The sequence below is a fragment of the Nyctibius grandis genome, chromosome 1 (assembly GCF_013368605.1).
Source record: "Nyctibius grandis isolate bNycGra1 chromosome 1, bNycGra1.pri, whole genome shotgun sequence".
Classification (NCBI taxonomy): domain Eukaryota; kingdom Metazoa; phylum Chordata; class Aves; order Nyctibiiformes; family Nyctibiidae; genus Nyctibius; species Nyctibius grandis.
In genome coordinates this window covers 91672944-91745032 of record NC_090658.1, presented here as the reverse complement: position 1 = coordinate 91745032, position 72089 = coordinate 91672944, and the positions used below count along the sequence as shown (strand labels likewise).

Below are 72089 nucleotides of genomic sequence, written 5' to 3'. Positions count from 1 at the left end.
AAAAAGTGATGCCTTATAGACATGCCATTAGATGAATTCTGTCAGTCTCTGAGTATGATTTTTCTTTTTCTTGGCCGGTAGCATGAAATGACAATGAAAAGTATTGTGAATTCATGATCTATAGATTTAGTTGATAGACAGGCCTGAGTAATTTTTTCTTACCCTTTCCTAGGTGTCCATTCTCATGGGCATGAGCGTTAAATGTTTCAGATGTTATGAAATTTTACACAGGCTGGTGGTTAATGAGTTCTAGAAGTTGTGAAGCTCAATAGTGTTGTCTTCTTAGGTTATCTTAAAAGCCTCATCTACCTCCTACAGTCAGTGATGTTGTGGCAGGGACTCAAAGGAAAACAATATGGGTTCTGATGTGTGCTACTTAAAAAGAGCGTATCTATACTAGCATATTAACATGCAAATTCTATGTGTGGGCCTGCCAAAAAATATAAGTGTTCCATCCAAAATATATAAATACAGCCTACTTCTCTGAAGAGGCATCATTTTAATCAAATGTACATTTGGAGCACTGCTCACTAAGAATTTATATTCTTCTTCTCAGTGTTTATATTAATATGAAACAGATTGCCAAGTTTTAATAAAAAGGCAGTTATCTTCTTCTGCTAATGGATTAAACACAGGACATTTGAGTTTCAGTGCTGCATCCAAAAGCATAGGTGGCCCAAGTACTTTTGTCCTATTTTGACATCTAGTTATAACATCACATAGACAGAAATGTATGTATGTAAAACAGCTGCTGTTCACAAAGGGGACCAGGAGGACATAAGGAGTTTGTCAACTTCTGTCTGCATTGCAGCACTGCACCTCTTCAGAGTACCTCTAAAGGAGTACATCTGCCTCTCAGACAGGATAGTTCTCCATGACTTCAAGGAGGTTTGAAGGTTTCACAGTAAGGCAAAATGCAACTTGATCATAGAATCACAGAATAATTTAGGTTGGAAAAGACCCTTAAGATCATCAAGTCCAACCATTAACCTAACACTGCCAAGTCCACCACTAAACCATGTCCCTAAGCACCACATCTACACATCTTTTAAATACCTCTGGGGTGGTGACTCAACCACTTCCCTGGGCAGCCTGTTCCAATGTTTGACAACCCTTTCAGTGAAGAATTTTTTCCTAATATCCAATCTAAACCTCCCTCAGTGCAACCTGAGGCCATTTTCTCTTGTCCTCTCACTTGTTACTTCAGAGAAGAGACCAACACCCACCTAGCTACAACCTCCTTTCAGGTAGTTGTAGAGAGTGAGAAAGTCTCCCCTCAGCCTCCTTTTGCTTGTGTCTATCAAATTTGTATTTCAATTCGTACAAAACCAAATAATTTTGCATTTGAATGTCCCTATTTTGCCAACTGTGATTCACAGAGAAGGTGACGTGATTCAACAGTTGTGTGCTTTTAACATCCTAATTTGTCTATGCAGTTTGCTTTGCTGAATAAAGCAACCACATGGCCCTGTGTGATGTGGAAGACTGATGTGCAAAAATCCTGAGATGAATATGGTGAGTGGGACTTACCATTGTCTTAATGTTAGAATTTGTGTAGATTTAAGAGTCTTCACAAAATCTGCTGTAAGAGTTTCAAGAGAGGGCTTCTGTTGCGCCGTCGGTACTTATTCCTTTTTATTTCACTTTGGAAAACTGGTGAAACTTCATTAGATGTAGAAAAGAAAAAAAAAAACTAGGAGTAGCAGTCAGAGAACAACCTGGGCTTCTGGCTGCTCTGTGGACCTGTTAATTGCATGTATTTCCCTGAATCTCTTATCTTGTCTTCTATTGGTGCTTTTTCTGAGTTTAGGTGACTTGCACCTCAGGATCTGCCCAACTAAAGGGCAATAACTGAAGTCTTCCTTCATATGATCCAAGAAGCTTGCTTCCTCCCTCCCAACTTTTCCAAGCCTAGTACAAACCAGTACACACCAGGAAAGATGCATAATCCTCCTTAAAGGTGCTGGGCCTGACAGCTGAGCTGACACAAGTGCATCATCATCCATCACAGAGTGTTGTTGGGGAAGGCTTAGCTCCCTCCTGATGCACAAGAAAGCCCATATTGTTTAATGGTTTAAATAGCTGTTTAATACATTCAGGCTTGGTTTTGCTGTTGTTGTTGGGATTTGTTTGTTCTTTTCAAGAAAGTATAGGGCTAAATTCAGACCTGGTGTAAGCGGATACAGCTTTATTTACTTGTGAAGAGCTGCAATCAAACCCAGCAGGACTGTGTTTGGTCTGTGTTTGGAAGCATGTTCAGGCAGTTTTCCTTGTCTGTGGGACGATGCTGGACTTTGAAAACAATTCTTTGCATGCATATGAAAGCATATTTATGTGTATCAAAGGGTTTTATGACATAGGGCAAAATGAATCACTAGAAATGGGAACCTGATGGCAATTCCTGCCTGTATTTCTTCTTGAAAAGATGAAAAATTGGCAAATGAACTAAAACCACGCTTAGACAGTAATGAGGGAGCTATAGCAAATAACTACAAGTGAAAATGAAGCCCCAGTCATGCAGCGTGTACACACAATGAAAGCTGGGATTTATGTATATACATAGGCATTATATGACAACACTGTAAGTGCTGTGGAATCACAATACTGGTTATTAAATTATTTTAATTTCTGGTAGAAAAAGGCAGAGTAGTGCTACTGTATTGTAAAACATTTTAGGATAAGAGCTCATAACCTAAAGAGGATAAAAACTGAATGGTATACAGGATGAAACATTATATCCGCATAGCTAGCTGTAAATAGTAGATTTTTATGGTCTGACCTTTGAATTCAATTCTTACGAAGTAAGATTGATTCTCAGAATAGATCCTTACCCAGAAGCACTTTTAGCAAATGAGGCCACAAAAAAAAGAGACAAAAATAATTTGGGGCTGTTTTAGTCGTTTCCCTTTGTTCACCAGCAGATGCTCACAAAGGGCTCCCAGCCCTATCCGTCCTCCGATACATGGTGCGCTCAGGCCAGTCTGAGCTGCTTTTCTCTCTCTTCATCAATAGATGTCAATAGCAAGCTTCCTACTCCCAGAGACTTCAGCCATTTCAGGGCTCTCGCCAGAACAGTAAGGAAATAGTGACTCCCTTCCCAGCAAGAGTTCGGCTTGTTGTGTACTTTCAGTTTGTCCTTAGAAGCATGTTCCTAATATGACTAGGCATACTTCTATATTTCATGTTCTGAGACTCTGAAACTGAGCCAACATTTGTGAGTTTCAGTAATCTCATGACACATAGAATCCCAAAATTTGACCCAGATTCAGTGAATTCAACAGCATTTTGCAGATTTTCAGGAACGTGACTCAAAGTCTCCTCTCCATCTTGATGAGTGCTAAAGAAAACACATGCGATGAAGATGGGCAGGCTACATGTTCATATCTTTTTCTGTTTCTCCTGCCTTTCTTTGGTTTTGGTTTTTGATTTCCACACATGAAAAGTTCTGGCCAAGGATGGCAATTACATGCAAAATAACCTTGCTGAAAACGAATTACTACATTCTCCAGTCGTGTACTGAATGTGAATGAAATGTAAACGCACTTTGCTTATACATTAGTGTAACAGCACAGAGAATCAGAACTTAGATCTGTAAAGTCATATATGGTGGTGTTGCTTCTAGTATCCTTTGTCTTTCCTTCATTCCTCCCTTCCTTTCTTACATTGCAAGATAGCAATCCACAGGTGATATTGAGCATGGCAAACTCCAGGAAACAGTCTGGTAGCAAACTATATGTGAATCTGCTGGGTAACTTTCTTTGCCACTTTATTCTCAGTGCCAGCTAAAAATAGATAACTAAGAAGGTGGTGGTGGTATCAGCAGCCAAGAGAGTAGAAATGGCGATACACTGGCTCTCTTATATCAGCCAGGGATTTGGATTGCGCCTGCATTCGCCTGCCATTCACCTGCCCAAAGAGCAGATCACAAATCATGCCAGTTGTTCACAGAGGCATCAGCAAATGTCAGCGTGCTTTAAGCGCAACAGCCAGCAGCCCTGCTGAAGCTAGCACATAGCTGTGATGGTAGGAAGCCTGTGTCATAACCTTCTTCTGAACAGATTTTTTTTTATTATTATTTTTTGGATGGGAAGTGCAAGAGTGAACTCCTCAGAGTTATGGAGGGTTCAACTACAGATAAATGCTGAAGTAAAAAGCATTATGTCTGGGAATCCAAGGATCTCACATCAGAAGAGCTCTGTTGCATCTTCCAGTGCCCTCTTCAGATGAATTTGCTTTAAATGTTTTGTTTCTCAAGCCAAAAATTTTTCAATGTATTCTCAATTTCCACATCCTCAGGACTTCTTTAAAGAGAGGCAAGGGCAATAGATATCTAAAACCAGTTGTGGCAGTTTATTTTAATCAGGTATTCTTCCGGTACAGAACAGACCATACCTCAGTAAATTCACCTTGCACAGATCAACAAACCAAACAGACACAATTTAGGATCATATATAAGTCACCATTGTCCCACATTTGGTCTTGCAATGCAAAATTTGTAATTATTACCATTGCAAACCTATTACATATTATTCCCTGATTTTGCTATGTGGCAAAACAGAGCTCTTCCAGAAGCCAAAGGAGGTTCTTGGAGATAGTAAATTGGCAGGGGGGAGGGGGTGCGGGGGGCAGAAAAACGACGCTGGTATCTGGCCAAATCCATCCTTTCAGACAGGACATTGTCATTTCACTGTTAGGTGAGGAACTGACTAAAAGCATCAATGATTGAGATGTAAGAATGCACTTCAAGGCATGCTATTGGTAGAATAAAGAGAAGTCCTCAAGAAGAACAGACTCAAGCTTGTTACAAATCCCATCTCCTTGATTGTCTTAGGGAGACCCTGTCTTCTACAAAGAGGATCAGAGCTCCAATTTCCTGTGATTTCAGGAAGTTTTTCATTTCAGTTTGATCAAGCTGATGTTTGGGTGTGAACAGAAGGTTGCCCTTGTGGTGTCTGAAAAAGAGGAGATCAGGTATTGCCAGGGTGAGCTGTTCTTGAAACAGAAAAGGATTGGCACCAAGCTGGAGTTCCTTATTGGGAACTAGACCTCTGACCTGATGAGTACTCAAGCCACTACCAAGGGCTTTTGAAAGCGTGGGCTTCAGATTGCTGTTTGCACTGCCTGAGACCCCTGAGCACTGGGTCAAGGTGGCCCCTTCCCAAAATCCCATTTGACAGATGATTCTGCCAGGCTGGGTGCCAATTCTCAGTCACAATTATGACTCACTTTAGGGGTCCTACCTTTCTCTACCTATAAAAGGAACATATTGCTTTTCAGGCCCTCAGTGGTACAGGGCTTTCCTGACTGAATTCTTGCTTAAAGCTGAAGAGCTTGTATTGGATCTAATGTGTGTTTTAGCTAAACACCCAGCCTTGGCTTAAAATTTCCAGGAAGAAAACCTTTATCACATTTGTTATTTCAATGGTCAATTAGTTGTCTGTCTTTCAGATTGTTTTTCTTGAACTTCCAGCCATTGAAGGATGCTGTATATTTGTATCTTTCTCTTACTACAGTTATGTTCCCCACAGATTGTAAATAAGTGACTCTGTAATTTCTTTTTGATAAGATAGAGAGACAGAGATCTAGGGGAATCTCACAGTTAACATATTTTCTAGTTCTTAAATAATTATTGTTAGAACTGAGAAGGAAGTAGTTACTGGTCGTAGAGTCTTTCTTTTCCTTCTCTCTTTCTTTCTTTTATTGAAAGATATTGAGGTCTTCAAATTACTTTCTCATTTTAAGACATAAGGAAAAAGCAAAATATACTATTTTTTTTCCAAGCAACAACTCAAAGAAAATGGTATTGCATTATGTTTAGCTTCAATAAAAAGCATTTGCAGTTGAAAACTTGCAAATGTCTCACATCGATGGCAATGAAATTAGAACCAGTAAAGCAGAGCTTCATAACTCAGGATTTCCTAACAATTTTTGAGTTTTTCTGTGATTGACGGCAGTTAACATAAACACAGAACATGAGAAATGCTGGGAACATTCTGCTGCAGCAGACAACTTGAGCTAGGAAAAGTTCAAGTACAGACTTCACAGTGGCACAAGGCTGAGTTACTTTTTAAAATTTCCATCCCTGATGATGGTTTCTGCCACATGAGTTCTATCTTTCACTCCTGTTTCGCATCACACTATTCCTTTGCGTGCACTTTGGCTAACAGGCATCCCCTGACTTAAAGATGTTCTGCAGGGATGCGTTCTGTCTGCCTGCCAGCTGAGAACTCCTTATCTTCACAGCCTGTCAAAAACCCCCTTGTGTTTAGCAACAGTTGCTCTTGCTGCTCTTCTTTCTGGTTGGTAGTGTTGTTATCTCTTCTGCAAGAACAGTGTTCCTGTCTGTCATTTCAGCGACTGTGAATTTCTTATTTCTGTCAGGATTGATGGCAGTGCTGTTATTCCTGTTTGTTGTACACTCTCAAGGACTGAGTCATTCCTCTGTGCTCTGTGATTGCCAGGTCAAGTTCTTTTCATACAGGGGAGAGGCTTGTAGAAAGATGGGGTAAGGAATATAGCCCAACGAATGCCTTAATGTATCTTTCTGTGATGTTACTAAACCAGTGTGTTTCAAACCAGTTTGACACATAAGATGATTTTATTTTAGTAAAAAACAGCAAAAGGAAAGAAACAAAAGTTTTTACAGTGATCCATGGAAGTATTGCTCTGCCTGCATCCAAGGGCAGGATTAAAAACATGGAGTGATTTGATGCAGAAGAGAAATACGAAGGTGACTTTATTGAGCATGGAGGGAAGGATTCACACTAGTCGTCTTTGTTTGTCCATGTGAAATTCAAATGCTCAAGGAAAAGTTTGTGACCATCAAATTATTTTCTGATTGTAAATCATTACTCAGCTAAACTCGTACAAGAATTATACCAGAAACACTTGTTGGGTTTTTGCTGTTTTCGGGAGGGGGGGAGCATTTTTACCTTTCCTAGTTAAAGGTTCACTTGTGCACTGAGGTTTAACCAAGCTAACATAGATCACGAGTCACGAATACAAGAATACAAGTGTAGTTTGACTGGGCCACACCGGAGGTCTATCTAGCCGAGTGTCCTGTCTCCAAGAGTGTCAGTAGCAGATGTTTCAGAAAGGCAGCAAGAATAGGGCAAGTTTGCAGTAATATTTCCCCAAAATACAACCTCAGTCCCCAGTTATTTGTAGTTTAGGAAGTATTCTAGTCTGGAACTGCTTTTCTTGTGTTTACATACCTTCAGTAGGGTTTTATTTAACTTCTTTTTCCACTAGATTTTTCAATCTAAGTAACTGTTAGCATCCATATTATTCAGTCACAAGGTGTTCCACAGTTTACTGTCGATTTATGGAGGAAATATCTCCTTTGTTTCTTTCACACTTGCCACCCATTAATTTCACATAATGTCTCATTGTTCTGTTTTGACTGTCTTTGTATTAGAAGAGACAGTGGGTGTCTACTTCCTATTTGCCTTCTGTAGGAGAAGCATGATTTTAGAGAGCAGTACCATATCTCATCGCGTGTCTCCTGCTCTCCTCAGTCACAGAAACTGTGCCCTACTTTGACAGCTCTTCTTCACCAGACCTCTTTCCATCTTTGTTACATCCTTGTGGAGGCAGAGAGGCCAGAACTGCATGTGCTGTTCCAGACACCACCATCACAGGCTGTATGATGGTATAATCATACGTACTTTTTGTACTCTGTTTCCTACTAGTGCCTAACATCTGATTTACCTTCTTCACTGCTTCTGCACTTTGAGATGGTGCCTCCACGGAAGTGTGCATTGTAATGCCAAGATCTCAATCATGAAAGACAGTGGCAACAGACCTCGGGGCCCATCACTGAACACGTAAAACTATAATTGTTTTTTGCATAAAAGGTATGCATTTACCTACATCAAATATCTTTCGTTTACTCAGTTATTTAATCTTGTCAGGTCCTTCTTTGACCATGAAGAGGCCCTTGTCCTTACCACCCTAAATAACTTACTATCATCAGTGTACCTTGTCACCTCATTATTCACTCCTTTTTCCATATCACTTATGAACATGTTGAACGGCACAGGCCAGAACACAGATCCTCCAGGATTTCATTCATGACTTCCCTCCACTTTTCGTTCCTAGCCTTTTCATTCCTAGCTTTTAATCAGTTATTTAGTCATGTCAGAATTTTGTTTCTCATCCCACAGCAGCTTAGTTTCTCCAGGAGGCGTTGGTGAGGAAACCTTGCTGAAAGCTTTCTGGATTTTCGAGGACAAAACAGCTGAACCTTCCTGATCTGTGTGCTTCAAAGAACTAATATGAGGACTCATATCTGTAATCACTGAATATATTAAACAAAATACAGAGATATTTTTTAAAAATTGAGATCACTTCACACATAATTCTCCATCCAGCGATCAGCTCTGCCATATCTGCTGTGTCTACTTTGCTGACAGAAGACAATGATACTTATTCAGTCTTGGCAATATCTTTTCTGCTAACCCAAACAGTATCACAGGCTTGACTGTTGTTTTAAACTGTGACTTTTTTTTTCTCCAGAGTTTGATTTTGTATAAGGCAATTTATAGCATGATTGACCCAAGGCCAAGAAGTGTGCGGTTTGGTTGTTTGAATGATACGTCCTGGCAAATAATAATCTTTTCTGCTTGTTATTTTGGCCATAAAACACACCCTGCATAAAAATCCTCACTGAAGTCGGCTTTGAAAATACACATACCACGTTATAAGCATGTACTAGGCTAAAATATTTTTGACATGTCTATCCACTCAGAAAGTTATTAAGAAATATTCAGCTTGATACTATTTGAAATGAGGGAAACACTGAAGTATGAATATCAGGAGTTTTAATCAAAATTCCATTGGGACTTCAGTTTGGGACTGAAGCTATACAAAATATTTGCATCTGAAGCAAAATCCACAAATATTTGGATTTTCATCAGTTCTGCTTGGATGCAAAACTGTCAGACACTGCAGTTTTGGCAGTCAAAAATTGCTTTTCCTAAATGTTAACTGCGTTTCCCACCCATTGGAAAAATTGCAGAAGACCCAGGGGGGCTTCTAACTCGTATAAAGCCAAGTGCCAAAGAAAAGAACTTCTCCAGGGGTTCCTTGTTTCTCCTCAGGGGTAGTCTGTCACCTCCAAACCTATGCTTCATTTTCACAGAGGAATAATTCCTTATGGCACTTCCATGGTTCTGCCTTGGAACAGGGTAATTCCCAGCAGCCGTGGATGCTGCAGTCTTACAACTTTGTTTAAACATCTGCTTAGATTAAGAAAATATTAGCACAATACTGGGCACAACGGTCTTTCCATAAAAGGACCTTAAAATGTCTCTGGTCACAAAGTATTGTTTTCCCCAGCACGCAGGGGAGAGAAGTGATGGCAGGTGTAAAATTTCAATGTCTGTATATATTTTTCCAAAATCCTTACAAGGAAAATGTCACAAACTTGTGCAATAGCTTCAGAGATGCAAGAACCTAATTCCTGATGATGAATGTTTTGAAACCTTATTGCATGACAGAGATACTGACTCATTCTCCCTTCTCAACTTTTCTCACATATAAGATCTATCAGCCAAGTCATCAACTTTTATGTAGTTTTATTAGCTTGAGATATCTTTTTTTTAATAACAATAAATTATTTAGTGAAGTGTTAAGCAATTAACAGAGGAAAACCCACCTGTTTTTCCTCTTTCTGTCTTTTGTCTTTCTAAGACCTACTTTGTTTATACCTACTTTATGTTTCTAGATATCTAGAAAGTACATCCCACTTACAAATAAAGTTTAGAAATTAATTTGTTATTCAGAGTTGATCCCTTCAGCAAACGGTTGTGTAAATGTTGTGAGGTTTGCTCACGTTAACTGTGTGCTGTGACTGCTATTGCAAGGACCTTTTTCTCTTCGTTCACACCTCGGGCTCTGTGGCTGACTAAAATGGGAAGCATTCGTGCCTCCTGCCTGAGATGACTCCTGAAACTGCAGAGTTGTTTCCAAGAAGATTATTCAGGAACTTGGTGCAACTGTGTGTGCATTAACACCCCTTCTTCTCTGAAAATCGTCTCATTGGCATGAACACACTCACATAGGAAAGGAGGGAGGGTGCAGAATCTAACCACGTCAACATCTGTATCTAAATACTCCCGGCTAGTGCATGGATGAGCTATTTCACACCCATCTCCCCCGCTGCAATGTCAGTAGAAGAATAGAGTAGTGACACTGTGCAGTGGAAGAAACAATATGAAGAAGCAAACATACAGACCCACAGCAGATCAAGGCAAATCCAAAGTTGTTGCACTGAATTTAGTAAGGTTACATTCTTGCCAATAAACAGACCTTATTCCTTTTTTTTTGTTTTTGAGGAGCTACTCAGCAATGTGAAGTGTTTGTGTTGAAAATCAAACCTTACTCTCACTTGTATTTTAACTACAAGACCATCCCTCCTGCTAAAAATAAATTGACCCTGGCCTAAGCAAAGTATTGGACTGAGTTTTGTGTTAGTAATGAAATCTTATAGCCAGTAAAGTTTTAAGTTTCATTGTGAACCTTTCACTCTGTTCTAACTTCATAACTCTTTGAAAGCCTAATGCTGAAATATTTTTCCTTATCAGTTTATGTGTTTGTGTATGTACGTGTAAATATGTATATGTACTCATATGAAATAATAACAAGTTATATATGTAAACATAATATATATAATATGAAATAGAAATTACTACATTACTCATGAGTGATAAAACCACGAATGCTTTTCTCAAATGAGTGCAAATACAATGTTTCAGCCAAGCAAAGTTTGTATGAGATTAAGAACATTATAATTAGATATAAAAATGGGAGTTGTAATGGGAAGTTTCACTTCAGTCGTAACTGTAACAGTCACAACTGATGTTATGTGCTTATTTCAGCATAGATAAGTAAATATACAGGCCTGTTTTACTGCTAATGAGTTAAACCAAGCGAAATAACAACTTTCCACTTAATGTTAACCACCATGATATTGATAACAATAAAACTTCGTGTCAGTATGGATGGGGGCATAGCTCAATTTTTTATTAAAAAAAAAAAAACAAACAAGAAAGAGAGGGAGACACTGGCCCACACCTAATTCTTAGTTATACTGAGGCTCTTCGAGGTCTTTGACAAAGGAAAGGAATCGTAACTTTGCTGAAATTATGGACTTCCTCTGCTCTTAGGTCTGTAAAAAGGCACGGAGTACCAGCAAAAGTCAAGGCCTGTTTTAAGAATAGAGACAGCTAAGTTGTGTTGCCAGTACTATTTTACAGTGCCAGAAGAATTAGCCCTCAGCTGATATTCAAAACACTAAGATTTTAGACTTCTGAACAGGCAGTTGTGCACCTTCAAGCACCAAGAGCAAAACGTTCCCAATCACCACTTCAGGAAGAGAAGAAAGGGCTCATGTTCTGTCCAGCCAAGTGTAGAGGGTGTTGCTCCGGGCACAGGTACAAATGTCGCTCTGGCTAATGGACAGCACCTTGCAAAGCGGTGATAGAAAAGCACTTCCTTTTCCAAAGAAACCACAGGGCTGGAAGGACTAAATCTTGGACAAATGACAGGCAGTTGCTGCACACAAGAGCCGCCACGTGTCTGATATGATGGCCGCGCATGTGCAAGGAGATCCAGGAGAAGTCAGAATCATTAGCACAGTGATTTTAGACAAGATTAATCTCACCTGATTACAGACATCTTGCTACCTCTGAGCTGGGCTCCCTTTGTAATTCTGGGAGAGTTAGTGGTGCTTGTAGAAAGTAATTTATCTGACCTGATTTACATGCCTTCTTTGGGGAAAAAGAGGAATGGAAACCTAGAAGTTCCAATTTTCTGCCATGGGCTATAAAGTAGTAACTAGACAACCAGTTCATGCATTGTAGATATCTGAAGAATATACATAAAGCCTGCGCATGTGCACAGACTCCAGTCTTTGACAAATGGTGGCTGCTCAGTTCACGGTTCCCAGGCTGCCTTCTTGGTAGAGCTTCCATCCTACAAAATGACATGACCCAGGCATGGTAGATTTATGCATGCACGATATATTCATATTTCACTCTATTTCTATGTTGTTCGCTCCTCATTCCTGCCTTCTCCCCCACTGAATCCTGCCCCTGGAGGTATCCTAGAAGGTACAGGAAAGATAATGACAGTGGTGCAGCTAAGCCTTAACCTTGGTTGTTCAGAGAATCACTTTTGTGTGTCACTTTGATCTCCAGTTTAGGCATCTTGTTAAATAAAAGGGCAGAAGCAGGAGCAAAGGTGGTTTCTGCTCAAGAATTTTACACAAGAAAAATGTCCCCTTCTGCCTCTAACTACTTTTCCATTCATGCTTGCCTCTTATATTGATTCTTAGTTAAACATGGGATCCTGGATAAATGGTTTTTGAATTTTAAATCTGAACTTTTGCAAGCATCATAATAGACAATCACATCCTTATGAAAAATGCAGCATGGTTCTAATTAACTTTTTCAAACATCAGTATCTCAAGGCTTCAAAATATTTTTCTTTAACAATGTTAACCATCAAAATAAAAAAAAAATCTCTGTGTTCACTGAAGCCTAATTGTTTGCAAAGATTGTAAATCACCACCAGTTAGAAATCTGTCTTTTAGTAGGTTTTTTAAAAAGTCCTTTGTTTCCTTTTTTTTTGCCACTTTTTATTTGTGGGAGAAGGTATATGGAAGTAATGAACAGCATGTTAAAGAAAAAAAAGCAACAAGGCTGACAGTTTTTTGGGCAAGTTTCAGCTCAATGGGATTTCAAGTGGCAAAGATTTAGAAACCCTCCCAAATCATGGCTGACAGGGGAGAGACAAAGCAGTATCTGCTGAAACGTATTCACTTGCCCAAGACCTAGATGCTTCACATTGCAAAAAATTGGAAAGTGCAGTACTATGCAAAAATTTTCCATTTTATCTCGCTAGGATAAGACAGCACTGCTGCCAGCTAATAATGTACCACATCAAATATACTTCTTTAATATGAAACCCCTTTAACATAACTTGGTCTTAACACCTGGTGCATCGAAACAGCAAACCCAAGAACAACAAGATCTTAAGAACATGTGGACAAAATCTGCTCATGTGCTGGCATTTTAATTATGTTTGCCCTGACCCTTTTCCCATGTTCTATAAAACAGACCAACAGTATAGAGGGGGGGGGACCCCACCTCAGTAGCACCACCTCAGCCAAGCCAGATGAGTGCCGTGCTCAGGATATTATTACCAAATGAAAACAAAACAAAACAAAAATATACTGGAAATGAATAAGGAAGCTGAAGCTGATACTTAAAATAATAGTGTAAAGATCTGTCACATAGTTCCTCTTAATAGCTTCAAGGACACCTTCCTCTGGCTTTTAAGCAGGGTCACAGGCAGTGTTACGTGCTTTTATGGAGTCAGACCGTTTCTCTTCCCATCCTCCATGCAAAAGGCAAGCGAGGTGAAATGGATTACAGGGATTACAGATGCTTGTGATCGAACACACCACTGAATTGGGGGAAACAGCCTCCGAGGTGATGAATTCCAGCCCCCAAATTCAAACCTGAAAACAACCCAGGTGGAATTATTCTACGTGGAGCCTGAATGAAAGTGCCAACGTTTGGAGTAGCCAGGGCCCTGCAGACAGCCAGGGCACGTCCCCAAGCATGAGCACTATGCGAGGAACCCTGCTAGTAACACGCCAAGGAGGGGCTGGCATCATTTTTTTAATGGGGAAATTGTACTGCATGCAAAATGATATCACACTTGCAAATTCTCCGGGGAGCCAGCTGAAGTTGCGAAAGTGAAGGTGCTTTTTCTTAGTGTTTGAGTACTTTAATAGTCAAAGCTAAAACTTATCACTGATAGCACTGCTTTCTTCTGTTGGCAATATTTATTTTCAAACACTAATTAAAACAAGCTGGCAGCAAGTCCACCTGGGACACGCTTTTCTCTCTGAGTCCTACCATTTAACAGCAGAACGATTGCATCTAGGAATACAAAAATCAATAACCAAAGAAACAGCCCAGGGAAGGCTGATTTTCTCTGATGGCTACACTCGAACTAGTCACGATGAGGGGCTGAGCAGAGCACAGATTCACTGCTCTGAACCTCCAAACAGCAAGAAAAGGAGAAGGTTAGCTGCACCCCAGTGACCCAAGACACAACTGTCCATAAAACCTTGTTCAGAGCAGTAGAGAGTGTAAATGCTTGAGCAGTGCTGGGAGGTGTTTTGGGGTACCTGTAGGCTCCTCAGTGATGATCTGAGCCTCTTCCACAAGGACAGGCTATTGCAGACCATTGCAATGACAACTTGCTCCCAGATGGATATTACCACAATATCCATGCTCTCTCTGCTCCCTACCCCATGCCAGCAGGAGCAAGGCAGCAGCCTGTGCTCTGATCCTCAGAGAAAGAGGTTACCTGCCCTTACCACTCTGCTGCACCTCGCTCAGAGCGTGAATCCACAGCTGCCCCAGTATTAACATAAAACACATAAGCCTGGACAGAGGAAGGAAGCTGAAGTGGCAGGGACTATGACAGATGTTGCAAAATGTCGACTTATTCATAACAGAAAGCCAGGCAAACCTTTTGAAAGCTTCCCCCCCTCCTCGCCTTTTTATTTAATGTGCAGACTTCAAAGCAATGAATTGTGGCATCTGTAACAGCTACCAAACCGTGCCAGTTGAAGCCAGTGGAGCACAGTCTACAGTGATAGAATGCAAGTCATGCAATTATTCGAGTTCGCAGTCCTGGTTTTTGAAACCACATATGGTCTGCAGCAAGGAAGCCAGGATATTTTAAAAGAGCTCCTACAGGGTTTCAAACTTTGATTTTACAGAGGTGTGGGAAAAGAAGCAGACTCCATTCAGGCTCTGATATTTAAATACATGTGTTGTCATTTTTCTTATTGAAGAGATCTGTGCTGTGCTTTTACATGTGCAGAATGTATTCTGGGTTTCTAAAGAGCAGGCGGTAGCATATAGGTATTTCACACACCCTCCTTTTTGTTGACATTTGGGGAAATGGGGTACAGTACTGGACCCTTAGTGAACAGCAAGTGGCCTGAACAGCCTTAAAAAGTCTAACATGTCAATGTGAGAAAATTCCTGTTAATTGCCACAATGAAAGTGTCCATCAGAGTATTCTCAGTCACTGATTATTTTACACTGAAACACTGTTGTCGACACAAAGCGAGACTCTATGACGTCCTGCCAGGACCTACGGGCATAAATCTCTACGACGAAATGTCGTGAAACACTCTGGTTAAAACATCTGCCTATTAGGTCAAAATGGGTGACGAGGATCTGTGCTATGTCCTTACCTGTTCACTCCACACTGAGGGCTGCCAGAGCTGACAGGCAAGCCTAGCCCAGTTGTGATACCATGAGCTCCAATTCGCATGTATCGATGATTTATATGTGAAGATATGCCATCAGTTTACTCATTCCCTCTCAACCATGAATGCTTCTTAGACCAAACTCCACCTTTTAAAAGACGTAGATCTCCAAATTGGGCTTCTGCATCAGTGCCTGTCTCCAGGATGCTGTCTTTCTCAGGTTTGGTAGCTATGTTTGCTTTAATGAAAAGGAATCTAGTAGCTGCCTTTATCTAATGGCTAGTTACCTACATCCCTTCAAAAGCTCTTATCACTGCTGGATGTTGAAAAGCTAATCCTGAACATAAAGCAAGCCTTACAGAAAGCATAAAAAAATCAACACTAGGCACAACCACAAGCATGGTATAGGATATTTCTGTTTATTAGATGAATTATAACTCAGTTTCCAATGTTACTTTTTTACTGTCTGCCTTTTAAATCTATTTTCTTCAGTATACACTGCCCAAGGCTAAGCTCCCAGGAAGTGTGAGACACCTTGCCTAGCTTTCAACACCAGAAAGTATCCCTGTGACATCTGGTTTGAACCTACACCTGACAGAAATCAGAGCTCTGACTAGTAACTCCTGCAACAGGTCCAGATTATTTGCTGAGCTGCAGCTGCAGCAAAGCCCTTTGACCTCAAATACAACAAAATATATTAAACCTATTCTGAAAAGTTGACTGGGTTAGCTTCAGAGTGTGAGATCTTAAGTATGTATTTTTCATGAAGAGGAAAGAAACATCAGTCAGCTCAGAAAACTGGATTTGTTCTCATCAGCAACCAGGTGCTGATGCTTTATGGGACTACCCAAACTCTTTACCCCAAGGTTGTGTAGGCTTTCACCAAGCCTCCCTACTTGCAACTCTCCATCTCCACACAGTCTCCTACACACATCGTATTGGTCCCTGAACTCTCTCCAATTTAGCGGGAGTAATCTATGAAGCTTCAGTAATCTTATACACTATGACCATAGTTCGAGTAACCCAGAGAAAGACTCATGCAGGAGGGGAGGAGTAAGCAGAGCAGTTTTCTCCACAGCCCTTCTTTTGAGAGGCTGAGAGGCCCCAACCACTCTGCTTTCTGGTATATCCTTACTCAGAGATACAGACACTGTCTCAACTTTTCTTCTGGTCTCCCTGGCATCTTCTCACAAGGGAAAGTTGAAGGAATTAAATACAAATGGCTTGGCTACAGGATCACTGAGGAAGGCTATGATAATGCTTTTTAATATCTGAAGTATATAAAAATATATGAAATAGTGGAATTATTTAGACTCATAGAGAATGTATAACTATCAAGAATGGGATGATAATTACTGAAGCATGCAATGCAGGAGTGTTTCCAAACATGAAGATCCACAGCTTATGAAATCATCCCTAAAAGAAAGTTATCAGCAGCAAAGTCTCAACCAACTCTAAAGCAGACAGAGCATGTTATTACTGACACAGAAATGAGTTAGCTGATTTTGCTTAGCCCCCCAGGAGCCTCTAGTGCACACAAGGTTTGTACAGAAGTGCCAGATATTCGCAAGGTCACTCCCCTATTCACACTGAATTGCTGCTTTTAAAATTGTGCCCCCATTCTAACAACTTCACACCTGTTTCTGAACCATTGAAGTTTTAGCTCATACTCCTGTGTAAGAAGCCCTCTTGCCTAATGTAGTGTATTTCGGTGTAGGTGATAAATCTCATCCTCTGCAAATTGCTGCAGAGAAGGAACGAAAAAGTGTGCACTCCAAAGTGGTTTAAGTTAAAGTAAGTTCCAAACCATTCTGACAACTGTTTGGATTCTTGAATCTGGTCTTACGGCTGGTCTATGCCTGCTTACAGAATAGAAGCTGAAGCTTTTCATTTTGCAGCCTCAGAAAAGACCTGCAAAGGATTCATTTATGTTTGATTTGGTTTTATGCAGCTGACAGTGATAAGTGCAGAACCTGCTTCACCAGCCATTATGTGCTTAGGAGAGATTTTGATCTCCCACGAGAATGATGCCACTCAGATGAGGTAGTTGAGTGCATCCTTTTTTTCTAAAGGCACATATGCAATGTGTACTGTAGGGATAGTTTTGCACAACAGAAATAAGCTATTTGTTTATGCGTGTAGACAATCTGCATGTAGCAGATCTTGTGCTTATACGAACTCTCAAGTAGCAAAAAACTCAACAACTACAGCAACAAAAAACAACTAAAACACAGTCCTTCCAGATGCAAATTTGGTGTGCAGAAGCACACATGTAGTAGTGGAAATCAACCCCTCATGGCTCCTTTCAACTTCCTTTGAAGTCAGTAGCAAAATTCCCATTGAGTTCAATAAGAACATGAGGCAGCCCTTGATCTAGTAAAAAGTCCTTATGAGGTTTTATAAGCTCTTTATACAAAACTTTATTCCAATTGTATATGAAATACATTTTGACCCTATATCCACCCACGAGACTTTGTGGCTGGTTGAGAATAATGTGTCACCTCCACTCTGCCCAGCCAGTGACTGTCACTCAAAGCCCTGGTTGTGCAGACGTAGGAGGGATTCCAGGATACCCAAGCAAGTTTTGCTTTTCAGAGAAGAGCCACTAAAGAGAGGATGACAGCTCAAGTAACTTGCGTCCAGCTATTCAGGAGCAGGTTAGGTCAAGGCCATTTCTGGCCACTGATCCAGCCTCCCTCATGACAACGGACACATGACAAATGTCCCTGCTAATTCTGCTTGGTCTTGTGGTAGCCTTGGACACAGCTCATCATACGGGATTAATACCAAGACTGGAGAACCTGGCACGAGGAGATGGAATTGCATTAGAGCAGTTCTGTTTCACTCCTTTCTGATCAAGTCCAGAGAGTGGTGATGGGCAGCTATTCCCTCTGCTTGAGGGCGCTCAGCTGTGAATTCCCTAAGGGATTGCTCATGTTGCTTCAGCTGTTCTACATTTATATCAAGTTTGTGGAAATTTGTGAGACAATTTGGGAAAATTATTACACGCGGTACTTTGTCTGCTTTCCAACTGACTCAGAAAGCATGGTCACTGGGCTTAACTAGTACTGACAGGAGTTATGTTTTAGGCAAGAGCCAGCTGGCTGAAAGTCTACCCAGAAAATATGGAAAAGATGGTGATTGGCAAATATAAACACTGGTGGACCTGGCAGCAGCAGGAACCTCAAGATGGTGATTTACATCTCTATTATCTCTCAGTTTTGTGGCACCCAGGTCACACTTCAGGTCAATTAGGAGAATCTCCAGAGCTTCCAGGCAGCTCCATAAAACTGCTGCTCACAATCTGGGTAGTCTGCTCTAGAGGAAGGAACCCTCTTCTGCACGAATGCTGGGGTCATGAAGATGCACTACACAAGCAAGTCAACTCAGTCGAGACTATGCAGCTCTGCACCTCAGCCTTAGAAAAAACACTGCTCAGACTCTGATCCACAGTTCATATTTTAGGCTTGAAAACATGAGCTTTATCTACCTGATGGGAATTTCACTGCACAGTGCACAGCAGGATAGAGACCAGCAAGAAATGTCTGGTTTACAGTTGATTCAGCTACAAAAAGATGCATGTTCAATGGCTTAAAACATTTTTTAAATATTTAAAAAATAAATTTTCTAGGATCTTTGAAAACTTCCCCATTAAATTGTATCCACCTACTGAACAACCTACTACACGAAGACAGATAATACTATGTTAGACATTGAAGTTCTTTGACTATCTGAAACAAAGGCAAACTTTTAGCGGAAAAGTACACATTAGTAGGCTGGATTCATTAAATGCTCGTAATTTTAGCTCAGGTTAAAACATCTGAGCCCTTAATGGGTTCAAGGGCACAGTATTAATTAACAAAGAAAGTTTCTAATAGAATTTGGCCTTGGGAAATTCTCTTATATATTCTTTCTGGGTGATGTTATTGTTTTTGGGGAGCTTATCTACTATCTTGCTGGGAACAACTATCCACTTTAATAAAGTGACTAAAATATTGTAATAAACACACAGCTTATATCAATAGCATCATATTTCCCCACATAGTATTTGTGTGTGGTTTAATTAGATGGAAGGATTACAGGAAAAGTTTGTGTCATAATGATTCTTTAAAGTGAAACCATAGATCAAAGTTCAGAGCTGCCAAATATACAACTTTCAAAACAAGCTCAAGTGCTGCTATTAATCATGGCTGCTGGGGGATTTGATGACAAAGATTAAACTGCTGTAAAGGATACTGCTGTGCATCAGATTCTTGCAACTGTCATCAAATACTCTGCCAACTATTAACAGGTCAGAAGACTTGTCCAGCTTTACCATGAGTGGCTCCATCACTGCAGTTGGTGAGGTTGTCTATGCCATGGTGACAACCAGTGACACCCTCCCAGATAGACATTTGTGGATTGTTATTTTTTACAGTGTGGCTGAAGTCTTAAGGTCTGCCTGTAGAGCAAACAACAGAGGGAAACTGCGGGACCTCAGTTGCACAGCAGTGCATTCTCACGGGAACGTCGCTTGTGTGAATTATTTTCTCTCTTATTTTCCACATGGAGTACCTTCCTCTTGCTTACTGCATGTTAAGAGTGCCCACCTGTGGAGCTGAGCTGTTGTAAATTCACCTCTTAGTTTATTTCTCAGCAACCACTCTGTATAGATAAGCCCTCAGAGAGCGCCTCAAGGACCAGCTTTCGTGCCATTTGCAGTTATGCCAACCCTCTCTCCTTCCACACGGGATCATGTAATATCCCTGTGGGAAGCTACAGCATTCGCTTACATAGAAACATAATATGAAGGAAGTATGTACAGCATACTTTCCAGGGTGGAAGCCAACAACCTGTGACCCACCGGCCAGTGCTCTGTGGTGGGTCACTGATGGCCATTAGATGGCATGTAGAGAGTTGTTAACCTACAGACCTGCAATATGCTGCTGTCGCTCCGCGTATGTAACAGCGTGCTTGAGAAGTGGCCTTTCTGAGGTTCAACTTTGCAGAGTCTGAAACTGGTATCAGAGTTTTGCACTGAGCTGTTAGTGTAACAGATGTGAATGACAAGCCTGATGCAACAAGCAACTGGAGATTCAAATCCAAAACCACAGATGAGTACAGTCTTCAAAGTTTAGGGGAATTACAGATCTGAATCCAAACTTCACAGCTGTGGCCAGCTATAAAACAAACTTATCTATATAATGGGTTGAATTCAAACTGCATTTGAATATCCTTCATCTCTGGGAAAGTTTGGAGACACATCTGGCTGGAAATTTTTAAGCATCATCTCATCTTTGCTAATACTATCTTTCAAAAAAGAAGAAAAAAAAAGAACAGAATGCTAAAGACTTAAAATGGCAGACATTCAACCTTAGATTATTTTAAGTTCAGCCTTTAACTTACCAAACAAAGGCCTTCATTCTACCCAACACTTCCTAAGTTAAAAGTATCATGGATCACTTCACTCCTTAATGTAACAGTTCTGTCCTCTGCTGAATGCAAAGACATGACATCAGACAGACCACTTTTAGTCATTGGCGATGGGATATTTTGATGTCTAAAGGTTCCTTGCTCAAAGACCAGTCTTCATTTCCCAATTTCACTTTCCAAGGCTTCCCTCTTTCCACAAAATAAAAATTCCCATGGGGTTGAAACATTCAATACTACAGCCGACAGACATTTGGTCCCCTTCCCCTCCCAACATGTTGAGGAAATGAATACAAAGCGAAAAAAATGCCTGCTTAGATTAATTGCTTTTATATTCATTGTAAGATGTTATTTAATTACCACCACAAGGATGACTGGATTGCATGGGCTTGGCATGTAACTAGTTCTCCCGAAGAACTGGTCTCCTAACATAGCTTTGGGGTCTGTTCAACACTTGTGAAGCTACAGTTCTGTGTAGGATTACTAGAACCACATAAACGGCATTTGCTTGCACGTCTTTGTGTGGCACTGACAACGCCCTGCCTGAGTATGGGGCAGGTAATCGCAGTGCACACTGTGTCAGCAAGGCATTTACCACAAAGAACTATCTACTTGGTGATATATCAAAGGGTCTTTGAGGATATCTCTGCAAACATTAGTGTCCATATTGCACTTCAAAGAATACAAAGACTAGCCGGGAACATTTCCCTGAATTGGAACCCATTTTTCTGTTTTTCTGGTTTCTGCCATCTTACATTTAAATATGGCATCTGGTTTTCTTCTTACTGAGAACCATATACAGAGCACAGTAACCAGGAAAGGGTGGGGAGGTGTTTTCCTCTGGGTTAGTGAAAAATATTGCCTGAGGAATGGAAACACTGCTTTGATTGTGATACAGCCTCTATTTTTATTACTTTTCTCTGTAAAATACAATAAAAACATTGTGGGGAATATATAGTCAATTATCTGCAGTGGAAGGAATACACTATCCATCGGCAAGGCTTTTGGGGGAGGGAGCACCAAGTTCCAGCCTTATCTTTCAGTGTGAGACAGGCTGTGGCTCAAAAATTGCAGAAGCAAAAATTTAAAAACAAAATACAAGCATGTGAAACACAAAAAGCCAGTGATGTACCTGAAAAACACCACAAAGGGCCAGAAGAACGTCCCTAAGAACAGTGTGACTACAGCTGCTCAGTGGGTGAAGCACTCAGCAACAGAAAGAGGGATGGCTTAGGGTCTGAAAATGTGGTATCCGTAAAGCTCAAGTCAATGGCAACATTACCACTGGCCACAGTGGAGTCCAGGTTTCCTCCAATATGCTCTAAATTTACTCTTGGCTCTATATTATAGCATCCAAATAAAACTTAGTGGTGTGCAAATGAACATAAGGGCACGGCATCGTCCAAGCGGCTGCAGTGCTGACATAGGTTGAGTCTGTGCTGTGGCTATACTTCATGTTCACCGCAACAGCCCAGCTTTCGGGTAGCACAAGTATTTTCACATCATGCTTTATCCTTCTTGACTAGCCTTTGATGTCAGACCTCATTTTAGGCTACAGACTACTGTGAGGGGTGCAGTGAGATATATTTGGATAGAGCTATACATTGTGGGTGCCGTCACAGTACCTGTGACATTTCAGAAGTGTATGGTGGGATTGCAGGGTCCATTTGCACTATCTCCACTTCTCCTGTCATTCCCTGCCGCAGAATTGGGGCCCAAGCGCTTGTCTTGAAACCTGGGTGTTACCTCCAACATTTAGAAAGGCCAGAAAGGAAAAAATTTGCAAATGTATCCAGCTCCTGAAGGTTTAATGTTCATTCTGGTAGAGTAGAAGATGTGAGATACTAACTATTTAATGGTCATGAACCTTTGAACAGAAGGTGATGGGCAAACAAATTTCAGGAGAGCGTTTCTATTTGCCCACAGTATTTGCATTTTCCTGATATCAGTACTGATCTTCTGATTTACCGATGCTTCTTAAAAAAGTTAAGGACTTCATTTACAGACTTCAAGTTCTAAAATTAAGACAAACATCATGGCCAACATTTAGTAGGATTACTTACTTGGGTAGTGAATCTTTGCTGTAGTATACTTCAGGGTAACAAATAACAGTGGAGCAAGTACTGACCTCTTCCCCTGCAAACCTGTCTGGTGCTTGTGCAAGCAGAGCGCGTAAAGGAGGCAAGCAACAGAAACAGTGATGGTATTTCAAGAAGGAACAGGCTGTCAGCCAGCCTGCAGCAGGTTATGTTTGGCAAGGGAAGACCTAGAAAATCCCTGTACAAAGCTTCAGTTTTAGCCTTTTCAGATGAAGAGGATTCAGATTATTTAATATAAACAATAGATAAAACCATCACTAATCCAGAAGATTCAGATTCTCATTTGCTGGAACTGCTCTGTCTGGGCTCTGGGCACCAAAGTATCTGAGACAGTTTTATGGCCATTTGACATTGCTTTCCAAGAATAAGTGGTGACTGCATAGGACGCTTTCTTTTTTGGGTAACAAACACCTTTTCAGAGCATGAACATAACGCTGACAAAAATCATTTAAAGCAAGTCAAATTCTCTAGAAATGTTATTTCCTAATGAAGCAAGTCATCAGCTCTTAAAAGTGTGTATCATCTTGGCGTGTCAGTGTTTTTAATGAACTGGGTAACGGAGGAATATGGTGGAAAATAAGGCAGAACATGAATTTTCCTGTAGTTTTGTATATATTGAATTGACATATCAACTAAGTGTTAAATACAAGGTGAAATATTGAATCTGAGGATCACATTAATAAAGAGCTCAACTAAGTCAATGTATTTTGTCAGCTGAAGTGCAGAGTCAGCCCACAAAGACTAACCATTACCTTATTATGATAAATTGCAGTTATTGATAATAAAACTTGGACTTTGAAGTAAACTTAAACATTAATGTCATGAGAATTTGACAGTGTATTCAAAAGAGTGTAACAAAATAGTAATTTCATATGTGAAGTTGGTACATAAACCTCTAAAAGTAGCTATTCTTCAGCCCTTTTAAACACATTTCTATACAGACTAATTAGATGTATTATCTTTACAAGAAAAATATACCCACAGAACCTGTGAGCTACTTCTGTTGATGATTTAAGTTCCTTCTGTTGAACTGCTCATGGCATAGACTGGCTAGCACTAATGCCAACAACGCTGTCCATGATTTTAAAGTTTCTCCTGCTGTCCTCTGTTGAAGCAGAAATGAGCCCTCTGAGAGTCTGATCGCGCTATTCCAAAAAAGGCTCTTCTCTCATTAAAAACAGCAGCTTTTATTCTCTCTCGAGGCCTGATATTTACAATCAAGTATTTCATGCCTACTTCTCTTGCCCTAATTCTGGTCATTTGCAACAATGCTGGTGTTAAGTGACTATGAAACCCTAGTCTCTGAAGTAATCAGATTTTCAGGCCCTGTGCCCTACATCACATGGAGTCATTTATTGCAGTACAATAGGAAATAAGGCCACGACACGTAACAGTATTTCTGGGGGGAGAAATGTTGCTCATTGCTGAGTAACAGTATACCCAGCTGATTACAGGCTGTAAATTGTGCCTTAGGAATTGATGGATTTTTGCAATTAGAATAAGCAGAACAGAGAGGGAACGACCAAAGAGCGAGCACAGAGAGAAAATATGCAGGGTACTGAGCTCCCACTCAAACACCTGGTCACATGGAAGTGCTAACATCCCCAATCAGGCTGATGTGGGGCAGCTGAACTGGTCTTGGCAGCTGGGATGAGCTGACTATGAGGAACCAGCAAGGCTCCATGACTGGCTAATAAGCCTGGCAAGATGCTCAGACCCTTCCTTCACATAAAAACCTCACAGCTTTGCTATCAGCCTCAGCATCAGCTTGTACCCAACATCTGTCATGACCTTTGCATACAAATGACAGGGAGGTTCAACAGCAGATGGTTAAAGTGAACCATTTAAGAACTGTGGATTAGTTGGATTGTTGCAGTTTGTATTAAGTCTTTGAATTTCAGAGCTTACCTTAGCGTCACTTCCTTTGGTCTTGCTGAAGTTGTAGAGAAAAAAAAAAGACCCAAGCCCCTCAATTTTCCAAATGTAGTAAAAAGTGTTTGAATACACACTTTAATATATTTTCTGTGGCATTTTTGTAAAATACAGATATATAATTACAGATATAATGCATATATAGCATTTACTGTATCGATAAAAAGCTAGTCTTTTCACAATGACACACCAGTACGTATTTACAATATGATTCAAATTTTAAGGAACAAATGTTGCCAACAATATTGTGTGGTTATATGATAAGAATAATTTGAGGAAAAATAAGAGACCAGTTCTAAAAAATTCCCAGACAATAAAGTACATACTCTTGCCAGGAGCACCTCCATGAACATCCATGCACAATCTTTTTTTTGTCCCCTTATAGGAACATGCACGATTTAGCTCTTCCACATTTCCACCTAGTCACAGCCCTTAAGATGACATGGATAATTATCTTTAATTTTTTTCAAGTACAGATTAATTGTATCATTCTTCCCATTTAAAGATTTGACCAACTGCAACATTTCAAAAGTTTTGGCTAGAGCAGGAATTACTGTACACAAATTTCTTATTAATTTAAATCAATGGAACTATCACAATTTACATAACTGAAAATTTGCCCATCTTCTACGCATCTTAGAACCATTTCACCAATTCTTAGTGTGAGGTTTTTGAACAGTGTTTTTAGTATTGCAGGTCTTGCTAGGAGGTCTGCCTCAAAGGACACTGCAATGCCAAAACTAGTGACAGACCTGAAGTACGTGAATGCTCTTTGTTATCCTCATATATGAACACTGCCTAGCCATTCATCTGTAATGTACTGTCCACAGTACAGTAGATGTAAAGATGATCTTCATCTTTAATGTATTGTCACCAATTACTGTGAGGCAGAGAAGTGCTAGTATCATATTTTACAGGAGAAAAAAAAATTACATATAGAAAGGCCGAGTGAATTGCCCAAGGTCACTTGGTAAGTTTGTGAAAGCAAAGAAGCCAACCTATATCTCCTCAACTGCAGGCTCATCCTCTTGTCTTTCCAGCTCTGAATGAGAACTTTCTACATGTGTTCTTTAACATAAAGAAATACTTAACTAATAGAAATAAAGCCTTCTCCAGGAACAGGCTTAAAGACTGCTGTGGTTTCTCTTCCATGCCCAAACAGTAAGAAGAGATAGTGAGAGGGCGTTTCTGCATGCATAATCTCCAACCCACTGAAGAACTACTAACTGCAATGAGTCTTTCTTGAAGTGGGAGCAGTTAAGCCCACTGTTAGCCAGAAAAGACAGGAACTGTTGAGAAACACAATAATCCACCTTCACCGAAAAATCTAACAGAGAAAAACATAAAACCTGAAAGGCTACATTCTCCTTCAATGCTGACCAGGGAAGCATTTTCAACTACATTTGTACCCACTTTATAATGCCTTTACAGCACCTGCACAACATAAAGGAGGCTTAGTATACTGTTGAAGACGACCCATTCTCTCAAGCATTAAGATCTGTTCTACAGCCTCCACTGTTCAGCTCTGACAGGCGGGCAGCTGAGAGGCAGCTTTCACAGCAGGACTGATACACATCGGTGCTGTGCAGGTGCAGATGAGGGCAGAAATTTCACCACAACCAGTGTCTCCCCGTGTCCCTGTCACTCTGGAGAAGCCTGGTCAGGAGCAGGTTGTGATCTGTGTTCTTACAAGAGCCAGTTAAAACCAGAACCAGGAAGGAAGGGGACCCCTCCAATTCCAGGGCAAAAACTGATGGAGAAACAGAGCAGCAGTAACCTCATGACAGAAAGTAAGAAGAGGAAGACAGATGACTCCTTGAAGGGAGGGACAAAGGCCATAGGTGTCATGCTGGAGCATTCAAAGAAAACTATTAAAGGAATTTTGCCTATTGTAATCCTGGTCCCAGTTTGGCTGTGTTACAAGGAGGCAGCTACGACAAAGTTCTGCTTCCAGCAACGCTTGCGGGCAAACTGGGTCATCTGCCTAATTGCTACAGGCAACATATTTATGAGATACGTAGGATGGAGGACTTTTTGCCCTTATTAAAAAAAAAAAACAACAACAAACCCACAACACACACATACAAGGGTAAAACCAATAATGGAATTTCTCATCTGGCTCACTTTTTTCTTCCTAAATCAAACCTGCATTTTCCTTTAAAAAAGTAAAAATACAAAAACAAAGATACATTAGAATATCCTACTGTCCAGTAAATGTCTTATAGGCAATATTTATGGAGGAAAAAATGCATCAAGCCCTTCCTTTCACAAAAATGAAGCACCCCAAAGTTCATTCTGTACCAAGGAATGCCACTTCTTCTGCTGTTGGTTTAAATTGCTCCTATCACCACAATTTGAATATGCATTATTTGTCTTCAAATACCTAAACATAAACCTAGACTAATGCTGAAAAAAATAAATCCTAGTAAGAATGTTGTGCTGTTGATAAGCCATGAACAGCATCTCATGAGAAGGCAAACTAATCTTTCCCTTTACTTTGTAAATAATCCATCAGCTAAACTTCTATTTTAGGCTGGATGCTTGATGCTTAACACTTAAAAGTCCATATACCCTTCACATCCCTTATAACAGAGAAGAAACTTGTAAAATGCCTTTGGTGCATCAGCTTATCATTGTATAAATGTTTTAAAGAAACTCACTAGTACTATAGGAAATGTAAGTGGGCTTGTTTGTGTTGTTTAATACTCCAAGTGTCATTTCATTCTTTAAAGGGGTTAGAACAGAGGAGGGGGAAAAGGGAGGAAGTCTTACTTAATTTGTTGCATATGTCCCAAAGTGTTATACAACTAAGTGTATTATACCAGAAAACTAAAGCAGTCTGCACCGCAACAAACTCTGTGTAACTCAAAATAGGAGAATAATCTGGCCACAAGCAATTCAAAAATTCAGTGAAACTTCCTCTCATATTATATATACACACACTTTACAAGCTACATCGAGTGTCCTCTCATATCCCAAAAGAAATACATTGTACACACCAAACATACTGTACTTTTACTTAAAGGCTTCATCAAACCATATGTGCAGACACTTGAGAAGACGAGAGTGTTAAGCTTCCTAGGGTCCTAGAGTCAAAGAAATTCTGCTGCCCCCCACTGCTAAGTAAGTGCACTCCTTCCACGGGGGGCAACATCTGCCGATCCGTCATGGTTCCACTTGGCGAGGACCCCAAGAAACTTCCTTGGGAAGAAACGATTTTCTCAGGACTGGCAGCCAGTTTAGGGGATGTGGAAAAGTTATATCCATAGAGCGCACAGGGACTGTGCAGTCTAAACGTGTTGTAGGAGCCTTGGTGGGTTTGATTAGTGGTAAAGGCATTGCTGGATGGGGATGGCATGATGTACTGGAGCTGTGGAGACATCCCTGAAATCTGCATAGACAAGCCAGTCTGTGGGCAGCTGAATGCATCCCCATCATTGCCACTCATAGACATATTCACAGTTGTGCTACTCGACACACCGACATAGGAGGGAGTCCTCGGGGGTGCAAACGTCTCACTGGTTTGGTTTGTCAGCCTGTTGTAGGTTTCAGCCAAGGAAGTGCTGTATCTGTTCAGGGTCAAGCCTGAGCGGGCACAAGCTGTGTAGTCAGCTGGAGCAAGGCTACAGAGCTGGCTAGTGTTGGGACTGAGGTGGAAGGCTGGAGATGAGCAAGGGGAACCCGGTAAAAGGTGAGGGTGGGTAGATGGCACTCCACTGCCAGATCCCTGGAGTAAAGTAGAGGAACCTGCATTTCCTGGAAGAGAATATTACAGTGTAAGAAGCATGTTGGGAAAGGTTCACTTCCAAGGTGACAGATCAAGACCTTTGTCTTTTATAATAACCCTTGACATGAAACACGATGCAAATTCATTCGAAAAATGACTTGTACATACATGTGCAGGGTGGTGTGTGCTTGTGTGGCACATGCGTATTTCTAAAGAAACAACCTGTCCAAGAAAGAGAACATAAGGTATGCTTTTGCAACCATCACTCAATACTTAGGGCTCCTGTCCGAAAGGTTAACTACTCTTTATTGGACAAGGGAAGCAAGCTGCATGGCAGCTAAGATGCAGCCAGGTGAGTACCACATCACAGGAAGCCTTCAAAGTTAGGAATTTTATATTGTCTATGCTGCTGATACACCCCAGAGTACGTTTCAAGCACTCTGTGCCTGACTCGCTGCCAGAGCACCAGCTCCTTAGCTCAAATGATAGAGGCTTCCACAGTTCAAGAGCTTCAGGAAAGTTCACAACGTCAGAACAAAACTTCAGAACAAAAAACTTCCAACTTCAAACCAAAAAACTTGAGAACAAAACTTCAGAACAACTTCAGGGAAAGTATAGGCTGACTACTGTGCATGGCTGCTTCATTTCTTGAATGGGTAGGTGGAGGTTTAGGTTTGCAGCAAACTGTTCACAAACTGTTCATTTACTGATATCAGAACTTTTTTACGTGACAAATACCAGTACTGAATGCTCCTGAAAACCCACTGCTTGCTACAGGTAAAGCCTTTTCTCAGGACTGAAAGTTTCCCAGCTGTAAGAAACACTTCTTTTTCTTAGAGATTATATCTACCCGAAAAATGAGCATAGAAAAATTGATTTGGGCCTTTCACAGTCTCCCAGGTGGAAGGCACTTAACACAGAATACTCTCCTGTTTATGAATCATATTAACTATCAAACAGCTTGATGCTGCAGAGAGATACACACTTTCAATAAGTTAACAGGTTTTCACAATAGCTGAGCTAGTAAAAAGAAAAATACATTATCAGTGAACTCTGTCTGCTTCTTCTTGCTCTGTTGACAGGCCTCAACAGGCACAAAGCACCATGAGACACTGCCACCTTCAAGAAATCCTAGTGTAAGGCATACTTTTTTTTTTTTTTCCAATCTATGTCAATGCCTCCGCTATCCGAAGGTGGGCACTTTCAGCATTAAATACCAGGATGAATTTCTAATGGGGTCTTTCAGCAAGTCTCTAAACCACACTACTGGCCAAGGTACAGTCAACTAAAGGTTTTCCAAGGATCCCAGTTCCCATTCTGTGAACATCAACAGTAACTTCAACAAGCTCCATAGCCTGCAACAGCAGAAAAGGAAGTGGGAAGTTCATGGCAGCAGTTCCTCTGCTCTCAAACAGTGCTGTTATACACAAACAGGGCAATACAGCTGGCCTGTCTCTGAGACATTTTAACTTCATAGCGAGTTGCCTTTCAGTCTTACAGAGTCTGACAAGGTATTTCAGGTCTGATGCTGGCTTCTCATTACAGGCCTTTTTTACGAGGACGATCCTCCCACCCCCATCCTCTGCCCAAAACTCTGCCAACCTTCATCCAACGTATCTGTGACTTGGCACAAAAACTCCTTTTTAATTGCACACATCAGGCACAGATGCTTAAGATTTCTCAAAGGAGTGGGCTAAGGAGAAGTCGACACAAGTGATTTCTGTGTATTTCTGTATTTTCTGGGTTTTTGCTCTGAAGACACTTAATAGATTTGGAATGCATTATCAAGAAGGCAGGAAAGATGTTTGCAAATTCGGTAGCAGGAAATGCAAAGAATCAAGAGCAATATGTCTGATTTAGTTGGGAAACATCTGAGAGGTTTTCTATATGCATTGGGGTACTCTGGAAATAAAGGAACTCAGAAAAAAAGTACAGAGACTTCCCTCTCTGTCCAAATAGGCCATTTAAATACCCCTTCCTCTCCCACAGCACTACCTCTATGATGGAGAAAGTGGGAGCCAAGAGGTTACGGACCAGGGAGCAGGAAAAAACAAAATGGAGAGGAGGTCCATTTTTTCAAGCTCTAGGATGCAGATAAAGTTTGTTGGGATTTTTACTGAACAATATTTAGGTCCTTAAGAATCAAGGAAGCTTTCCAAGGTGGAAACCCAATTAAGCTTGCCACTATTGATTCATTACTTAGAGGACATTTCTTCTCCCATTCCTTGTTTTTCTCTTAAACACACAAGTAATTCCTATATTGGATTCTGGATCTGCACAACAGAAGTCTTCTATAAATGAACTCTGCCTTGTGTATCTAGCCAGAGCATAACACTAAGGAAGAGGTTATTCCATCCTTAAATAACTGTCATCTTCCACATGTGATCTGATTTATTTTTACGACCTAAGATTTTTACTGCCACAGTGGTTAAGTTAGCATTAATTTTCTAACTTAGAATAGCTCTAAGGAGAGGTGATGGCCTGCACTGGGGTTGGTTGGTGCTTTTTCTCTGCAAGTGACACAGCCACCTAGATTTTTGTAAAGAATGATGGGCGAAGCTTTATCTTCATGCATTTTTATTTTGCAAGAACACAAAGGAGACCGTTACCTTGTTTGGGTATCCCAGGTATATCTTCAAATGTAAGTGTCCTCAGTGAAGGTCTCCAGAAGGCATAAGATTCTACCAGCGCTTCCAGACCCATTCTATTTAGAACACAAACATCACAGTGTCGTGAAAGAAAGCTGTAGTTTGTCACATTTCTCTGCATAGCTTACCTCAGAAACATACAAAAATTAGTAACATTTCAGGATTATTTTGAGTTTCGTTTTGCTTTTTAGAAAAGAGCCTTAAATCCTAATCCATGAGATCGCTGTGATCTGGAGTCACTGGGCTGGCAGCATGCGGAGAGTTTCCCATTTCCACAGTCTGGCTCTCTATGTCAATTTTGGCTTTTTGTGTTTTTTTTTTTTTTGCAGGGGCCAGGGCACACACACAACTTGGCTAAAATTACATTAAATGTTTTCCTAGTATGACATTTCCCTAAAAGTAATGCTCTAACTGCCAGAGGGATGATCTTCTATTTTTGCCTAGAACAAAGGTGATCCACTGACAACTTCTATTAAAACAGGATTCCCAGTCATTACCAATGAGCTGGAAAATCACGCTTACAACATGAGCAAGCCCTGGGTGTACAACCCTTTGTCTACTAAAATGTATAAAACAGTGTTGTGTCTTGGTTATTTATGGGTTGAGCAAAATGAAGTTTTTTAGTGTCTAAAGGCAATAATTTTCTTTCAACAGTGTCATGACATAACAGAAACAACCAGGTAGACAATCGTGGCAGACAATATTTAGAAGAATCTCTATTTCCTGAAGGTAAAGGCTCCTTTGTTTTCTGACAGAATTTTATGAATAATGCACCTCAGAAGTATCATTTTTGCTGTTATTTTTGGCTGCTGGGCCCCAAAGGCCTGTTAAGTGTCAGCATCAGGCACACACCAAATACAAGTGCTTGCCTTTGAGCAGCAGCACGCTGTAAACTCGAATTATGCAAATAGCCCAATTTGAAGCTACCGACATGCTCTTCTGATACTGCTTCTTCCCCGTTGCATTTCCAGCAGGATCACAAATGTATTTCAGAAAACAGCTATGAAGTATTTATTAGCTGAACCTGGACTAAAAAGATAGCCTTAATTTTCTGCAGCAATGGTGCAGAAATTTTCATTTCTAGTTAAAGTGGAGATAAAAGCCACCTCCTGGAGGAGTGTAACCAAGGCGATAATTTATACAAGATGCCTTTGAACAATTTCCACATTTTATCACCACCCTAATTTACGCTATCAAATGGCCAAGTTTATTTAACAAAACAGTTATGTTTTTCCTGAAGAATTTAAAGGGAGAAATTCTGGTCCTTTCGTGAGTAAAAGTTTTTATAGGGTCAAACTTAAGGCCTAACTGAAGAATGAAACTATTCTCAGGACATAAATTTTGTTGCACTCTGCAAATGCACAGGGAATGCTTTTAAAAGGTGAAGCTACTGATTTCTGTAAAATAGTCTGTGGGACTGAATGGGAATGACCTGGAAGGGAATATTTTTAATTAAACAGAATTATTGCATGCAGCAATGCAGAGTAAGATAGCTGCAATAAATAAAGCAACATTGAGAAGGTGGATATAGTAGTACCACAGTATTTTTTTTACACTTTTATTGAAGATTAAAACGCCTAGGTGATAAGTAAACCAGCTAGAACAATGACGATAACCGAACCTTAACATTTAATTTCAACGTTCAGCAACAGAGTAAAATAATAATCAACCAAGTAGACCAGTAACTTAAATTAAAAAAGGAAATTTTCCCCAACAATTAAAAATCTGAGCTGCATTCCCAAACACATTTGTTCAGTACCACAGAGCCTATCAATAAACTAATGTCCATTTGCAATGGACAAGAGTTTGCAGAATCACTTCTGTAATGAGTGTGTTTGTTACGGTAACAAACATTCAGACCTCATGTAAAGCCAGTTCCGAAACATTTATACAGAGGCTGGCCCTTCCTAGAGGACTGGCCTCCAAATACATTTCCATAAACTATAACTGTCTTTCAATTAAAATATCCTGCTTTTTTTCTAACGCCCAAACCAAATTTATCCGTAGCAGCCAAACAAAAAAAGCCTCTCTGGATATCTCCAGTCCTACAACTGGATCTGCATGGTTGCAGATGCAGTACTCTTACCACACCTATACTGTCCTCGGGTAATACCAGGGCTGTCCCACCACATTAAATCCAGTTCAAAACTGGTTTCTGAATGATTCTTTCCTCTCTCTTTTCAAGGGCATTTTCTCTTGTTTCATAGAATATTATGGAAGAAATTCTAGCTCCACTTAAAACTCAGAAATTTCAGAGGAGTCAGGGTTTCACACTTCTTAGGAGCCTCCACAGTACTTATTTTATAGCTCTGCAAAAAGCATGCATAGTAGAGACACCGCCTACAGACAGCTGTCAAACAGGGCACGTATGGCAACTCTTTTCTTCCCCAAGCACACACAGCATGTTTTGCTTCTTCAGTCACGGCATTTATCTGGAAGTTACTGTTAACTTAATTTCAAACTAGAAGGCTACAAAGGCTACAAAGGTATTTATGCCACTGCCTGGGGCATCCCTTCCAGTCCCCAGGACAGTGCATGGCCAATTGTTTCTTGCTAGAAGACAAACGCCTTAGAGAGCAACAAATGCAGAGTGCAAACTGAAAAGATACTTACAGTGGGTTCCTGTAAATCTTTACAACTACCCCACCCCTTCTATAACTGTTCATCTTCTAAAAACTACTCTCGTTTGCTGTCCGGTCTCAGCATTTGTGTAATTCAGCTGGAAGCACAAAACAGGCTTTAATACTGTAGCCTCTGCTAAAAGAGAAGCTCAATAAAGCAGCTACCAAAAGATACTCTCTGAGCATTCCTACCAGCACAGAGTTTGCTCCCTTCTCTGCAAGGCTAAGTCATAAATATAGCAGCTGTAGACACCAAACACAATGTGGTCACTGGAACTGATGTATAATATGCACCACAATTAAATGCTGCTTTTTTTAGCTGAAATGGTTCAACATAGAATTCGCAACAGGCTTAAGTATTTTGCATTAAACAGTCTTTGGATAAAATACCTCATCAGTACCGGCAGCAGGGACTAGACCCAAGTCTCCACTTTGCACTACTCAGATTCCCCCATTGCTATTTTGAAAGATTCATGGATCAAGAGAGAACAAGCACTTAATCTGTCCAACTGCAACAGAGAAGGTGGAAACCAGGCTCATTTCAAGGTCATCTACAGCCTAGTAGGAAAGGCATTCACCTAGGAAGTGGATTTAAAACTCCTCAGGCTAAAGAGACACTTAAACACAGCTCTCCCACCTCCTAGGCAAGTGTACTAAACACAAGGTTATGGCACGAGGCGACTTAAGCTTCTCACCCTTTGAGAGAAAACAACAAGCCATTCATCTGTACTAAATGCCACTTACATGCAAGAGAACCTGGGCTTATAGTTTGACACTGCTATCTGCAATTTCTGTCTCCAGCCAGGAGAAAGAGATTTCAGAAGCAGCCTGAAATCACAGACCTGAGTATGCATTAATTCCATTTGCAGCCTTCACGCTATGCCACCGCTTCCACCGAAAGGAAACTTGAGTACATGAGTCAAGCCGAGTGCCAACCTGTTCTTGACCTGGATGGTCAGAGGAGTAGGAATGGGAACCTAGCACAGAAAACATTACTGGGAAACCTAAGTGCTCCCTCAAGGAGTCTGAGTCCTCAGACTAATTTATCTGCAAACACAAGTACTCCCCTTGACCAGCCTTCACAAACAAATTCTGACAGCAGTGACAAGCCCACCTTCTTCCCCAACACCTACCTGTTACGTCCCGAATCTCTAAACCCTTTGGCGAATGGATTCCTATCAATCTTCAGACGAGTTATCTGTGAATATGATTAGAGAAATTATTACCTGCAAATTCAGCTAAGTAACACACAAAATCACTCTCCTGACAGAATTAGGCCAACAGTGGAGCAGAAACATCTTCACATTTGCATGGTTTAAGATGGTTGTCCTGAAACACAGCAAAATAACGGCCAGTCTTCTGATCATTATTTTTTGCAAAACCCCAGAGAAGCTAATAGGTGTTTAATGCTACCAAATGGCAGGTTGGAATTCTTAAGAAAAATCTTCTGGCAAATGTCATTCTTCACCTAAAAGAGTACATTGCCTAACTCCAATAAAATTTAAATTAAATTTTATTTCTCTACAGGTCAAGAAGGAAATGTGAAAAGAGATATTATCTCTAGGCTATTATCCTTCACAAAAAAAACCAGCAAACCTCCCCCCAAATACTTGTAATTTGTTTAAATAAATGAGATAGGCACCAAATAATTGTATTTCGGTTTTTACATGGCTCTCCTGCTCTTCTCTTTATAAAGATAGCAAGGCATATATGATTTCCCAAAATATAGCTGCAATAACTTACATGGAATTAATAAAAAGTCACAACACTAATTATGGTGTCACTATGTATGTTAATACCTGAACAAGTGGTAATAAGAACCAAACACTGAAGGCATGCAATCTGCAGTTTACTTTTGACTTTCAATCTGTGTAGACCCAGATAAAGTGCAGTTAGTAATATACGCTGAGTGCAGTTAATGAAAGTGACTGCAACTTTCTTCAGACCTCAGCTTCTCTGTTAAGGTCCTGGGAGTTTTGAAATCACTGGAGTCAGGAACAAAAGTGCTTTAAAAATTCTATCCAGACATGTATCTACACTTAAAGGTACAAAAACACCTTTAAAAATGAGACTGCTCTTTGCCTTGTGCTTCAATGTTGTATTTATAATTAAGACACCATTAACTATGCTAATTAGACTGTATAATCTCCATAATAAGAACAACTTTTTACATACAGCATCTAGCCGACATGGCCTGAAGTCTCAGCTATAGCCTCCAGGCGCTGCTGCAATACTACTAGTGAAAGCTACTTGTTATAGGAAAAGGGTTTAGACAATGCTTTTTAATAAGTGGTATAATAAAAGTATCTGCATTTCTCCTATCTCTTACTTTCCTGGTCTACTCTGAAAAGCCTGTAAAGCGGTAAGCGGAAAGCCCAAGTTACCTGTTGATTTTGGTACGCTGTGACAGTAGTGAAAACTGTCTCTGGGAAGGAGAAGGCTTTGACCCCTTCTCCTGAAGGGATAGGCTTGATGGGGGACAGATCATCTCCGCAGTCTTTTCGGATGACGTGGACACGAGGCTGGTATTTATGCATGGAGTGAAGGATAATCTATGCAGTCATGAAAGGAAAAAGATAACATTTATTAGAAAGGACACCCTGCTGTTTCAGGAGTAACAGCTTTTTGGAACAGATTATGGTATGTGTTTACCGTGCCACTTACTGGAAATCAAATGTTTGCTTTAACCTCTGAAGGTTCTTATTACAGTAGTCTAATCCCTGTGTATTTACATCATTGCCAACCCTAAGCATTTAAAAATTACAAATCAGGAGCTCCAAATTCAGAGACTGGCTCAAAAAAAAAAAAAAATCAGGAGTGAAGTACTAGTCCCATTGGAATTTGGAAAGTTTTGTCACTTTTTTTCCACTGGAGCCTTGATTTGATCTAACAGGATTAACAGCAGCAGCATGTGCCTTTTGTTTTTGGAACCTTTGGGATGTGCTTGGAGTAATTTTTTTCCTGATATCCCAAAGGCTGGAAACATATCTTGTTTTGAACACAAGCTGAGACTCTCACACTCTGAAGAAGCAGAAACTTAAGAGTAAAATAATACCAAAATCCAGAACTCTAAAGTGTTAATAACCCTAGATTTATAATACTATGAATATCAATACACAAACCCCTCCCAGCATACAAAAACTCAGTTAAGAATAAATGATAAACAAGAACTATATGAACTCATAGTGCATAAAATTAAACACAAAAATACCACTTGGTATTGCTCTGAAATTTTAGAGGAGATTTAAAATACAGAATTTTTCCTCTATTTTACTTCACTTCAGCTAACCACCATTAAAATAGAAGATTTCAAGAAAAAAAAATAATTGGAAGCTCAACTATTATGTTTGGAAGGCCTAAGAAATTAGTAACTCGATAAATAAATAGTCCTATGGCTATTGGCCTGTGGAACCACTAATCAGCATTCAGGGGAAGCTTTTTAATTTCCTGCTCCTTGAGTAGCCTTAGAATGTGCATGTGCTCAGGCACTTGACAGAGCCCCTATGCCAGACATCATGGAAGTTCATTCATCCAAATGACACAGAGGACATTACATTCATTCGGATAAACTAGTGTTTGGCTAGTTTAATACACTTGGTCCTGGCCAGATGACATGACCCTGTTTTGGATAAGCCAAGTTTCTGGATAATCAGGGGTTTTATTAGCCTGTAAGTAAGGTTTTGACAATGACATCACAGGCTCCAATTACTTTGCTCAGGGAGTGCCCTGTGGATGTTCTCATATGAAGCCTTTTCCCAGTTTCTGAAATCTTGCACAGAGCAAGATTTTTATCATGCAAATGTGTATTCTTTTTTACAGCACTCCTTTCAGTTCTCCGCTGGCAAAGATCTATAAAATGAAAATGCAGAGGACAGCACATTCCTGACCCCGTCTTCCTGTGAACGCCCAGTGATACCAGGAGAGATACAACAGAAAAAACAGGTGCAACAGAAAAAAAATGACCACTGTTCAAACCCGTCGCTATTCTGTGCCTTGCCATTTGCCTGGGTGCCGCTGAGCATGCCATGCTCTGTTCCCACCCAGATTACTTCACCCCATCAGCTCTGTGGTGCAAACCACGGCTTGCCTACATGGCAGACTTGACAGCATGCAATGATAACCCAGACAGCTACTAACAGCTCTGCTCATGTATCAGAACAACTGAAGTCACAGCAGCATGACGATGACCACCTCCCACTCCTTATCCGGGTGGCTATTACAGCTAAATCGATCCTTGTCATGTCTTAAGAGCAACCTGGCTTGGCTCTGTTATATACTGAAATTTCCTGCGCTGACACACTGTTAGACGATTAGCGAATCCATAGCAGGAAATTTTTTTCCTTGATTTTGTACTGTGCCTTGTACAATGGGATCTTTGTTTATGATCAGCACTCTGAATCCTAAATAAATAATACATAACTGAAGAGCCCTAGTGAATTACAGAGCAACTCTATGAAGATGGAACATAAAAGGAGAGGGAGATGCAATAACAACTACGAAAATTGTTTAGCTCTATTATTCTAAGCATCACCTAAAGCTACTGTGAAGAAAAAGGTAAGGAAAAGGAGATTTCAGCTTTTCATTTTGCATTGCTTGCACATTTAACAGCACAAATGGGATCTAACAGTTTATCTGCAGAAGCAGCAACTTTCCCTTCATACCCTTAAAAGCCAATAATAAAAAACCCCAACCAGAACAAACCCTACCAAACACCAAACACAAAATGGTATTACTTTCAACTCATAGTTGAAGAGCCTGTCTCTCTCTACAAATCCTTCACAGGGCATGACCAAAACACTTTGTGGGGGAATAAATCTATTGGCACAAACATCACAGCCAGCACAAGTGAGAGCCCGATTTTCTTTCACTGGGGAGATGCAATCCTCCGGCAGCTCGGCGGTGCACAGATTACCCAGCCACCTCCCCACCCATGGCACAGTCCTCACCTTGATGCTTGTTTTCACCAAAAATCCTTCTTTATCCTCCCTGCAAAGCCCAGGCTTTCTGCAGTCAGGGAAGTGTGTGGGGCCAAGGAGCGTGGATTCCCTTTTCACAAAGAAAAACTGCAAGTGCAAATGCTGATGTTTCCCAGCATTTCATTGTGACGAGAACATATAACTACCCATTGACTGTAAGCAGAGCTCGCTACTTGGAGCCAAGTCTGGGCAGAGTAACCATCTGCCTCTGCTTCCAGCCTCACCCCACTTTCAAATAGGGGAAAAAAAATCCCCAACCACCAAGGAACAATTAACAAGCTAACAGCCTCATTTTCACTAAAAGTTAAAAGATGTTCCTCTGCATAAAAAAAATACTCATTTGAAAAGCATAGAAAATAGCATCAAAAATATTTAATTTTCCCCTCTACTGAAATTCAGATTAAAAACTGCATCAAAATAGAAAAATCGGCCAGCTCCAACCAGCCAGAGGGAGAGACTGCTTTTACAATGCAGCACTTACCCCACAGATGGGAGAGGGATAAGAGGCATTAACAAAGTGCGCCCAGACCACGCACTTCTCGGTGTCAACTGCAAAATGCAGGTTTACTTTTCCTTACCATCACAACTCAGATGAAAGACACAAATGCCAGAGTATGTGTCTTAATGGTGCCATCGGACCTTAATGACTCTATAAGCACACAATCTTTCCAAAGTAGGGACTCTCTTTTGAGATCAAAAACACACAATGAAAACATATCCTTACAAATTCTGCTTGATCTCCTCAGCCTGCAAGTGCAACCTGTGTATCAGAGAGTGTCCTACGTGCAGATGTACTTCAAAATCTCTCCGCAGAACAGTGCTATAAAACGACGTCATCACAAACTCCTACTCAAAATACTGATGAAAATAGCAGCAGGCAGCAAGGAGCCCAGAAAGTGTTCGAACAGCAAAGCGAGTCATCTTAGAGATGGCTGATCTCCTTTCATAAGAAGCTAATCCCAAGCCAACACAATGCAAGGGGAGCTGGCTGCCATGAGCTACTACCACAATATAAATACTGCAGAGGAATACTACCTTAGCGTCTGCTTGCAAATACTGTCTCCCTTCCCATGGATGTGGGTTACTTTTCTCACTGATTGTGAGAGTTAATACTCCAGAATATGTAAAAGGACTCTGGGTTTATCTCATGTGAGCTCCCTACCTCAACGCCTGCAAGATGAAAACCTAGCCCTGGGATTTTAACACAAAAACTCTGCAAAAGCTGACACCTCTGAGGAGCTCAGGAAGAATAATGGAACAATTTCAACAAGGAGTAAAGCCCCAGAATCAGACAGCACAGAAAGCACACCCGAAGAACAACAGCTAAAGCCCAACACTGTTTGAACTACTGGAGGAATGATGGCAGAGTGTAGAGACACCACCAAGGTCTTTCTGAGCCATTCTGCCTAAGCAGAAGGAGAAAAAAAAAACAACTTTCTAATATATACCCTATCTCCCATACAGGGGTGAGAGTGTTAGAACACTTGATGCAAAAACAAATTATTCAAGGGACAGTACAGCCTTAACCCCTAGCTCTTCTAATCCCCCATCCCTCCCCTGGTACCCTCTTGAGAAAAATGGTTCCTTCCTGCTTATGAGAAACAATTGTTTTATATTCATCACAAAATATGATTATTCGTTTTCCATTATTGCTGGAGGCATTCAGCGGCTACATAGCTTTTTCAATACAGCATTCCACGCTACCATAGCTTTAAAAGAAAAAATGTACCCATTGGAAGAGACACTTTTCTGCTTTCTGCTTTTGCCTTTTCTGGTAATTATGAATGACATGTTTGCAATTTCCCAGATTTGAGAAATATGAAATTATTTTACGGTCATCCTTCTTTTGTCCTTTTATTTCAATACTTAAATTTCCATTTTGGGGAGGAGGGGTCCTGCCGTAGCTCTGAATCAGTTCAATGTGTCTCAAATCATTGTACTAGGGCTTTGCTTCACTAGTTTCCGAATCGAAACACTTAACTAAAGACCAGAAAATTTATATCCCCCCACATTATGAATAATGGTGTGCTGTGTACACTATGCAGGTTTCAGTTCAGAATAAAAACAAAGCTAAGATCTGGGATGGAAAAATACAATAATACAATTCTCTACATAGCCGAGATTTTATCACAGAGCAGTTTGCGACTGCAAGTGCACGGGTGGACCACAGTACCCATGTATCACCCCTCTGAAACAAGCGAGTACAAAAACCAGCTGGCCTGCTCCCCCTTGGAAAAGCAACATTTTACCCATTCGCATCTGCTTCACTTTTTAAAGCCCTTACAATAGACTCAAGACTCAGAGAAAGCAACTCGCACGCGGGAAGAGTCGCAAATACACAAACGCTGAGGAAACCAAGGGAACTACGTGTGCTAACCTTAACTCAAACGGATGCTGCCAAATGAGACCCCATAACAGTGATTCTGGAACGAAGCGATGTAAAACATCTTTCTTACAAGCCCAAAGAAAAGCACTGCTAACTTAAGAGACGTGAATACCCCCACATTCTTTTTAAGGAAGAGTGCAATAAAATTATGGATAATATTATACGAAAGGGAGGCTTTTTATCTTTGTTACCGCATTCACTAGCTCAGTCCAGCCAGTCTCCTGTATTCCTGCCTCTTTAATATAAAAGTTGGAGCTCCTGCACAATTTGACCAGAGTCTCACGTTAATCTCCTTTGCAAACACAAACCCGGGGGAGGGGGGGAACCTCATAGTTAAACTTGGATTGTGTATTGACAAAATATCTGGCTTAATGTCACAGAGTTACAACTATACTGAAAGATGCATGTAGTACCTTTGTACTCTGTGCCAGGTATGTTTTCTTTCACTCCTCTCCATGAAGGAGAAAGTATCCTGCTTAATAAATTGGGCTACGCTAAGGACAATGGAATCCACATCCTGTCTCAAAACTTGCCTCCAACATCTTAAAACTCTACCACTTGGAACTCGATGCTCCTTCTGAAAGGAAGCCAACATTTGCCATTTATTACGGGATTTTGAAAAATCAAAGACTTCACCCTGACAAAAAACAATTCTCATTTTTTAATTATTTCCTAAGGTGTCAAGTAAAACTATTTTAGGGATTGCTGGAAAGATACTGGCTTACATCTGTCATGTTTCAACAGTTTTGAAGAGAAAAGAAAATATTAACATAACACATTTTGTCACATTAGATAATGTCATAACTAAACAATTTAGAACTTGCAAACAGAACACTCATACTGCATACGTCTTCGCCAGTTTTTTCAGAAGTAATGAGCCTCAGCTGTGAAAGGGTCTTACTTCATAAGGTATGTAATAAATCATTATCGGAGCGAACCCAGCTCCCATGTTCGTTTTTGACTGCAATTATTAACACCTCATGGGATTTCACACAAATGTTTAGGTTAAGAAAATACTTAAGTGTATTTTTATTCACATGAAGTTATTACACACTATTAATGTTTCTTCTAGCCACTTGTGAATTTAAGCGTCCTTTTTGATCGGAGCAGAAGTTGTGAGTAACACACTCGGTGGGAAAACATGAGAGCAATTCTGCCCCTTCGCATTAGGCAATTTAGCCTTGTAAAGTCTTACTTTGCAGAAGGAGTTCTGTTTTTGAGGGAGGAGTAAAACAGCAGGCTCTAATAAGCAGTTAATTATCAGAGCAGAAAGTAAGCAGATTTTAGATCTGGACGGTAAAGTTCCAAAACAGCTTTGAAAAGTCAAGCCTATTTCTGGCACCCTGAAGCTGTACGTCAGAGTCTTTCAGGGCTGAGCAATGTGCCTACATATAATACCGCAGAAGAGCAAGTACTCACATGCCCTTGATCGTCCAGCTCATTATTGGTAAGCTTCAGTTTGTCGAAGCTTATCACTTGTCTCATCCACGTCTCCCCGGAGGCGGGTGAATCGGGGTGAATATAAACACGAGGGGGTACCGGGGAGTCAGCATTACCAGCCACCATCCACTTGGAGCTATGATAAACATACCTAGAAAAAGAAAACAAATACCTATAACCACAAAACCCAAAATAATTTATCAGACCTATTCAGTGTTAAAAATTAGGGCCCGTACATACAGCAACAACCCACCAATTAACAAAACATGAAAGCACAATAAATAAAAGTTATTTTAGTTTCAAAACATAGTTCTGGTATCTGCAAAAGTAAGGTTAAAAACCATGCTCCGATCTGACCTTAGTCTTCTTAAAATCAGTAATAGTCTTAGCACTAGGCTCCACACTGAACTTTAAGCTGGTGTCAGTTCATTGATTGCTACAGCTCTGCTCTAGATAGGCATCAGCAAACAGGGAAGAATCTGGTCCTTCATTTATCAAATTGAGTAGTAATTCCATATTTGGAAGATTTAACATGTTGAGTCTAATATAAGAGCCTATAAATAAAGCTATTGAAGGCAAAGAACATCATGATTGGGAAAAATAATGAAACTATGTCAAACTATGCTCTTGCTATTTCTGCAAGACCATATTAATTGTCTTGAATAGTACTGCAGAAAGGCTTAAAAATGAAAAAACACGTCCCATATTTCATTTGCTAGGCCAATGCTGACAAAGTAATTTTCTAATAAAAATAGTGCCTGCTTTGGTAGAAAATTTATTTTGAAGGCAGGCACTTCACAGGGCAATTCAACAAGCACTAACTGAAAACTTCAAGGTATTTTTTTCAAGTACAGTAAAATTCCAGTAATTCAGCTATATTTTTTAATAAGAATAAGGAAGACCTTATCAAATCATATGTTTGTACAATTCAGTTCCACATTAGAAAAAGGCAAACAACCTAATCGGAAATTAAAACAAAATGATGAAATACAGGCAATGCTCCGTACAATTCATATCAAGAGGTAAAACTAAGATCTCGAATGGTGGTGAAATTCTCCCCTGGAGGCAAATTCTCAACCCCAGATCACACAGTCAACTGCTGTAATATTTTTCATTTACTTTATATTTGTTGGTTTATGCTAAATACATGCTTTCCTTACAAAAGTAAATAAAGTCATAAATATATACTTAAATATTTTAAGCAACAGCTTAAGCTTCCAAATATTTACAAGGTCTAATTTTACTAGAAATCTAGTCCTAGTTGTAATTTTCTTCATTTCCATTTAGTTTTGCTATCTATCTGCAGTGACAGCTGAAGACTAGACTCCATGTGACTGCTGCTGTATCTTTCAAATTTAAAGATCTGCAAGACAGTCTGTAAAGCCACATGAACAGCCAAAGTTAAAATAACAGTCAGTAATAAAAAAAATCATAGATTGCACAGCAAAGAATGAAAACTGGCATCAAGTAAAACATGTAAAACATTAATAATTAGTGGGAAGGTTAAAGGCATGGTACTAATACATGACCACAGAAATTTAAGTTTGCCAACTAAGAAAATACTGCCCTTTATACAACTTTGGTTAAGTTACTTCAGTTATGTGGGCACCACGTATCACTCTGGGCAGACAGTGCAGCTCAGTATGACTGTATTTATTTTAAATTAAATGAGGTTTAAACAACTCGTATACAATATAACTATTTTTAATATTAACATTTTTATTCAATTTGGAATAATTACCTCGCTTTTTTTATGAATTAAGGAATCACTCAGATCTTCCAGGAATTATATGCTTAGACTGCTAAGTAAATGCATATACATGCAACACAAAGCAAGCGAAGGGCTTTCATTTGAGCTGCACTGCACTGGTTCAGAGAAAAAAGCATTTTTTCTCTATGGTACAGTGAGAAAAGCCTCCCCTAACTATATGTACTGGACACCCTCAGCACTGGTATCTGCACCTTGTTGAAAAACACAAAATCTAAAATGGTTCTAAGGAATGTTTTATACACCACACGAGAAAAGGACAAAATTGCAGTCAACGAGGTAAGGACACGCGAAAAACACAGGGCAGTGTTTGCTTAGGAAACAAGGCAGCATTCCTGCAGAACCAACCTTTTAGCCTTAGTCGGAAATATTCCTAGTTCTACAATTAAATCTGCAGCGGTTTTCCCTACATTATACTAAGTACAGGGTTGAAACAATCAAAGCAACAATTGGGAAGGACCTGATCCTGCCTCCACTGAATTACTTGGCCAGGCTCTTCCTGGCTACTACGGAGCATGGGGTGGCATCTGTAAAGCAAGACCTACAAAACGCCTACAATACTAACTACTGCGGGCCCGATCCTGTAAACATTTCTACAGGACCAGTGGTTTCAGCAGAGTCCATCTAGCTCCCTCGACACACGCCTGCCCTCGCAACAGCGGGAGCTTCAGCACCTAATTCCTACTCTTCAGTGTTCAAAGATCAACTGCTTTTGCTCCTCACATTATTCTTCAGACAATAATGCCATTAACTCTTTAAAAACCAGTAATTAGAAACATCGCCCTTTGTGAATCTAAGCAACCAAATATGAGTGACAAGCAGCTTTTAAATTATGTAATCAATTTGAAGCATGAACAAGAAAGCTTATATGCCCTTAAATCAGACATCAATGCTATTAAAGTTATTAATTAATGTTAATGCCATTTAGCACAAGAAAAACGTGCATTTTCATATTTATTTTTTAATAGGAAATAATTCCTACTGACATGATGAGGAATAAAATATGATAACATTTCCTGACCGCACCAGAATGGCACTCTCTGAAAGCCAAAACCTGAGCATCTGCCCCCAGCACACACACAACATAAAGCAAATGTATAAAGAGCTCCAGTGGAAATTTTAGTCGGTTTTGTATACTTGGCACATTGTTTTTTTAAATGCACTGGGATAAAAACAGGAATCTAAAGGAGAGTTAAACATGACCTTCTGCTAATTTATATAGTGTTAATGTTTGCTGCCAATAGCCAGGCTCCCTCTGGCTTGCATCAGATGTTTTTTTGCCTTAAAGTCACCATACCTGTATCTTTTGTTATCCACTGGCACAATATCCATAGCAATATAGTACTGCTGATGTGGGTCTAAACCTGAGATCTTCACTCTCATTGCGGGAAACATCCGCCTGAACATGGAAAGAGAGAGGTCATTTTTAATATGAAACAGACTCGGGAATGGTTGTTTAGGAAAAGCAACCGGTTCGTGGGGTTTTTCTCCTTCTCCCTTTTAGCCTACAGAGTCCTTTTGGACGATTATAGTTACATAGCCATGAAATGGCCCATTCTGTATGTCAAAACAGATTTCTAAAGTGCATTTACTCGAACAATGCTTCGTATGTTTTGGGATACGCTTTGGGAGTACAGCTATTACCACATCATTTCAACTGTATTGTTAGACAGTAAATCATTTGGTTTTGAGACTGGACTTTTAGCAGTACACACATTTAAAGCCCGTTTGAGATATTAGCTAGCAATATATTTCCGGAGATGTGCAACCACCACCTCCACCCAGGAAGACCAATACTTACAGAAATGCAAATTGCCACTGAAGTTTCAACAGACAGCAGCAAATGGTGTTATCAGCTCTGCAGCAGCAAAGGAGAAAGCTAAATCCGCGGTGGTACGATTATAACACCGCAAGGATGCAGCTGTAAAAGCCAACGTGCCGCGCTGTAACCCAACAATATGGTCTTTATTGAGACGGGACTTCCTGTCTGCAACTTACTAAAGGTGAAGTGCAAGAGCTACCCTGTCTTTGAAAGGTATAGTAAAACTTCTTTATTGAAAGCAGAAACGAAGCTACGAGGTAATTTCTTAAAAGAAAAAAAAAAACGTTCACGATTTAGCTCCTTCTGCAGAGAAAACGGAGTAATTAACCGATGCGGTGGTTTTAACATAAAAATGCATTTCTTAGCTCACGTTTGGCGTGCCTTTTATCAAGAAAGTTCACTCTTGAAGCCCCCCCCAAAAAAAAAGTCCTAGTGACGAGCTGGCTGCAAGCTAATGAAAGGTACCTTTCTGTATTTTATAAACCTGAAAGTTTATTCAGTATTTGCTGCCGTTCTAAAATATGTACATATAAAAATCAATTAAAAGTCGTTACTGGAAAGAAAAATCCTATCTCGGTTATTTCTGAACAAGCAGGAGGGTAAACCTGACTGCGGTTAACTAGTTTTCGCTGTTATTTCAGTGCACCTGTAAGATAAAACAGAAAATCCCCGACTGGACTCTCTTAAGACAAATGTTGCTTTGTGCTGTTTAAGACTGCATTTCAATCATTAATAAAGCCTCTCTGAAAATGCAGAGGGTAGCATATGGATTCAATAAAATATGCTTTTGTAATTTCTAATAAGTTCAGATACTTTTATACTTCCCAGGTTTTTACCATGTGTATCCACTGGAAAAGTTTCCCCTCAGAAGGGACACGGAGCTCCCAGACCTCGCCCTAACGAACAGGAAACCCGAAACGCCACATGCTCCCGTGCCCACCTAAAATTATCGCCATCTACCTGCCTCGTAAATCTGGGGTGGTTTCCCCCGGTTTTTTGCCCGCTTTGATGTGCCTGCCTGCCCGCTCCCCGGGGCTTGCCCGCCGAGACCGGGAGCGGCCCCGCCGGTGCCCGTTACCTTCCGGCCTTGGTGATGATCATCTCGGTGCCGATCTCGTGGAAGCGCTTCCAGAGCTCGGCGCCCTGCAGGTCCACCCGCGGCGCCTGCGGCGTGGGCAGCGGCGAGCCGGGCCTCGAGCCCTTGGGGGAGCCGCCGGGGGAGGCGGGCGGGGAGGCCGCCAGGAAAACCTCCTCGCAGCCGCCTGCGGAGAGAGCGGGAGGAAGCAATACGGCCCGGGGGAGCGCGGAACTCACGACCGGGGGGCTGCCTCAGCCCAAGCCGGGCCCCGCCGACCCGACGGGGGCGAGGGGGTGCGCCGGGCTCGGGCCTGAGCCGCGGCCTTGCGCGCCGGGACGGGGGAGCGACCGGAGTGCGGATGGGCCGCGCTGGGGAGCGCAGGCGTCGGGCTCGGCTCCCCGAAGCGGAGCCCAGGGGCGAGCCGCCCTCAGCGCCCCGCCGAAGCGGGCGGCAGCGGGTCCGTGGTGCGAAGCCGGTGGCGCATTTCGTTTGGGCGCCTTCAGCGTGACCGCCGCCCGGCCGCGGCCTTCTGCCCCCGCAGCGTGAAAATGCACTCGCGTCCATATACCATAAATTACAGACACACATATATATGTGCTGTATATACGTATAGACACATAGTTGCATATACACTTATAGCCGTACACATATACATATGTATTGTATGAGCGTTTCCCCCGCTCCTCGGAAACAAGCCTCCAGCTGTTGCTCCACCGCGCTGCGGCACCGACAGCCCCGCCGGCAGCTGCGCCGCTCCCCGCCGCGCCGTCGGCCGGAGCCCCGCGGAGCCCCGCGAGTTTTAAGCGGCAGCGCCGGCGGGGGGGAAAGGAGGAGGGTGCCCATGCGGTGTGGAAAGACGGAAGAAATAGAGGGGAAACAGAGTGTCGACTGCGGCTGGGGAGAGCCGGAGCCCACACGGAGGAGCGGGCCTCCCGCCCGGCCGTCACGGCAAGAGGCGGGCGCGGGCGGCAGCGGGTCGCGGGGCGGCACTCACCAGCGGGGGCGCGGGCGGCGCAGCCCAGCTCCATGTCGCCGCAGGTCCTGCCGGCGGCGGCCGGGGAGCTCTTGGCGCAGCAGCCGCTGCCCCCTTCGTCCTCCGCCGCCTCGTCCTCGCCGCCCAGCTTCCGCCGCTTGGGCTGCCGCGGCGGCGGCGGCTGCTGCTGCTGCTGCTGCTGCTTCTCGGCCCCGATGAGCGCCTCCACGGAGAAGGCGTGAGCCTTGAGGCTCATGGTGGTGCCGGGCGAGGACCGCCGCTTGTCGGCCATGCCCGCCCCCCTACAGCCCGCGCATCCAGGCGCGCCGCGGCCGCCGGCACCCGCGCCCGGCCCGCCGCGCCGGCCGCCCTCCCGTCCTCCCGACCGCGCGGGCAAGGGGCTGGGGCTTTTCCTCGCCTTTCTTTTTAAATCCGAGTTATCAGCCAAGTTTTTTTTGGGTGGGGGGGGGTTGGTTGGTTTTTTTTTTTTCTAAGAGAAAAAAAAAATCTATTCCTTTCTGCAGATGCGCTCCTTCTCTCCCCCTCCTCCTCCTCCTCCACGTTCTGCCCCGTCTGATGGGCCAGGCAGGACTGACATGGGTAACAAACGCTCTGCGGACACAAATTAGGGCTTGTAATTGAAATTTGTTGCCTTGATCTGTCAGCACTTCCAGGCAGGAGACCGGTGGGAAGAACTCGCTCATTAGTGTCACTGCGGCGGCGGGGGCAGGGCGGAGCCGCGGGGCGGGGGCTGCCACGGCCCGGCCGCCCGCAGCCCAATCAGCGTCGCCCCGGCCCCGGCCCCACCGCCCCGGCCCCGCCGGCCTACCAGGGGGCCCCCGCCGCGGCGGCCGGGCGAGTGGGGAGGGGGGGGACCGCACCGCCGTCCCGCACCCGCCGCGCCCCCAGCCCAGGCCGAAACAGCCCCGCGCCCCTGCGGCAGATGCACCCCGCAATAAACGTTAATGAGACACCCCCCAGCCGCGGGTACCGGCCTGTTCGGGAGCCCCAGCTCCCTCCGAAAAGCAGAGAGAAGGGGGGCTCTCCCGAAGCGCTGCGTTTCGCTCGGGAAAACCTTTCGGACTTAAAAAAAAAAAAGTCTCTCTCTTGCTGTTAGGGATTCGTAATTATTAGTAATATTCAGCTGTTGCACTGGGAGATTCATCGCGTTATTCAAACGCTGGCTGCAGAGGGTTTTCCGTGAAGCACCCATAGCCCCCTTTAAACCCAACCCATTAGGCTCTGAACCTGCAATAAAAAGAGAATTAAACCCAACCTTGTATGAACATCGATGCATCCAGCCGCAGCAACTTTAATAATAAACATATTCAGGTGCATAGAATAGTTAAGGGGAAAATCCTTTCGTATGTTTCCAGTGAGTAAAACTGTTGAAGTTTTGGAGCCAGATATTCTTTTATTTGTATGCCCAGGGAAATGAAAAAGCTATTGAGATTTTTGTTGTGTTTTCTTTTTTTTTTTTTCTCTTGTTGGGAGATCTTTTTCCTTTTTTTTTTTTCGCAGAACTAAGTGGGGTGACATGCTCCGTTGAAGGAAACAGAATAGAAATCCTCCTTCTGTAAAAAAACATAGGGCAAATTTCATGCTTTCGTGGAATAGGATCTCGGCTCCATGTCGCCGTTTTCGGCAACAGAGAGAGAAATTCGTGGCGTGGTTCGTGTCTGTTACAGCCTCGGAGGTCCCTTTCGGGCCGTCGAGTGGCACAGCTGAGGTTTCTGATCGTAATCTGAAAAGGAAATAGCTGCCATTTAGGAGACATAACCGTTTCCACTATCACATTTTACCTATCCGTGAAATTAATTTATCCCTAATTTCAATAGCTGCTTCGTCAGAGAGTCTGAGGAAGGGGCTGACTAATAAATGCACCCTAGAGATAAATTATCCCTTCAGATAAGGTTATGGGCGTTAAAATTGTAGAAGTGCTTTCCAGACGTGAAAATATAGGTATGTGACAGAGAGATAATTGATTAAAGGAAAAAAAAAAAGAACCCTAACGAAACCGCCGCAGGAGCGCTAACTCTCGCCACATTGGAAGAGATGGCAATTTGTCTGAGAAAAATTCAGCACTACGAAAAAAAAATCCCCCTGCAGCGGCTGTCGCTCTGAATCGATAGGAGAGCAGAAAATGCCTAATGCCTGTCACCGACGAGCAGTGCTGTGGAGTTCGTTTATCTTTACGTTAAATCTGGGACATATTAACTGTTCCGTGGTCTAAAGTCTGTCTGCTCTGCCTGTTCCAGCCGTGATTGAATCTGAAGGAAATCAGATGTGCGAGAGTGGTCGAAACGTGCTAAGCTAGACGATCTTGCAGGAGTTTAAACGCCCTCGCGGTGGGGATGAGATCGATAGGGAGAGGAAGGAAGGAAATGGATGTTATCTGTCCGAGGGCTCCCCAGCAGCCTCTCCGCCCGCCCGCCCATCTCCGACGGCACCTTCCGCGGCCCCGCTCCGCGCTCCCGCCGCTCGAGGCCGCCAGGCCACCCGTTACACCGCCACCGGTGCGACGGCCCGCGGGAGCAGGTACCGACCCCCGCCGCAGCGGCCCGGGGGGGCACGGAGGAGCGCGGGAGGAGGAGGAGGGTGCGCTCCGCGGCGGCGGGGCCCGGCGTGAGAGCGGCGGGGGGCGCGGGGGGCTCTAGACCGAGCTTCTGGCGGAGCGCGGCGCGGGCGGGGAGAGCGGGGTCGGCCCCGGGAAGCCGCCGGGACCTGCTGGGGGCGAGCTGCTCCCCGCCTCCGCCGCGCTCTCCGCGGCTCCGGCGCGCAGGCGGGGAGGGAGCCGGAGCGGCGGGGATGCCGCGGGGGTCCTGGAGAAGCCTCTGGGCACGGGGTTGCTGGTCCTGCCCAGTTTTTGTTCTTTTCCCTCCCCCTAGAGCCAACTGCCGCGCTCCCCCGCGGAGGAGACCCTGACCCTTTGCTCCGCGCCGCTCCGCGGGGTGCGCGCAGCCTGCCCGTCCTACGGCGGATGGATAAATAGCCCGGGTTATTTTTTTGCGGAAGGGTGGGCGCTTGTTGTTGTTGTTGATTTTTTTTTTTCCTTGCCAGATTTCTGTAGGTTGATATGTGGCATGTTGTTTTAATTTCTTGACTTTTTAAAATAACTGGGTGGATTTAAATTTATCGAAAAACCTGTGATCCATATGTCTGTCCGATTAATTTTTTTATGGGACGATGAAAGAGAGAAGAATCTCTATATATAGTGATCTGCTAATGGAATAATATATATATTCAAAACACCTTTCTGGGGTTACTTTTATTTCCGGACTTTAAAAGGCAGTCTGGGTTTTTCGGCAGTTGGATGAGGCGCTACTTATTTGATGTAGGAGAATCGCATATTTAGACTTCCTGGGAAAACAAAGAAAAAGAAAAATATGTTTAAACTGTTTTCCACCAGAAAGATGTCTTCCTGCGCTCCCTTCGAAAATCTCGAGTGACATATGGGGGATGGTTATGTCCGTGTTTTGCCATTCACGGTGTGATTTCCGCAAATCTTTTCGAACATTAAAGCCGGGTGCCATCAGAGAGTAATCCACAGCGTCCTTTTCTCTTTAAAGGCACGATTTTCTGTAACTTCCCAGCAGGGGACCACAGGAGCGGTCACTGAGGAAAACATATTTATATCATTATCCGCTTTCCCCCCCGTTGAACATAATCGCTTCACCCTAAGGAGACGTGGCGTATAAAACTGACAGCAGGTAGCTGGCCTGGGCTAGTCAGTCAAACATTACCAAATGGAGAAAAATTATAGACGCCGGTGAGAAAATCGCATGTAAATCCCGTTTCTGTACATCCCAAGTGCACCTTCTCCCCCGTCTCTCTTCTTCGCTCTCCGCCGTAGCGGCTGAGCGGGAGGACTGGGGCTGTTGGGGACAAATTAGCACTTCCAATTTCCCTATAATAGGGTGCATGGCAAGCCTGGAGCGACTGTCCCCGAGATACAGATCACATTCAAAACAGGCTTGAGAGAAGGTTAAGCGTGTCTTAAATTTAAAAGACGCAGGAAAGCCCCCCTCAGCCCCCCTGGCCGCGGCGGGGTATTACAGCCTTCTCGTCCCGCTCTGCCGGGGACCCTCCGCCAAGGCTGCTCTCGCCGCTTCCCAGCGGGCTGCAGTCCGGCGGAGGAGCTGGCATCAGGGAGCCGGCAGGAACGGCCGTCCGGGGCGGCGGCGGTACTCTCCTTCGGTTTCCGATGAGAGCGGTCCGGACTCTGCCCCTGTTTGTGTGCGTCGCCCCCCGCGGGCGCGCAACGAGCGCGGCTCACAGCAAGGGGCGCGGACGGCTGGGCCCAGGCCTGCGGAGCCCCGGCGACGACGGGCTCTGCCCCCGGTACTCTTCCCTAGACACATCGTCCCGTGCGCCCGCCCGACGGGCTTTACTCCGCGGCCGGGCCGGGGCGGGAGGGAGCGGGGCCGGTTTCCCGGACACCTGAGACTCCCCGGGCTCGACCTCGACTGGAGGCTCCCAAAACAGGGGACGGCGAAGCCGACCCGACCCTAGCGTCCAGGACCAGTGTTCATGCAGCATCCTGCTCCGTACTCGGAGCTCAGAAGCCGAGAAACGGGAACCGGGCCGGGGAGGCGAGGGGAACCCCAGGGCCCTCACCGCTTACAGAGCCGGGTGTCGCCTGCGGTGACCCAGAGTTAATCCGGACAGCGGGAAGCCTCGCTGCGGGCGTCGCCAGTCGCCCTGAAGCCAAGCCCAACCTGTTGGGATCGCGGCCACCGCGGCGCGACGGCGGCCCTCAAACAGCCGCCGTGAGTGGGTTTAGAGGAGGGCTTGTCGGTGCGGCGTGGCACGTTTTGTTCCCGCTTCAGCACCGCGGCCCGCTGTGCCGGGCGGCCGCGCGTCGAGGAGGCGAACGGGTCTGGGCCGGCCCGCCGTGCACACCGACGGGGCGCCCGGTCCTCCGGCAGCCGCGTGTCCTCCCCCGGGCAGCGGCCGCCGGCCCTTTCCCCGTGCACTCCACCGAGCCCCTCTGCCCGGCCGTCTTTTACAGGCCGGTGCCCCCCCTGCCTCAGGTCTCGTTTCAAAACTGCAGAAAAAAATATTCGCTCCCCTGCTGCGGAGTATAAATAAGATCAGCGTAGGGAAATAACTGCGCAGCCAACCGACCGGCTTTCCAGAAGGGTGAAAATGCCGAGGAATTGCATTAAAGAATTGAAAACACAGTTTAAAGGCACTCGTGTTAAAATTGTAAATATTCTGGTGAATGCGTTTTACAGCGCTTAAATTACTACCTTAATTTCGAATTACGCAGACATAAGTATGAATCATTTTTAAGGAAACCTCTAGTCTTTAATACGACGCTCCTACTTACAGTTATTGTTCTTTTCAGACAAACGGTTTTTAAGAATAGCCTTTTCGTTACTCCAGTCACAAAATAAACGTTCGCAAACACTAAATGAGGGTCGAAGAAACGTCTGGGTTTACTTTTTTATTGCTTTCCTATAAATTTAACTCATATTTTCATTATTGTCTCAGGAAAAATATGAAAACATGTATGGAATTAAATTAAATTAGGTAGCCTTAAATCACTATAGTTTATCTAGATAGAGTCACTAATTGGAAATATTTATGTTTGCGAGACTGGGATTTCAGCCGTTAAAGGATACGATATATCCCCGTTTTATCACAACGTGGGTCTACGGGAACATTTATATCATACCATTGTAAGAAATGATGTGTAGTTAAACAAGATTTTTAAGTAAGGCTTGTGCCTTTTTATGGTAACCCTCGGTCTTTAGTCAGGGCTAGTTCTCATATTACATGAAATGTACTTTAAGAAGTACTACCTGCTCCAGCTGTCCAGGAAAAACTGAATTATGGAACTAGGAAACATATGGCAGTTGCATATTGAACGAGTAAGGTACATATGAAAGTTATAAATTTCTTTTTTAAGTAACCATTGTAAACGCATTTTTATAGGTTTCACAGTATGTATTACATCTGTAATTTTAATTTTTGCAATATACCTTTTTAGAGATACCTATGTTTTCTGTACTCCAGGGAAGGAAATGCGAAGAGACGTTTATGTGTAAAAAAAGTTGCTGCGAGCAAAACAAACAAGCAAGGTAAATAAACGGGGAAGCGGAGCTTCCCCACAAGGGAAAGGACACTATGCCATCTATTGGCAAAGCAGTTATTTACAAAGCCCAGGGTACCCAAGCGAGTATTTTCCGTTCTTTGAATACTGCGCAGCAAAGTGTCGCAGTCATAGTTTTGGTATATTACAAACAAATGAATAAAGACATTTCCATGGAGGTCCGGGGAAAAAAAAAAAAAAGAAAGAAAAAAAATAAAAGAAGAACGCAAAGACAGTTAGTGAATTTATACCTCACAAATTAGGTCATTAACTCACAAGGGGATTTTGCAGCTAATTGCAAACTCGCTTCTTGGAGCGCCCGAGTAGGAGAGGTTTAGCTTCTTCGATTGTTTTACTACTGAACCATGTCAAAGAAGGCTTCTTTTTTTCTTTCTTTCTTTTTTTTTTTTTTAAAATGCAAGGTTACTTAAGGACTTCATGGCCACAAAACAGCCCAGTAGGCTGCTTTAGAAGCTGACCTTACAGTCTCTGCTTAGTTAACACTTCCTCTGAACGTTAACGGAGTCTGACTGCAGGATCGGGCCTCCTCTTCCACGCCTCGCAGAGCTCCCCCGAAACACGACCCTGATCTGCAAGGCGGTATAAGGCTTTGCTGGATAGATAGCGGCGAGGGGTGCATGGGACCCCGCGGACCTGCCGGGAAGGCGGCGGGGCTGGTCGGGGCAGGCGGGGCGCGGTGCCGCCCCCAGACCCGACCGGCCGCCGCCGGCTCTCGCAAGCAGCGCTTGTTGTCAGCGGCGGAAAAGCTTATCCCGTAAGGCGAGAGCTACTAGTGCTTTTCCCGTTTCCAGGGAGGGGAAGGCAAAGATGATATTTCCCCATCAGCTATAAATAAACCGAAATAATCGGACAGATGTGAAGGGAAGAGTCAATTTTTCCTGTTCCAAGCGCAGATCAATTTCTGAACGAAAGTCCCTGCCTCTCCGCCTTGAACTGGCTTTCTTCCTGCTTCTCTCACTTACTAAGGACTTGGCTTTTTCCCTGCCATGACTAGCCCGGTACTGCTCAGTGGGAAATACGAGAGCCCTTTGTTTTAGCTTTCAACGTTATAATCTCCCTTTCGCCGTCCCGCGGAACGCGGCTCTGTGGTTCTCGCCTAGATGTGTGCGTTGCGGGGGGAGAAATTCCTGGGAGCACCTGCATTTCTCGGCTCGAAAGGTTAATCTTTCCCCACACAGAAAAAGGAGGAAAAAAATCCCTGAAATAAAAAACAATTCCCTCTGTCTAAAACCAGACCCCAGAGGATAGGAAAATATAAAATCCAGACCCTACACTCATACCCTTTTACTGCTCTTCTCGGTGTGAACGTGTGAGTAGATGGTGTTTTACAAAGTTGTCTGAATTTCTTGAAAGGCCGTTCCTGTGTTTATATGCGAGGGGAACTGAAATGTCTCTCTGACTGAAACGCACCTTTGCCGACTGGTTTTTACCCCGGCAGCTGATGCGGGACTGGGAACCCGAAGGCTTCTCCTCGGAGCCTCACGCCCGGGTTTTCGGATCAGCCCCGCGCGTCCCTCGCTGGCGGGGGAGCGCAAACCCGCGCACCCGGGGGCGCAGGCCCTCACTTTCTGCTTTTGTTCCCGCAAACACCCCCGAAGCCCAGGCGAGTCGCAGGCAGGCGGCGGCGGCGGCCCACGCCGGGGAACGGTGATGGGGCACTTCGCACCCCAGGGTGTCCCCGGGGCTCCCCACAGCCCCACACCCGTGCCAGAGCATCAACATCGTGCGCAGCCGCGCTGCCTCGGCTCCGCCTGCCCGCTTTTGGGGACACTCCTCGTGGGAACGGGGCCGTCGCGCCCCGACCATCGGCCGGGACATCCCAGCGGCGACGGACGAGCGGGTTTGCGGGGAGCCGTCGGAGAAAGTGGCAGGCGGATAGGCTTTAGGGGTAGAAAGGCATTTATCGAGGAGAAAGCTGAGCTCCATCTGGGCATTGATTTTTGAAGAAGGCATCAAACAGGCTTCTCTGCCGCGCAGCCCACGCACGCCGGCTCCCCACGACGCCCGCTGCAGCGAGGGTGCCGGCCGAGCCCCTGAGCACGGTCCGATTCCCCCCATCACCTGAAAGAAAGATTTGGCTCGTCAAAATTAAATTCCTTTGCAATCAGCCAGACTAAAATACTTTCAGAGTAACATCCAGGAGATCATTTCCCCTGAGCTCCCTATCAAGTGTTGCATATATAATATATCTTTTAAATGTATTGCTTTTCGATGTGCTGAAAGGGAGACAGTTATTAAAAACTGTGCGAGCACTCTGCTTGTAATTACCCGGGGAGCGGGGCGAGGGCGAGGCCGTTGTGGAGACTCCAGCTACGTGTCGCAAAGCGGGGCTTTAAAGCCACTCTCCTTTAAGGCTGGCATGTGTAAAGCCCCTTGGCGCCTTATTAAAAATAAACAAATGCTTGTGCGTATATGCGTACACATATACGTAATAATATAGATCTATATGTATGTACAAACATACATACACGCACACACATATATATCGATTAAAGTCTCCCCATTAGATATAGGGATCGGGAATCTTGCAAGTCGTTGATTTCTGCAGATAAATGCAATCATTTCCTTTGGTGTTTTTTCCCCCCTCTTTTTTTTTTTTCCTCCGTTTTTCTTCTTTCTTTCTCTCTCTTTCTCAGTGGAAAGTGCACAGTAAGTGTGAAGTATACATCATCGCCCGAGGAATTTGTCTTGAAAAGTCCTCTCAGCCCCCTGGTGTTCAAAGGCTGAAGGATGGTTATTGATTATTGCACTAGATCAGAGCCCGCATTAAACGCCAGGGGAACGAAATGGACCGTCTGGAAGGGCCCGGCTCCCGCCCCCGGCTTCCCCCGGCTCCCCTCGTCTCGCCGCGGCTCGCCGCTGCCCGGGCTCCGCAGGGCCAGGCCTCTCCCTGCGCAGCGCTGCGCACCCGCGGATGTCGGGACAAGCCGCCCGCAGCGGTGCCGCGGAACAGCGGAGAGCCCAGCGGGCGGGGGCCGCTCTCGCCTGCGCGCCCGCGGAGCCCCGCGCAGCCGCAGAGGGCAGGTGCGCAGGGTGGGGGCCTCCGCTCTCCCCAACCCCTCTCCCACGGTTTTCTTTCGTCCTGGTCTGGTAGCAAAGCGCCCGGCGCGTCTTGCAACGGTGCCTGGGCTGTACGGTCAGTGCTCAAGTTGAGAACACCCGAATGGGATGAACTGCAGAAACAGACCTTATGTATATGTGTAAGTGTATATATATAAATATACACACACGCATGTATAGGACTTCATCTGGGTGGAAGGGGCCATGTATTTAGACAGATGAGCTCTTCGACAGGCTTGTCAGTTCTCACCATGCTCATGCACCCCTAAATCCATCACTTGATCCATGAAAAGCCTCACTAAAGGGGCAGCAGGAGATGCTGAGGGGCAGGATGGAGGCTCAGAAACCCCCTAGCAGCAGGGCAAAGCAGGAACCTCAGTACCAGGGTGAGGTGCAGGACAGGGTGAAGGCCTCAGTTAGCGTCTGTCCCATGTAACCCACTTCAGGGTATGTGAGGAGGTATGCAGCATCCCTGCCCCAATGCCTGACCATGACTGCCTGGGTAGCTGAGGTTCTCCCAGGCGTGCATGCACCCCTGGCCTTCACCACCAGCAATGTTATAACGCACAAACTTCCCCACATGCCTTAGGAAGTGTGGGGTGTTAACTGGCAACTGCCAGCTCTCCGGATCCATTGCTTCTTTGGCCAATGCAAAACAGAAAGAGCATCTTTTGCCCTTACAAACATGACCAGCACTGAGAGAAGATAATGCCAAACTTGCTCCCTTCAGCTGGGGAATGATGGTGCTGTTCGGGAAGGGGAAGAGAGCAAATAAAAGAGAGGCTTTGGAAGGCTCTGTGACCTCAGGCTTTAATTTATCGCAATTTTTGTCTTGTATGTAAAGAGAAGATAAAAACTTCAAAATGCATTTTAAATTTTATTCTTTTTCTCTTCCTCCGAGCTGCAGATGCTTGAATTCGTGACAACTGAGATGATTTGCTTTATGAATAAGAACATCACCTACCCTATTGTGTCCTGTCACAGTATCCTGCTATTTCTACATCCTCTCTAAGGTCCACTTTCAGACTTGGAGGAATGTGATCTGGGAATTAGGTTTTGGACCATTTTGTTTCCATTTTGCAAATGCAAAGATGCTACAGTGAAACACACAGTGGTTTATATTTCTTCCTCTCCATAGGCGTGTTTAACTCCCATTGACACTGATGTGAGTTATGCACATGTCTAAAGAGGAGAAGGGAGTCTTAGATCTTTTTCTCATCGTTTACATGAGATCAAAGGAAATCAAATAGAGTTAATGAAGGGCCAGATGGTGCTTTATTTGTGCTCTGGAAGACAGTACAAGAGAAAGGGAAGGAATATCTGTAGTTTAACCTGGCAAAGAGGAGGAAAACTTACTATCACATTTAATGGGCACTGAAGCAAGTATGCCATATCCTCAGAAGTGGGAAAGGTTTGCTTGTTTTCTCTCCTTCAGTAGATTTTGGATGCAAGGCTAGGATTGCTTTTGGAAGGCGTCGATTGAAGGGATTCCAGACTCTGAAATCATTCACATTTTGTCTTTTTTGGAAACACAAATTTCTTTGGACCCAGGCAGTTCTTCAGTTTTTCTTTTAAGCCGTAGGATATGGGTGCTTCTCTAGTCCGTGGAAAATGTGTAATCTAAGCCGCTACAAGGAGGCAGGGCTGTGGAGGCAGGAGAGCCTTTGATTTGAATCCTCACAGCGAGAGTTTGGCAGGAGAGGCACAGGATGCAGTAAACTTTACCAACTGTGCACACAGAGCAACTCATATCCCAGAGGATGCAGTCAGGGTCGGGACCATCCTGTGCTACGCCTCTGTGCCAGGTCTGAGCCCTTTACCCCTGGCTGCTGGGCTCCGTCAGCTCTAGCTGCGCCCAGGATCTTCAGAGAGGAGATTGTAGCCTTGGGTGTAACTAATGACAAGTTACTTTTACTCTCACAGCTCTCAGGATTGTCCAAAAAGAGATTAAAAGTTTGTTTCTCTGTAGAGCCTACACTGATCCTGCCAGGCTCTTTCCGACACAGCATACCCAAAAGCGTCCTACTTGGGAATTGGTAGGGGAAAACAGAGACCTTTTTGCGGAGGATTACGCCCGCCAGAGTTGATCTTGCAGGGATGAGTCTGTGGGGGCAGTAGAGGCCATTTTATTGCTTGTCCTGTGTGCATCCCATCATTGTTTCAATGCATGACACACTTATTCGAGGATAACTTAGCACCAGGCCACAGATTTCCCAATAGCTTGATGTCATGTGTTGGCCTTGCGTGATATTGTAATGCTAGTTGACAAAAAAGCCACTTTAGTGACGTCCCCCAAGGCTCCTTTTGTTGACAAAGTAGCTCTCTGGATTTGGAAGACTTTGCAGTTGAGCTGAAGGCCTGGAGGCTTTCCTGCTTTAAAAGCAATGGGAAGAGACACAACTAACATCTGTACATTTGTTTAAGGATGCCAGAAATTGTTTGTGTTTATGATTTCTTTTCAAAAAATTGTATCAAGAGTACTTTAATAGCAGTATAGCCCCATCTACTCTTTGCCCCCTGGTATAAACCTAACATTACAGCTCCAGCTGACATTATTTCCACCTGCTTTAAATGTGTTCATGTGCCTCTAATCCTGTGTGCAGCTTCACATTTGTACCCATTTCCTGTATTTTATAGGCACATGTGGTATGTCGAGGTTTGGAAATGTAAGCCCTCATTTTGTGCTGCTTGTTTTTTAACATTCATTTTCCCTGGCTGTACTCTGTGTTTAAAAAAAAAAAAAAAGAAAGAACAAACAATTCTTTTTTTCCTGGTGAGGTTTAAGAAAAACCTTGAGAACTTCCTTGCTCTTTTGTATATCTAGCACTTTTATTGAGTGAGTGTGCAGTAATTTGGTGGGTTTACTAAGTAACTTGACAGTTAATGGGATACATCTGCAATAGATTCCAAAATAACTGACTGGTTAGAAATATGGAAAAGACTAGCATTCTCACTCCTTTCTGTTCTTTTGAGAAATTCCTATCTCCTTCAGCTCCACAGAAGTTGAGATCCCATTAAAGATCCATATGCGCTGAGAGCTGCTACCACCTATAATAAAATTCATTAGAGCTGACCCTTCCAAAACTGCTATTGTATTAGAAAAATATTATGGATTTTAATCTGAAGGATCTAAGAAGCTACATTAAAAACACACAAAACCATACATACACCTGGTGCTACACAGTGGCTTTACGAGGCTTGAGAGCATAAAAGAAACCTCAGCCACGGAAAAAAGATTCCAGACTTCATTTTCTGCAGACAAATTGGCTGCTTTGCATCAGTGACCCATACTCGTGTGCTTACTTGCTTCTATGAAAAGGAGAAGAATAGCAACATCAACAATCCTTCAGCTGGTGCACCATGACCCAGAAGGGTTGAGAGCCCTTTGGTGTTAGGAGGTGGAGGCTCAGTCAGCTGGGGATGGAAATCTCTAAGAGGAAAACCCAAACCAGCAGTCCCATATCCCTGAGAAAATTTCTGCATTTCCTAAGCTGACTTCATGGAACAACAGCCAAGAGCTATTCCACCCTTTACATTAAGGTTGATCTTTAGGGCTAGCCCCCACTAAAGGGAAGCCCATGGTAGTGTTAATTCATGAGAAAGAGCAGTATGTGGGAGGAAAACAGCATTCATACTGGAGATGCAGAGCCTGAGTGGATGTATCCACTGTCCTGCAGTTCCTGAGGAAAAAAAAAAGGAACAAGATGAAGGAAACTGAGTAGAGCTTTCCTGTGCCTGAGTGACTTCCCATATGAGGGGGTCAGTTGATGTAACGTCTTTACTGCAGCTCAATTAACTTTCATTTGCCAAATTTTAGATGGCTTCAAATAGGTATTTCATGGTAATGAAGACAAATATTTTTGGTAAACAGTTGATATGTCACGATGCCCTCTGTGACACCAATGTGTCTAGCCTTACAACACATGGGTCACTTTTCACTTTTTGGGGTCAAAAAGTTGGTAGTGGGAAGACCTTTCTCAGATTCCTTCTGCAATCTGTGAACAAATTCCCTATACGGCCTTGCCAAATGTTGTTTAAAGCCCCGGCATGTGTCTGTTTATTCATTAGAATGAACAGAAGGGTAGAAACATAGTGCTAATGTTTATGTTCCGATTAAGGAATTCATTTGTGTTGCCTCACTTAAAAATATTCTCCTTAGAGAAAATATGAACCCAAAGCTGATTTATCAGGTTTAAATTTAAGAAAACTATATTGTCAGAATAACCACACATTCCTTTTTGCACCACTTTTGAAATCTGTTTTCTATTACCATCTCTGCATCAGACAAATACAACCAAGTTATTTACAGGCTGTGAAAGATACTAAATCTTTTCAGAGTAATGTTACATTGGATCACAAATTCTCACTTTTAATAATAATTGACAACAAACTAAAGAAAAGGATATCCACAATTAGTAACAGCAACACATAATGCTCTCCCAGTGCCTTGTATCTTCAAGACCCTATGCAGACATAAGCTGCTGAAGTCTTATTAACATTCACTTTGGAAGGATGTTAAATATTGTTATCTCCCTTTTACAGATGGTGAAAGAGGCTCAGTAGGATTGTGACTTGCCTAAAAGCCTCAGAACAGTTTAATTGCAGAAGCAAGACCAGAACTTGTAAGCTCTTGGATCCTGCTTGTGTGAGAGACTGGAACACATTTTTAAAAGCATCCTGTGACTTAGGAATCCCAGTTCCAGTGCACATCAGGGCTTGCGTGGTGCTGGGGCAGCGCAGCTCCTCAGGGGCACTTTGGGCTCCCAGCTCCCATTAACTTTGAGTGATTTTGGAGCTCTTGAAAACTCCTTTCAGTCCTTCGAGGGAAATGCACAACACCTGTGATTCATAGAAGCGGTGCACAGAGGGGTAGAGCAAAGGCTGGGAGCCATGGCCAGCTCCACGTGCAGCTCAGACGTGATTCAGAAGCTGGAGGGCGGGGTGCTGAGCAGGTTGCCCAGGGCTGAGGAGCTGGGGGGAGCCAGCGGTGCTGCCAGCTCTTCTCACTGACAGGATTTTCTTGGGAGCAGAGCCAGGAAAGATCTAAAGGCAGAACTCCAGCCCTCTTATAAATTTCAGCCCTGCCTTTGTGAGGAAGCCCTCCTTGCCTGCCCCCTTCCACCTTGCCCTCCACCTCCAGGAGAAGGGAGCAGCTCAAGTGGATGCACATCCCTGGGCTTTCTGCACCCCTTTTCCTGGCCAGCTCCTGCTACCAGGCTGGGAATGGGGAAACTGGGAGCTGGAGGGTGGGCAGAGAGCTGCGGAAATCCCTGCAGAACCAGATGTATTTGCACGTGTGCGTGGGTGTGATGTGAGTGCAAGAGTGAGGAACCAGTGTGCAGGCAGGGAAGCAGCCCCTTGGGGCTGGAAGTGCAAAGCGAGATGGGGCTGAGCAGCAGGGGCAGGCAGGGGGAAGATCTGGGGTGCATGGAAAGGGTCAGGCAGCAGCATCTGTTGCTGTCGGATGGAGGGGTGCACCAGTGCAAGGCATGCTGATCTTCAAATGAAGCAAAGGTCGGGAGGAGCCATCAACACCCTAGTGCCCAAAGACCTGTGACAGCTCTCAGTGTTGGGGCTAGGACAGGAGCAGGCTGTGCAGCTCTCACCCACCTGCACGCAGCCTTGCACCACCATGCCCACCACAGCCTTTGGAGATGATGAAGTAAAAGGAGTTCAAGCTCAAAGGAGGGATCAAAGACATCCCACATACATGTAGGTGTCTGGTGATATCTGTGTCTTGCTGTTGCCCAGATTGTTACCTTTTTACTTTGGCAATATCAGTGTGCAACTAACGGGCAGCCTGGAATAAGAGTGGTTAAAGCTGAGGAGGCAATGCTTCATCAGCAGGAGAGAGACTGGATATTGCACAGAGTAGGACTGGCTTCCCCAAAACACTGGTGAGAAGGGAAAGAAAACCTTGGATGGGAGAGAGGATGCTGAGGCACGTGCAGAGAGCTGGGCGAGAGGCGGCGCTGGAGAAGTCAAGGCAGCCCTGCAGCCTCAGCAGGGGTGCAGCCCTCCTTCGAGGACCAGAGACCAAGCCCTGATTTTCATGTCAAGATTTTAAACTTGATTCCTTGGCTATGAGTTTTGGCCTTAGACAATACTCAAAGGGATGCAGAAACCATTTACAGTACGGTCATAAATATTTGTGTCCATGTTTAGAAATGCTCAGTAGCTTCATCACATTAAAACATTTTGGGGATGTGTATAACTAAGTACGTGCTTACTGCTAAGAAGATCTTGAGGTAATTCAGAGTAATGAAGAAAGAGAAAGGCCTCCCTTATGTAGGAAAAACTACCAGGCCAGAAGACCAGTTTTCTAGGCCAAAACCTATTGAATTCAAAGGAAAAACAACTTTTAGATGGCCTTGTGCCTACACTTAGAAATTTAATTGAATTTGGAGTAGGCTTTATAGACTGAGGGACTCACAGTATGAGATTAATTATTCATTGCAGTGATGGTAAAAGCAAGCAGTGAACTGGCCAGTTGGTGCTATCTGGGGTATAAACAAAATCTAGTGGGGGTGGTCAGGATAAATCAGGTAAAATCTCTGGATGGTGGAATGTCACTCCAGGGGCCAGAATGGGGAAAGGTTAAGGGTCTCTGGGAAAAAAAGTTGCTTTTTGATGTTATTTTTGCTTGAACATGCTAGTGTCCCAAAGGCCTGTTCTTTACATAATTCTGTTTGCACAAGATGAAGGGGTACCAGAGCTTTGCCAGCTTCATGTAACTCATTGCAAAATCCTTGAAAATACTGTTTAAAAATATTTATGCAGAAAAAAAAGTTATTTCACACATTTCTAGTCAGCAGCCAGGTTTTAAAATAAACCAATCTGTCCTCAGAAATAAAAAGAAGAAATAAAGATCCAAATTCACAGTTGGTGTAAATTACCAGACTTCCACTGAAGTCAATGCAGGGTTGCCAATCTAAACTAACAGAGAATCCAGTCCAGAAACCGTGAACGTCATTTTAAAAGTCTTTGAAATAGGGTCTGCAAAACATTATGTGACTGTAGAGTACCTTGCAGAATGGCAAAGTGTGGGGACAGCCTCCAGGTATCCCAGGACAGACAGCAAATGGCAGCACTAGGACTGAAATTGTGCTTGAGGAATGTTACATCAGTTAACAAGTAGTGTTTAGAGAGTATCGATAAATAGCAGGTATCAATAGATAATTGCTTCTCCAGTAAACCAGCTGGCACAGTAACTAGAGTTTTCTCATGCTAACATAGTTAAATATTTAACTAAATATGTTAAAACTAATGAAATACATATTTTATTAAATTCTTGACATAAACGAACAAACAAATGAACTGTAGGCTCCCATGTTTCTCCAGGTGATCATGTATCTGAACCATGGAAAGCTTCCTTCAGACAGGCTCTGTTTGGTGACATCTCCCCTGTCACCCTCTTGCAGGTCACTGAACAATTTTTAAAGGTATGTCTGAGAGCCAGAAGCTGCGAGCATGTACCTTCTCTCTCCTTTTTGGATGTGAAAGGGTGATCTCAGCACCCCAGGAGGGAGCATAAGCCAGTTATTGGTTACCCTGAGCCATTAGAAGTCTCTCTAGAAGGGCCAGCTCATAACTGGAATACTTGTCTTGAAAAACAAATCAACTAAGCCCGTGGTGGTTTACAGATCAGATATTCTCTTATTTCTTCTGTGAGGGTCATGACAACCTCCCTATGTTACCTTCTGTCTTATGTTGCATCCTATAAGTTTTCTTTCCAGCAGGTTTCATGAGGTTGTGAAAAGGAGGGTGAAAACCCACCCTCAGGGCACGAAGGCATGGGTATTTGAAGACAGACATGGCTGGTGTGCACCTACCTGGCAGCCATGGGGGTCTCCTCCTGCTTGGTACCTCCAGCTCCTCTGCAGGCATGTGGCAGTGATTGCTGCCATGGCAGGGCTGACGCCTTGGCCAAGACCCACAGCTATGTTTATTCAGCGTACAATGTCATAGGACCTCATTCCAAGCCTCTGGGTACTACTATAATATTAGTGTTGCTGTCCCATAATAATAAGAGTACACGGTTTATGAGAACTCCGCTTTCAGCACTGGAAAAAGCGGCCACTATTGGAAAGGGAACACAAAGCTTTTTGGCTGAAAATTTCCCGGTGAACTTCAAGGGAGGCTCCTGAGACCAGGGGCCAGGTCCTCAGGTGACATAACCTGGCATAGCCTTGCCTGGGTCAACCGGATTGCCCTGGCTCACGCTGGCTGCAGCCTGGGCTCCTGATGCGTAAGGATAAAACAAGAACAAATGGTGGTGCTGAATTTGCATTTTGTTTACTGCAGTGGTTGACACCAGGCAGCCTAGAGAGGCTTTGCAGGCAGCTTGACAGGCAAAGTCTGAGGGCATGGGAAAATCAGCATGCTTAGCTTTCCTCCACCAAGGACTGGGCTCAGCTGGAAGCGCAGACCCCGAGGTTAGCCTTACATCACCGGAGGTGCGTGCGGAAACCTACCCTCTGACTTCTGCCAGAGCTAAATTTAAAACATTAATAGCTTAAAAAAGATCTGTGGGGAAAAAGCGATGGGTTTGAAAGGGAATAAGAGGGGAAAAAAAAAAGAAAAAGCAGGGAGAAACAGCTACAGAGCTTTGACATGGCAAAAATGGAGAAAATGTGACTTATTTGTGGGCAGCAGTTAAGAACACAGCCTGGACAGGAACCAAAGGCTGTGTGCCCTTGCTCACAGATGGAGATGCCTGTCTGCCTTTGGTGAGGAGCTTGCACTGGTCACCTCTGGCTGGCTGAGGAGAAAATGACTTTCTCGAGCCTGTGAACTCTTCAGGGCAGCAAAAGATTTGTTCTTATGTGTGCATGAAGTGCTTGGAAGAGCCAGGTCCTGATCGTTAATAGGGATCCCTAAGCGCCAGCAAGACGGCTAATACTGAAGACCCGTTTCCAAAGGTCAAGGTCTAACACGGCCAGTTGTGCTGGTCAACAGCAAGCGAGTGCAGTCCTATTTCTGTAGTGAGAGGGCTGAGCGACATAAGCTTCTCTGCTGTGCATTATAGGAAAACATCCACAGGGAAAGTCTTACATATTTGCTGGGAAAAAAGGAAACATCCTTACTCATATTAGATGAACTTTGGGATATTAACTGTTCGAATGTTCTACATTACAGAAATAAATGCTTCCCCTGTGGAAGAAGAATGCAAATCTTTGCATTAGTTATATGTCATCCAACTATCTGGCTACATACGTGTGGTATATTTAATGCAATCTTTGCAGTAATACATTTGTTGCATACTGCTGGAGAAGATCACCAATAGAAAAGAGATTTGATAGGTGCACAGTATAAAACTCAGACTTCTAATTTGCCATCATCATTTTATCTTAAGCTATAACTAATAATTATAAGAAACATCTGTGTCCCAACTACCCTCGAAGGAGTTTATTAAGTAGATCTTCACATTTTAAAAAGCTGTCCTGATAGCCTGCTTGTTTCACAGGGAAAAAAAAAAAAAGAAAAAAGAGAAAGAGAAAAGGACAGCTCTCCTGCCAAAGTAAATCAGTTAGCTCATGGATTAAATGTGTCTTCAGAAACCCGTAAAGATGGGGAGTAATGTTCTCCCTTTTCTGGGAGTAAGTTTTAAGACAAAAATTCTGTTTCTTGAAGAGTAGATATTATTTGCTTTTTGGCAGCAGTGCTTTCATAAACATTGCTGGCACTTTTTGAATGTGGACTGGTAGATTCAGGCTTTAACAGCATCTAGGAACTATAACGTGTTATTTCCCATTTTTCACAAATGAAGAGTACCTATACTATTACAGAAAATGGCACTAAAGCTAGATAATTTGTTCTCTTTTTCTTTCACTGATCCTTTATTTTTCTTTTACTGTCATTTCTTACCTCCTAGGACCAGATAACAGAAGAGAAATGATAAATAGGAAGCTAACCATGAAGAGCATTCCCAGGAAATTTTGCCAAAGTATTGAAAACAAAGACAGAAGGTATAAAACAGAAAAGAGTTCAAAATATGAATAGTATGGTAGGATACTTAACATTTTCTCACTACTTTTATTTTAGACATATTTTAGATTATAAAAAGCGTAGATAGTAAGCTTTCTATTGAAAGTTTGTTTTCTCACTTGATTCAATTTCTCATCTTCTTACCTTTATTATCTTCAGATAGATGCAATACTTTTTCTTAGAATTTGTCTGTTAATATTAGTGTTATTTGCATGATTCTGTGTTTTATTACTGCGACGGAATTGCTCTCAGGCTCATTAAATTTATGGTAATATTGAAGACAATTTTATTGTGTTACATTTGTTTCAGGATTCAAATGTTATTAATTTGGAAGGGGATTTCTATACACTCGTCCCATCCCCCTAATGAAATCAGTATCTTAAGCAGTTCCAGAATTTTTTTCTGATAATTCTTTATAGTCACTGGTCTGAGTAACAAAAAGACTTTGATAAGGTACAGCGAGATGAATCTTGCAAAGCAAAAGGAATGAGTTCTGCTGATTTTGGTGGAGATATCACAAATGTCATCATGATTGAATGAATCTTCTAACAGGAACCAGCTGATTTTATAGACAAAAGTCCTGATCCTCACTTTGATAAATCTCTTCTTATTTGAATGAAGATTGCAGTATTAGACCCACATGGAACTTGGTTGGAGGCCAACAATGGGAAAGGGAACAGAATTTTTTTCCTCATCTGATGTGCTGAGAATGGAGACATTAGTTTGTGATCAGAAATCTGACTCTATTGTTGTGCAGATTTACTCAAGCTATTGTGCCATAAGAGCAAAAAAGGGCAAGCGAGGTAAAAAGCCTTTTGCCTTAATAAGAATTACTTTTCACCCATGCTCACAAGAACCCCATGTGCTTGTTTACTCCAGTGACAAGTCGTACGTGAATGACTGTACACCTACATTTGCCCAAAGACAGTAGAAATAGTATCACATCTGAGAGTTCCCATTGCACTCCTGTAAAATCCTCAGAAAGGCTGGGAATCTGGCTCAGATGCTGTCTACAAAATGCGCATGTGTATGGCAGTTTGTGGTATGTACCCCAAAAGTATCCCGGTGCTCTATGCAAGGAGGGGAATGCTCAGCTGGAAGATGGTGGGACTTCCACTCCTGCACCTTAAAAGGTCCCTCTCAGCCACGGGGTGACTTTCTTCTGCCTTTAGAAGGATTCTGGGTCAAACTTGTTGAAGACAAAATGCAATTAACTGTTCTGAGATTTAAGTGCCAAGTATTGAACATTGTGCAAGACTGTCAGCCCACAAGCATTCTCTGCTATATGGAGATCTAGAAGAAATAGCTCAACTCATGACATTTCTGAGGAAAAGTGAATTTTTCAGTTCTTTGTCTCCCATGGAACAAAAACTAGGAGCAGATTCAATGCTGTATCTATTCCCAAAATTTAGCTCTCCGTGTTAAATGAGGTCTTGATCCATGTTGCAACAACTTCCATTGACAAAGAGCGATCAGATATATCTACTCCACAACCTCACAGGAATTGCAGTCATTACCTGTGTTGGACCATGAATCGTATATAAGCCATATACCTGTGGAAATACCACCAGATATCATTACTGATGGTACTGTTCCATGAAGACCACAATAGGCATTTTGGTAGTTTGTCAAAGTCCATCAGTACGGTAGGATTATTGTTGAACTCTATCCAAATCACCACATTTGGACTTTAGAAACCACACTGCACCCATTAACAGGCAGTTAACAGGCCGCTGACAGCGGCGGCAGCAGCGACAGCGACTTGAGGTTAGTGCGGGGGCGAGGACGGCATCGAGCTGTAACCAGGTGGTTTTCGTACTCATGACCGCCCTGGAGCGGCAGCCCTTGGAACAGCAGCCCCAAGCTCCTTCCCCCCCACCCCAGACCCAGAGGTTCCCAGCAACAAATCAGGAGAGGAGGGAGCATAGCTGGAGGCACCGTGGGTGATTTAAGCGATTTAAACGCACCACCCCCTGTTGATTGGGTGATTGATTGATTGATTGATTGGGTGATAAAAAGCCTCCTGGAGGGCAGGGACTAGTCCCTGGCCAGAGGGGAGAGGGAGAGTCAGCAGTGACTGTGTGAGTCAGCAGTGACTGGGTGTGTCCCAGGGCAGGAGAGGCTGCAGCCGTTTGCAGCTCGTTGGGGAGGGCACTGGGCGAGGAAGGTGCCAAGGAGCTGTGAACCAGGGGTGTCACCAACAGGTATTTCCCAGCTCAGTGAAAGAACAATGGTATCTACCCGGCGGAAGAAGACCAAAATGGATGTGGGAACCCAGATAGAGCTCCCACGGAAGGAGGCGATGGTGCAGGTTGCCAGCTGCAGGGAATGCTACAGCATCTCTGTGGTGTCAGGGGGCTGTGTGCGCTGTGAGCAGGTAGATGATCGGCTCGGCCAAGCAGCACAGCTGCAAAGCCAGGTTGAAAGGCTTCAAGCCGAAGTAGAAAGGCTTAGGAGCATTCGGGAGGCTGAAATGGAGATAGACTGGTGGAGCCAGGCTCTGCCCTCCCTGCAACAAAAATGGGAGCACCTGCCGGAGAGCTCCCAGGATCGAGGGACAACTGTACTCTGCCCCTCTCAGGTGGAAAACAATAACCTAGAGGAGAGGAGTGAGTGGAGGCAAGTCTATGGCCGTGGCAAAAGGCGAGTGCCCTCCTTGCCTACCTTGCCTCCACAGGTGCCTCTGAGCAATAGATATGAAGCCCTAGTGGAATACAGCTGGTCCAATGGGGATGTGGTGGAGAGGCAACCTATATCAGAGGTCCCACCACAGTCAGAAAAACCTGACAGGCGTATAGCTACCTCCTCCACAAGGAAGAAGAGAAGAGTTTTAGTGGTTGGAGACTCCTTCCTAAAGGGATCTGAGGGCCCAATATGCAGAGCTGACCCCCATCACAGGGAGGTCTGCAGCCTGCCTGGAGCCTGAATCAGGGATATCACCAGGAAACTCCCCAGCCTGGTGAAGGCCACAGACTACTACCCCCTGCTGATCTTCCAGACAGGTGGGGAAGAAGCTGCATCCCATAGTCTGAGAGGGATGAAGAAAGACTACAAGGCCCTAGGATGGTTGGTGAAAGAGTCTGGGGCACAAGTTGTTTTCTCCTCCCTCCTTCCATTTTCAGGGGATGACGTGGGATGGAATAGTAGGATTCTCTCTATTAATGCCTGGCTACGAGACTGGTGCTACAGGCAGGGCTTTGGGTTCTTTGATAATGGCTGGTTTTATAAGATACCAGGCGTGACCGTAATACATGGGAAAGGTTTATGTCGTAGGGGCAAAAGGGTTCTGGGACAGGAATTAGCAGGGCTCGTTCGGAGAGCTTTAAACTAGATTCGAAGGGGGATGGGGTAGTAGCTGGGCTTGCACCACTGGGGCAACGCTCTAGTGTTGAGGTAGACCAGGAGGCCTCCCATCCCCCTGGGGTGAAATCGGTGTGCTCAGCTCACTCCCTGAAATGCCTGTACACCAATGCGCGCAGCATGGGGAATAAAGAGGAGGAGATGGAAATCCGTGTTCGGTCGGGGGGTTATGATTTAGTGGCAATCACAGAGACTTGGTGGGACGCCTCGCATGACTGGAATGTGGTCATGGATGGCTATGTCCTGTTCAGGAAAGACAGGCCACTAAGGAGAGGTGGTGGAGTTGCTCTTTATGTGAGTGAGCAGCTAGAATGTATTGAGTTCTGTCCAGGGGCGGATCAGGAGAGAGTTGAGAGTTTGTGGGTGCGAATTAAGGGGCAGGCTGGCAGGGGTGATACTGTTGTGGGTGTCTATTACAGGCCACTGGATCAGGATGAGGAGGGTGATGAGGCCTTCTACAGGCAGCTGAGAGCAGTCTCGCAATTACAGGGCCTGGTTGTCATGGGGGATTTCAACTACCCTGATATTTGCTGGGAGGCCTACTCAGCCAGCCATCCCCAGTCCAGGAGGTTCCTCCAGTGCATTGATGATAACTTGCTGATGCAAATGGTGGATGAGCCAACTAGGAGAGGAGCGCTGCTGGATCTTATCCTTACTAACAAGGAGGGTCTGGTTGAAGAGGTGAAGGTTGAGGGCAGCCTTGGTTGTAGCGACCATGAGATGGTAGAGTTCAGGATCTCATGTGGCAGGAACAGAATAGCTAGCAGAATCGCAACCCTGGACTTCAGGAGGGCCAACTTTGGCCCTTTCAAGCAATTGCTAGGGGAAATCCCATGGGACAGGGTACTAGAAGGTAAGGGGGCCCAAGATAGTTGGTTAGCATTCAAGGACTGCTTCTTCCGAGCTCAAGATCAGAGCATCCCAGCAGGTAGGAAGTCAAGGAAGGGTACCAGGAAACCTGCATGGTTAAACAGGGAACTGCTGGGCAAACTCAAGTGGAAGAAGAGGGTGTACAGATCATGTAAGGAGGGGCTGGCCACTTGGGAGGAATATAAGTCTGTTGTCAGAGGATGTAGGGAGGCAACTAGGAAAGCTAAGGCCTCCTTGGAATTAAACCTTGCAAGAGAGGTCAAGGACAACAGAAAGGGCTTCTTCAAATACATTGCAGGTAAAGCCAACACTAGAGGCAATGTAGGCCCACTGATGAATGAGGTGGGGGCCCTGCAGACAGAGGATAAAAAGAAGGCAGAGTTACTGAATGCCTTCTTTGCCTCGCTCTATACTGCTGGAGGCTGTCCTGAGGAGCCCCAGACCCCTGAGTCCCCAGAAGAAGTCAGGATAGAGGAGGAATCTGTCTTGGTAGATGAGGGTTGGGTCAGGGACC

General features: G+C 43.5%; 1 protein-coding gene across 1 annotated transcript; it reads right to left on the bottom strand.

Annotated features, from left to right (window-relative positions):
* Positions 1-24841: 24841 nt before the first annotated feature.
* Positions 24842-48487, bottom strand: TBX18 (T-box transcription factor 18). Its single transcript, XM_068401058.1, has 8 exons — positions 48202-48487; positions 47208-47391; positions 45605-45706; positions 42519-42690; positions 36122-36289; positions 34871-34935; positions 31078-31172; positions 24842-28497 (listed from the first exon to the last, which is right to left on the bottom strand). Exons 1-8 carry the CDS (start codon positions 48470-48472, stop codon positions 27773-27775), a joined length of 1782 nt encoding a protein of 593 aa, XP_068257159.1. The 5' UTR covers positions 48473-48487; the 3' UTR covers positions 24842-27772.
* Positions 48488-72089: the final 23602 nt, after the last annotated feature.

Bases quoted from the DNA above. Each gene is read 5' to 3' on its own strand.
- TBX18 (XM_068401058.1), bottom strand. From the start codon at position 48,472: ATGGCCGACAAGCGGCGGTCCTCGCCCGGCACCACCATGAGCCTCAAG. The intron at 45,707-47,207 runs GTAACGGGCACC...TTCCATGTTCAG, and splicing joins ATCATCACCAAGGCCGGAAG to GCGGATGTTTCCCGCAATGA. The intron at 28,498-31,077 runs GTAACGGTCTCC...ATTCTCTTCCAG, and splicing joins ACCTGGGATACCCAAACAAG to GAAATGCAGGTTCCTCTACT.